Source organism: Hordeum vulgare, chromosome 2H (genome assembly GCF_904849725.1).
Source record: "Hordeum vulgare subsp. vulgare chromosome 2H, MorexV3_pseudomolecules_assembly, whole genome shotgun sequence".
In the NCBI taxonomy this organism is placed as follows: Eukaryota; Viridiplantae; Streptophyta; class Magnoliopsida; order Poales; family Poaceae; genus Hordeum; species Hordeum vulgare.
This window is the reverse complement of record NC_058519.1, coordinates 80,926,956-80,999,044: the sequence shown is the minus strand read 5'-3', so window position 1 is coordinate 80,999,044 and position 72,089 is coordinate 80,926,956. Positions and strand designations below refer to the sequence as shown.

General features: G+C 45.0%; 1 protein-coding gene across 1 annotated transcript; it reads right to left on the bottom strand.

Annotated features, from left to right (window-relative positions):
- Positions 1-29,438: 29,438 nt before the first annotated feature.
- Positions 29,439-30,171, bottom strand: LOC123429649 (E3 ubiquitin-protein ligase EL5-like). The gene has a single exon (XM_045113664.1). It carries the CDS (start codon positions 30,099-30,101, stop codon positions 29,571-29,573), a length of 531 nt encoding a protein of 176 aa, XP_044969599.1. The 5' UTR covers positions 30,102-30,171; the 3' UTR covers positions 29,439-29,570.
- Between the last annotated feature and the right edge of the window lie 41,918 nt (positions 30,172-72,089).

Genomic DNA, 72,089 nt, shown 5'->3' with positions numbered 1-72,089 from the left:
AAATCTCTATGTGCTTTTGAGCAATTAGACCATTTTCAATACATCATCTCCTTTTAATAGTATTGGCTTACCTATGGACTCAATTGTGATTTCTCACGTAAAATAAAATGTAGAGTCTTGAAGCTCTTGCCAAATGATGTTCCTTGCATCTAGGGGATCCTCCTCACAATCCTAGCCAATCCATTCATTGAACTTTTCCTGAAATATACTTGATATTTGTGGGGACCCCGACTTACGAGTCGAGACCGCCGTGCTTAGTGATCCCAGAGATCAATGCTCACCGAACACAGATACCAAATAAAAGAGTCTTACACCCATACATACTGTTCGATACAATAATTGACCACTTCGGTCGAGTCTTACATACATATGGCCTTAAAGGCCTACACTCGAAACTGAACCAATAGCGGAATTATTAGTTGAAAGCGTGAACCCATGCCATCAGCCTTAACCTACAGGCATTCTGACTCGGAAACATCCTAGCTCGCATGAACGTCACCGAGTTAATCTTCACCATATCCTGTCTTTCAGCACACCTGGTCAATGAAATAACCAGTGGCAAGCCAATGAGTAATTTGAATGTACTCGCAAACAGCCCATGATATGAACAATAAAAGTGAAGGATAACAATATCATGCATCTTTAGTGTAACTCATCTGGGTGGAATGATCATGAATATGCATCAAGTTAAAGAATTACTCTTGAAGAACAGGTTACAGATATCAACATATCTGCTAAGGATTGAACCATCCGAGTTCACCCTATATGCCAAGTCACCAAACTTGGTCATATTATTATTATTTCCATAACAACACCTTTTTCCAACACCACACACACTCAGTCACGCACACTTGGTTTATGCGGAAATATCAGGACGTAGTTTAAGCAGGATTACCCAACTGTCCTTGACCGTGGACACGACTATTCGAATAGTTTACACTCTGCAGAGGTAGTACGCTGGACCCACGAGATCCGGGAAACTTCTGTGTCATCCACGACTCGTGGTATATCACATACCCGAGGTAATTACCCGATCAATGCCTTTCCCCTGACGATACTTGTCACATCCCTGGAAGCCTAACCAAGGTTTAGCATTGTGCTCATATCTTCATTGCATTGCATCCAAGAAATTGCATCAAGATCAAAGTAAGTGGTGAAGCAAAACTCAAAAACCCTAGCCACTTCTCAAATTCAAAGAAATTCTAAACTTGTTCAAATCAATGAACCCAAAATGGCCTGAAGAAAAGTTCAACTTTTCTGATAATTCATGGAAACAAACAATCAGGGAAGAAAAGTATTTCTAAAATAGATTTGGCATTTTTATTTAAATTCAAAAAGCTACTAGATTCAAGTTTAAATTTGAATTCAAATATTTTCAAGTTTCAAAAATGTTGCAAACTTCAGGAATGGTTAGAAATATTCCAACTATTATTCTGGTGTGTTCAAAATATTTTTACAAACTATTTTGGAGCTGAAATAAATAGCAAATCAAAATAATTAGCAAAACAGAAAACAAAACAAGAAAAAAATATCAAAACGCTTACCTGTCGCTCACCTGGCCCAGGCCCAGCTCCCCCGTGTCGTCTTCCTCCTCGCCAGTGGGAGCAGGAGGTGGCCGCCGCGATGCTCGACGCCTCCACGCAGCTCTCTGCTTGCTTGGACATCTCAGTGCGCTGGCAAGGCGAGGATAACCTCCCCGAGCATGACCCTATCCATCCCCGTGACCCATTCCTCCCCTCTCCTCTCGGTTGCTTCGTTCCCCATTGCTGCCATTGACAAGAGCTCGAGCTCGAGCTGCCCAAGCCGTCTAGCCACGGGTTCTTCCCCCCGAGTGCTCCGTTCGCTCCGCCTCGACAAGTTGATCGTCCCTGCCCAAGAAGAAGGTCCCTCGAGCCCTGCAACGCCCTCGGCACCGTCGTCTTCAACCTTCGGCCACCGGCGATCTTCGTTGGATTCATCGACCACAGTGCCTCCCCGAGCCGTCTAAGTCCTTCACTGCACTCCCCGTGAGATTTCGCTCGTTTCCCCTCTTCTTCCGCTCGGTTTCGTGCACCCTAGCCACTAAACCGACGAGCCCGAGTTCCGGCCATCGCCTCCGCTCGTCGCCGGTGACCTCCGGTCCTCCCCAGTCCTCCCTGAGGCCAGTATTGGATGAGGCCGAGCCTGGGGATCCTCCCAATGCTCTCGGCCCTCGTTTCCGAGCACTGCAGCTACCTCCGGCGACTCTCTGGCAGAGATCCGCCATGGATCTGTCGCCGTCGGTCAGTCTCCGGCAGGGGATGACCTGGCCTCGCTAATCCACATTTAAAATGTTAAGCAGTCGCTGACAGTGGGCCTAGTCGCAAGGCAAATGCAATCACGGGCTGGTCAGCGCGGGGTTAACCCTGTGAGGCTGACCAGTGGGTCCCCCTTGTCGGGTTTGACCTGACCAGGTCAGCCGACGGCTGACGCCATGCTGACGTGGGTGTGACGCAATAAGTAGCTTTTCTGTTTTAAAAGAATTCCGGAAAATGCCCAAAACTTCTAAAAATCGTAGAAATTAATCTGTAACTCCAATGAAAATAATTTATATTTTAAAAAGTATCAGAAAAATCCAAGGAATCTGAATATGTAATTTTCAAACATGTTTGAAAATGTTACTCGATCAAACATGTAGAATAATGAATAGGTTAAATTTAATAAATGCTTTGGAGTTGGAATCTGAAAATCATTTGAATTCCACTTCAAATGCTATGATCAAACATTGTTCAATGACAACCAGCAACTTAACATATCATTCCCATGCATGTTAAAAACAAGTTGATTTGAGCATCAGGTCGAATCAATTACAATGGTATTCGAGAATACCTCGTTTGAAGTGATATTTGAATCTGATTCAAATCAACTTCAAACGTAATAAATGATAGCTACATTAGCATACCACCATGCATCTTCATGCCATGCTCATGCATCATTTTTTTTGCATATGATTGTTATTGATTGATGTCATTTCTATCGGTAGGCTCCGCTCCTCCGGATTCCACCGAATATCCGACTGACGGATATTGTCCCTCTACTAAGCAACAAGGCAAGCAACCATTTTGATCATCCCGATAAATCTCATGTTCTCGCTCCTGCACTTAATTATTGCATTAGGATCAAATGCATCAAATGCTTTTGCCATGTTAGTTGAACCCACTTCCTTTGCATGACCTGTCTTTGTCACACTAAATAGCTGAACCTTGCAACCTAGCATACCTGGTAGATGCTTGAGCCATGATGTGCCTTATCCTGCTATGCATGCTATGCTTAGAGTTGTGTATGGTCTGACATCTGGGAGATGAACAGAATTGTGAGAATGTGTTCAGTAAGTAAAGGTTGTGTGTTGAACCTGATTTGGTAAAGGTACCGGTGAAAGGCTATGTAGGAGTACATGGCGGGTTGTTTCATTGGAACCGTCCTTAGGAACTGTGTTCCGTGTATGTAATCCAAGACGAGATACTACCACATGCTGGGCCCTGAAATATGACCCCGCTCGACTTATTAATCACCTAGTACTCGGTCCAGGAGTTGCAAGTAGTTTCTGGTGTTTATAGTCATGCTGGAGGCCGTGCATAGCGCTGATCTGAGAGGTGGGCTGTGATGCGGTAGGCAGTGGCACGGTGTACCAAGTGGCACCCGGATGGTGGGCTTGGGAACCCTGCGCACATCATTTGGGGCCGTGGCGGAAACCTCAGCCGGACTTCCATGCGGGTTACCCTCAGATAGGCGATAGACCTGGACTAAGTATTAGCGTGGTTAACGGTCGTGGCCGACTCCCTCGCTGGGCTTCCGCTTGAAGGTTAGCGAGGTGCATGACGTGTTGGGGAACGTCGCAAGGGAAACAAAAAAATTCCTACGCGCACGAAGACCTATCATGGTGATGTCCATCTACGAGAGGGGATTTCCAATCTACGTACCCTTGTAGATCGCACAGCAGAAGCGTTAGTGAACGCAGTTGATGTAGTGGAATGTCCTCACGTCCCTCGATCCGCCCCGCGAACCGTCCCACGAACCGTCCCGCGATCCGTCCCTCGATCTAGTGCCGAACGGATGGCACCTCCGGGTTCAGCACACGTATAGCTACGACGCTTTGCTTGGAGCTGCAACAGCTTACCGCACCCCCATTAAGAATAAATACGTATCCGGTCTGCGACTTAGAGTCGTCCGGATCTGTGTCAAAGCTTGCATGGACGTAACCCTTTACGGCGAGCTCTTCGTCACCTCCATACACGAGAAACATCTCCTTAGTCCTTTTCAGGTACTTCAGGATATTCTTGACCGCCGTCCAGTGATCCACTCCTGGATTACTCTGGAACCTGCCTGCCATACTTATGGCCAGGCTAACGTCCGGTCTAGTGCACAGCATTGCATACATGATAGATCCTATGGCTGAAGCATAGGGTACGGTGCTCATATGCTCTCTATCTTTATCAGTTGCTGGGCACTGAGTCTTACTCAATCTCGTACCTTGTAAAACTGGCAAGAACCCCTTCTTGGACTGTTCCATTTTGAACCTTTTCAAAACTTTATCAAGGTATGTGCTTTGTGAAAGTCCTATCAGGCGTTTCGATCTATCCCTATAGATCTTAATGCCTAGAATGTAAGCAGCTTCTCCTAGGTCCTTCATAGAGAAACTTTTATTCAAGTAATCCTTTATGCTCTCCAAAAACTCTATGTTGTTTCCAATCAGCAATATGTCATCCACATATAATATTAGAAATGCCACAGAGCTCCCACTCACTTTCTTGTAAATACAAGATTCTCCAACCACTTGTATAAACCCAAATACTTTGATCACCTCATCAAAGCGTTTATTCCAACTCCGAGATGCTTGCACCAGTCCATAAATGGATCGTTGGAGCTTGCATACCTTGTTAGCCTTTTTAGGATCGACAAAACCTTCGGGTTGCATCATATACAACTCTTCCTTAAGGAAACCGTTAAGGAACGCCGTTTTGACATCCATCTGCCAGATTTCATAATCGAAAAATGCAGCTATTGTTAACATGATTCTGACGGACTTAAGCATCGCTACGGGTGAGAATGTCTCATCGTAGTCAACTCCTTGAACTTGTGAAAAACCCTTTGCCACAAGTCGAGCTTTATAAACTCTCACATTACCATCAGCGTCTGTCTTCTTCTTAAAGATCCATTTGTTCTGAATAGCCTTCCGGCCCTCAGGTAGTACTTCCAAAGTCCACACATTGTTTTCATAGATGGACCCTATCTCGGACTTCATGGCCTCCAGCCATTTGTTGGAATCTGGGCCCACCATTGCTTCTTTATAATTTGCAGGTTCATTGTTGTCTAACAACATAATTGACAAAATGGGATTACCGTACCACTCTGGAGCAGCACGTGGTCTCGTCGACCTGCGTGGTTCTATAGGAACTTGAACCGGAGTTTCATGATCATCATCATTAACTTCCTCCTCAACCGGCATCGCAATGACAGGGGTTTCCCCTTGCCCTGCGCCACCATCTAGAGGGATGAGAGGTTCGACAACCTCATCAAGTTCTATCTTCCTCCCACTCAATTCTCTCGAGAGAAACTCCTTCTCGAGAAAAGCTCCGTTTTTAGCAACAAACACTTTGCCCTCGGATTTGAGATAGAAGGTGTACCCAACTGTCTCTCTTGGGTAACCTATGAAGATGCACTTTTCCGGTTTGGGTTCCAGCTTTTCAGGCTGAAGCTTTTTGACATAAGCATCACACCCCCAAACTTTAAGAAACGGCAACTTTGGCCTTTTGCCATACCACAGTTCGTATGGTGTCGTCTCAACGGATTTTGATGGTGCCCTATTTAAAGTGAATGCAGCTGTGTCTAATGCATAACCCCAAAACGATAACGGCAAATCGGTAAGAGACATCATAGATTGCACCATCTCTAATAAAGTATGATTACGACGTTCGGACACACCATTACCCTGTGGTGTTCCAGGCGGTGTCAACTGTGAAACAATTCCACATTGTCTTAAGTGAGCACCAAACTCGAAACTTAGATATTCACCCCCATGATCAGACCGTAGGAACTTGATCTTCTTGTTACGATGATTTTCAACTTCACTCTGAAATTGCTTGAACTTTTCAAATGTTTCAGACTTGTGCTTCATTAAGTAGACATAACCATATCTACTCAAATCATTAGTGAAGGTGAGAAAATAACGATATCCGCCGCGTGCCTCCACGCTCATCGGACCACACACATCGGTATGTATGATTTCCAACAAGTCACTTGCACGCTCCATTGTTCCAGAGAACGGAGTTTTAGTCATCTTGCCCATGAGGCATGGTTCGCACGTGTCAAGTGAATCAAAGTCAAGTGACTCCAAAAGTCCATCGGTATGGAGTTTCTTCATGCGCTTTACACTAATATGACCTAAGTGGCAGTGCCATAAAAACATGACGCTATCATTGTTAACTCTTACTCTTTTGGTCTCAATTTTATGTATATGTGTGTTATCACTATCAGGATTGAATATGAACAATACTCTCACATTGGGTGCATGACCATAAAAGATATTACTCACAGAAATAGAACAACCATTATTCTCCGACTTAAACGAGTAACTGTCTCGCAATAAACAAGATCCAGATATAATGTTCATGCTCAACGCAGGCACTAAATAACAATTATTCAAGTTCATAACTAATCCGGATGGTAACTGAAGTGAAACTGTGCCGACGGCGATTGCATCAACCTTGGAACCATTTCCCACGTGCATCGTCACTTCATCTTTCGCGAGCCTTCGCCTATTCCGCAGTTCCTGTTTCGAGTTGCAAATATGAGCAACAGAACCGGTATCGAATACCCAGGCACTACTACGAGAGCTGGTTAAGTACACATCAATAACATGTATATCAAATATACCTGATTTTTCTTTGGCTGCCTTCTTATCAGCCAGATACTTGGGGCAGTTGCGCTTCCAGTGACCCATACCCTTGCAATAGTAGCACTCTGTTTCAGGCTTAGGTCCAGCTTTGGGTTTCTTCGTCGGATTGGCAACAGGCTTGCCGCTCTTCTTTGAATTACCCTTCTTCCCTTTGCCATTTCTCTTGAAACTAGTGGTCTTATTCACCATCAACACTTGATGCTCTTTACGGAGTTCAGACTCTGCGACTTTTAGCATCGCAAACAACTCGCCGGGTGACTTGTTCATCCCTTGCATGTTGTAGTTCAACACAAAGCCCTTATAGCTTGGCGGCAGTGATTGAAGAATTCTGTCAGTGATAGCCTCTTGCGGGAGTTCAATCCCCAGCTCAGCTAGACGTTTTGAGTACCCAGACATTTTGAGCACATGTTCACTGACAGAAGAATTCTCCTCCATCTTGCAAGCATAGAATTTATCGGAGGTCTCATACCTCTCGATTCGGGCATTCTCCTGAAAGATAAACTTCAACTCCTGGAACATCTCATATGCTCCATGACGCTCAAAGCGACGTTGAAGTCCCGGCTCTAAGCCATACAAGACTGCACATTGAACTACTGAGTAGTCCTCCTTACGTGTTAACCAAGCGTTCTTAACATCTTGGTCAGTCGTAGCGGGTGGTTCATCTCCTAGCGCAACATTAAGGACATAATCCTTCTTCCCGGCTTGTAGGATCAACTTAAGATTACGAGCCCAGTCTACAAAGTTGCTTCTATCATCTTTCAACTTAGCTTTCTCTTGGAACGTATTAAAATTCAGGGTGACTGTCGCGTGAGCCATGATCTACAACACAAATATATTCAAAGTGGACTTAGACTATGTTCAAGATAATCAGAGTTTAACTTAATCAAATTACTTGCTAAACTCCCACTCAAAAAATACATCTCTCTAGTCATTTGAGTGGTTCATGACCCACTTACACTAGCTCAAGTCCGATCATCACGTGAGTTGAGTATAGTTTCAGTGGTAAGCATCCCTATGCTAATCATATCAACTATATGATTCATGATCGACCTTTCGGTCTCATGTGTTCCGAGGCCATGTCTGCACATGATAGGCTCGTCAAGCTTAACCCGAGTGTTCCGCGTGTGCAACTGTTTTGCACCCGTTGTATGTGAACGTTGAGTCTATCACACCCGATCATCACGTGGTGTCTCGAAACGACGAACTGTAGCAACGGTGCACAGTCGGGGAGAACACAATTTTGTCTTGAAATTTTAGTGAGAGATCACCTCATAATGCTACCGTTTTTCTAAGCAAAATAAGGTGCATAAAAGGATTAACATCACATGCAATTCATAAGTGACATGATATAGCCATCATCACGTGCTTCTTGATCTCCATCACCAAAGCACCGGCACGATCTTCTTTGTCACCGGTGCCACACCATGATCTCCATCAACGTGTCGCCATCGGGGTTGTCGTGCTACTCATGCTATTACTACTAAAGCTACATCCTAGCAATATAGTAAACGCATCTGCAAGCACAAACGTTAGTTTAAAGACAACCCTATGGCTCCTGCCGTTGCCGTACCATCGACGTGCAAGTCGATATTATCTATTACAACATGATCATCTCATACATCCAATATATCACATCACATCGTTGGCCATATCACATCACAAGCATACCCTGCAAAAACAAGTTAGACGTCCTCTAATTGTTGTTGCATGTTTTACGTGGTGACCATGGGTATCTAGTAGGATCGCATCTTACTTACGCAAACACCACAACGGAGATATATGAATTGCTATTTAACCTCATCCAAGGACCTCCTCGGTCAATTCCGATTCAACTAAAGTTGGAGAAACCGACACCCGCCAGTCATCTTTGAGCAACGGAGTTACTCATAGCGATGAAACCAGTCTCTCGTAAGCGTACGAGTAATGTCGGTCCGAGCCGCTTCGATCCAACAATACCGTGGAATCAAGAAAATACTAAGGAGGGCAGCAAGATGCACATCACCTCCCACAAAAACTTTTGTGTTCTACTTGAGATTACATCTAGGCATGAACCTAGCTCATGATGCCACTGTTGGGGAACGTCGCATGGGAAACAAAAAATTTCCTACGCGCACGAAGACCTATCATGGTGATGTCCATCTACGAGAGGGGATTTCCGATCTACGTACCCTTGTAGATCGCACAGCAGAAGCGTTAGTGAACGCGGTTGATGTAGTGGAACGTCCTCACGTCCCTCGATCCGCCCCGCGAACCGTCCCACGAACCGTCCCGCGAACCGTCCCACGATCTAGTGCCGGACGTACGGCACCTCCGCGTTCAGCACACGTACAGCTCGACGATGATCTCGCCCTTCTTGATCCAGAAAGAGAGACGGAGAGGTAGATGAGTTCTCCGGCAGCGTGACGTCGCTCCGGAGGTTGGTGGTGATCTAATCTCAGCAGGGCTCCGCCCGAGCTCCGCAGAAACGCGATCTAGAGGTAAAACCGTGGAGGTATGTGGTCGGGCTGCCTTGGAAAAGTTGTCTCAAATCAGCCCTAATAGCTCCATATATACAGGAGGAGGGAGGGGAGGCTTGCCTTGAGGCTCAAGGAGCCCCAAGGGCTGCGCACCAAGGGGAGGAGGAGTCCTCCTCCAATCCTAGTCCTACTAGGATTGGAAGGTGGAGTCCTTCTCTTCCTTCCCACCTCTTTTTTTTCTTTTCTCTTTGATTTTCTATCTATGGCGCATCGGGCCTTCTTGGGCTGTCCCACCAGCCCACCAAGGGCTGGTGCGCCACCCCCAAGGCCTATGGGCTTCCCCGGGGTGGGCTGCCCCCCCCCCCCCCCGGTGAACATCCGGAACCCAATCGTCATTCCCGGTACATTCCCGGTAACTCCGAAAACCTTCCGGTAATCAAATGAGGTCATCCTATATATCAATCTTCGTTTCCGGACCATTCCGGAAACCCTCGTGACGTCCGTGATCTCATCCGGGACTCCGAACAACATTCGGTAAACAACCATATAACTCAAATACGCATAAAACAACGTCAAATCTTAAGTGTGCAGACCCTGCGGGTTCGAGAACTATGTAGACATGACCCGATTGACTCCTCGGTCAATATCCAACAGCGGGACCTGGATGCCCATATTGGATCCTACATATTCTACGAAGATCTTATCGTTTGAACCTCAGTGCCAAGGATTCATATAATCACGTATGTCATTCCCTTTGTCCTTCGGTATGTAGAGCATCTTTATAGTCACCCAGTTACGTTGCGACGTTTGATACACACAAAGCATTCCTCCGGTGTCAGTGAGTTATATGATCTCATGGTCATAGGAACAAATACTTGACACGCAGAAAACAGTAGCAACAAAATGACACGATCAACATGCTACGTCTATTAGTTTGGGTCTAGTCCACCACGTGATTCTCCTAATGACGTGATCCAGTTATCAAGCAACAACACCTTGTACATAGTCAGAAGACCCTGACTATCTTTGATCAACTCGCTAGCCAACTAGAGGCTTGCTAGGGACAGTGTTTTGTCTATCTATCCACACATGTATATAAGCCTTCATTCAATACAATTATAGGATGGATAATAAACGATTATCTTGATACAGGAATTATAATAATAACTATACTTATTATTGCCTCTAGGGCATAATAACAACATGACGTGCACATGGCGATAAGTGGCGAGAGCGTGCGTGAAGAAGTACACCCCTGCAGGGTTATGATCTATTCGAATAGCCGCGTCCGCAGATATGGACTACTTGGAGACATATGTTGTTCATAGATAACTTTAATGGCTACTCATAAAATTGTCAAGATAAGCATGAGTGTCATGGACGGCATTTCCGTATGGAGACGGAATGATTCCACGATGGAGTATTCTTGTGGTGTTAGTGGACTCGTGTGCGAGAAATCAAGTTGTCAAAAATTATTTTAAAATGCAAGTTGTCTAGCCATGAGTCAAATGCTGGCTTTCCGCATGAAACCCCACAATTCCTTATTGATACATTGAATGAGTAGATAGTTATCCTAAAGTCTTGTTGAGTACCTCCGTACTCATGTTTGCTTAATAATTTGTTGCAGAGGTTGTTAATGACCCTAATGGAGGGTTCTTCCTAGACATCGACGACGACGAGTAGCTGGTATCCCAGCTACGATCTGGCCCTAGGATGGGTCTGTAGTATAGTCAGGTCATGTGCCTTCTAGTTTCATCTGTCTGTACTCAGACAGTTTATCTACTTCCGTTGGCTTGTAACTTGAATGACTGTTATGATGGGTCGTGAGACCCCTACTGTGTAATATTATGTGTGAGGCTCTTCCAAGCCTTTTAAATAAAGCTTGTATGTTTATGGTTATGTTGTGATGCCATCGATGTATCTATACATATCAGTATGCCATGCGTACGTGTGTCGTACTTGATATGTATGGGGTTCGATTACCTAGCCGTAGGATTTAGTAGCATTCCTTACAGGGAAATGCCCCTTTGTGATCCAACGAGCCATGGTAGTTCGCTACTGCTCCGGACACATTGGTTGACCAGCATGTGTCCTTCTTAGCTGTTGTGTCTGTCCCCTTTGGGGAAATGTCACGCGATGTGATGGAGTCCCTGTAGCTTGCTACGACTCGTCTACATTCGCTGGTGACCGACACCTGCTTTGCTGGGTCATGTATGCTTGTCCCTGTGCGGAACTGCCGCTTTGGTTTATGACTAGACATGTCGATCCGGGTTCTCTGTCACTGGATTGCTAGCGACACAATTGCATACGCGAGTCAAAAGGCGCAAACGGTCCCGGCTAAGGTAAGGCTGCAGCCGTGGGGATAACCGTGAGTGAGACCGCAAAGAGATGCGATGTGTTACAGGCTGGATTCCTATGACTTAGGATCGGGGTCCCGACAGCGTTGGTATCAGAGCCTGACTGACTGTAGGATTACTAAGCCAAACTAGTCGAAGTTGAGTCTAGAATTGCTTTAGTTATATATGAGGGAATTGTTTGTGGAAGGGAACGTAAGACTCTTGTTCTCTTCTCAAGTTATTCTATTCTGGCCATCCTCGTCTTTTCTACGGGAATTAAGGACTAGGTTACTCATCTTCTTCTAGGCTCGTGTTTGTGATCGGTAGACTATAGGACAACGGGTCGAGAGTTATTTTGGGTTTCTTTTATTCCTAGGGAAAGGAAGTAAGTTTGATGATCAGAGAATTGAACTTGATAGTTGAGTGGTTACGCTATTCTATTTTATGGGTTGTCTCAAAATTGTTTTTGAGCATTTACAGCCGTTATGCTGCCCAATTTTGCATTCAGAGCTCTAATGCTTTTGCATTACTCTCTATTTACAGATGCCCGGCCTTCCTTCTCATCAGGTGGTTCGTCTGACTAGGTGCATTGATGTGTCGGGTCATACGGCCATGCTAGTCAGGGTGATGTCGGTGTGCGGTTACCGCTGGTACCCAGAGTACACAGTGGAGGAACAGTACCAAGACTTCAACCAGAGCCAGTATATCTGCACTGTTAGGGTATTCCCAGATTACCCTGGAGCTGAGGAGCCAATCCATTGGTCTTATGGATTGGGAGTCACTGTTGACATGGTAGTACAAGATGCTGCCTATTCAATGCTGACCATCATGAGGGCTAGACATGCACTGCTGCAGAATTCAGAGTTCTGCTATGTTCCTGCCTCTCAGCCAGGTGAAGAAGGATACCTCAGCGGGGTCTGCTTTGATTCCTCTATGGAGGATCCACTACTACAGTCCACTGCTGAGATGCTAGAGAATAGAGACAGGGATGCTCGTGCCCTCCGCATGGAGCTTTATGCTACACGTGCCCGTCTGTGGACGGCTTTGACGCAGCTCGCACCGGTAGTCCAGACAGGGTATGGAGATATGGAGATGCTGAACCCTGTTAGAACCCATCTGCCGGCTCATGTTGACTGGCCCGCTATAGGAGGAGTCACCCCTCTTCGGGGACCCCTACTACCACCAGTCAGGGGACCAAGGCCACATCCGTGTCCTTATGGATCCCAGGGATCTCAGGCCAGAGTATTTCCTGATACGCAGGTTGAGCTTCCAGGCCATGGAGGCAATCTTTACGAGATGTTCTATGCGGATGCCTGAACCGTGAGTGGAAGGATAGTATGGTAGTAGTTGTACTTTCACAGTCCTGTGTGACTTGTGAAGTATGCTTGTGTCGTGAAATGAATTCCGGAGGCATAGATAAATAATGTATAGGAAGCTTGTAAGCCTCTGATGAGTAGTTTCATAACTTCAGTAGTTTGCTCTTCGATTAAGGTTGTACTGAACTATGTAACGGTGTGTATGAACCATGGTGTATATATAGCAGTTGCTTGTTACCATGCTGTTCGGATATTCATTCCCGCATTCCATGTGTTCAGTGCATTCTTAATCCATAGCTAGTATTGATGATGATATTGGTCTAAGCTGTGAGTTTGTTTGTCAGGATGGTGTTCACCAGGTTGAACCGTGCCCCTGCTCATGAGCAAGGCGAGGGTAGTCAAGCGTCGCAGGAAGACCTGCCTCACCCGCCCTCTCTGGCGGAAGTCATGCTTGAGGCAGAGAGAAACAAAAGGGAGACCAACCGACTGTTAGAGCGTATTGAGCAACGGCTCGTCAGCCTAGAAATGTTGCAGTGTCTCTCAATGACTTTGTGGAGCTGAATCCTCCAAAGTTCCATCACTCTGTCGATCCCCTCGACGATGATGATTGGATGTGCAGTATTTCACGTAAGATTCGCTCTGCGGATGTTTCTGAGGCCGACAAGGTGACCTTTGCAGCGTATTTTCTGGAAGGACCCGCCAATCTGTGGTGGGAGAACTTTGAAGCTATGCGTCCTGCTGAACCAGTAGCCACATGGGCAGACTTTAGTGCAGCCTTCCGTCTGCACCACCTTCCAGAGGGCCTGATGGACAGAAAGAGAGAGGAGTTATGTGCATTCACCCAGGCGAAGTTGACCGTGGATGCCTATAGCCGCGAGTTCGGTAACCTCGCCCGCTATGCAACAGAGGAGGTGTCTACGGATGCCAAGAAGCAAGCAAGATTCCGTAAGGGTCTGAGCCCTGAGCTTCGTCGTGATTTGCGCCTCCATGAGTGTACAAGCTTCCAAGCCCTGGTCAACAAGGCGATCAATGCCGAGACTGGTCATACCAACTATGAAGCCACAAAGAAGCACTCCCGTGACTCTGGCTCGTCATCTGGTTCCGCGTTTCCAAAATGCAGGATGTGGGTTCCAAACAGTTCTCTGCCGCCAAGATACACTCCGAGGCCATCCTATGTGGCGCCTCAGACGAATCAGACCAACCCTCCAGCAAAAACCTATGGTGGTCCAGCTAGCAATGCTGCACCGCGTGCCAATCAAGTGATCTGTTACAAGTGTGGAGAACTAGGGCACTATTCCCGTGAGTGTCCTCAGAATGTGGGTGCCAAGCAACCCGGAAAGTCCGTCGGGCAAGGCAAGTCGGGCAAAGCTTACTATGTGAAGCCAACTCCTGCACGTGGTCGTGTGAACTATGTCTCAGCGGAAGAAGCTGCAGAGGATCCCGACGTCATACTGGGTACGCTCCTTGTTAATCATCACCCAACGTCTGTTCTTTTTGACACTGGGTCTCCTCATTCCTTCATTTCAGAAAGTTATGCACAGTTGCATAACATGTCTTTCTGTGATATGCCAATCCCATTGGTTGTCCAAACCCCTGGTAGTAAGTGGCAAACCTCTAGGATATCTTATGACAATGAAATTCTAGTAGACAGGCTAGTTTTTCTAGCATCATTGATAGCCCTAAAATCTTCGGATATTAATATCGTCTTGGGTATGGACTGGATGTCAGCTCACTATGCCAAGATTGATACTCATACCAGAAATGTTTAGCTTACCCATCCCTCGGGTGAGATAGTCAATGTCTCTACTCGAGTTGCCAAATGCCAACTCTATTCCCTCAATGCCAACCCTCTTCCGGAACTTGAAGACATTCTGGTAGTCCGTGACTTTCCGGATGTTTTTCCAAAGGAACTGCCAGGAATTCCACGTGACAGAGATGTAGAGTTCGTAATAGATCTTGTTCCAGGAACTGTTCCAATAGCCAGAAGACCATATAAGATGGCACCCCTGGAGCCAGCCGAACTTAAGAAGCAACTAGATGATGCCTTGAATAAAGGTTTCATTCGTCCTAGCTCTTCTCCCTGGGCTTGCCCCGTCCTCTTCGTCAAGAAGAAGGATGGAACGGATCGGATGGTTGTAGATTACCGACCAGTTAATCAGGTCACCATAAAGAACAAGTATCCTCTCCCCAGGATCAACGACCTGTATGATCAGCTCGCTGGATCCTCAATCTTCTCAAAAATGGATTTGAGGTTGGGATACCATCAAATCAAGATCAAGAACGGGGACATTCCAAAAACGGCTTTTGTTACTCGTTATGGCCAATACGAGTACACCGTCATGTCCTTCGGGTTAACCAATGCCCCAGCCACCTTCTCTCGCTTGATGAATTCAATCTTCAAGGAGTATTTGGATACATTCGTCGTGGTATACCTCGATGATATTCTTATCTACTCGAAGAACGAACAAGAACATGCCGAGCATCTAAGGCTGGTATTGATGAAACTTCGAGAGCATTGCCTTTATGCCAAGTTTTCAAAATGTGAATTTTGGTTACTAGAAGTGACCTATCTAGGTCACGTAATCAATGGTAAGGGTATTGCTGTCAATCCTGAGAGAGTTCAAGCTGTCCTTGATTGGACTCAACCCGATTCGGTTAAGCAAGTTAGGAGTTTTCTTGGTCTAGCGAGCTATTGTCGCCGCTTTGTCGAGAATTTCTCCAAGGTTGCAAAGCCTCTAACTGAACTCCTCAATAAGGATAAAAAGTTCGAGTGGACACCATAGTGTGAGCATAGTTTTCAAGAACTGAAAAGACGCCTGACTTCCGCACCTGTGTTGCTACCACCAGATTTTTCTAAGGACTTTGTTATCTATTGCGACGCCTCGCGACAAGGATTCGGTTGCATTCTCATGCAAGATCGTCATGTGATTGCATACGCATCTCGACAGTTGCGTCCACATGAGGATAATTATCCCACACATGATCTTGAGCTTGCACCTGTAGTCCATGCACTTAAAACCTGGTGACATTACCTTCTTGGTAATCGTTGCAAAATATTCACTGGTCACCAAAGTCTAAAATATATCTTCACCCAGCCGGATTTGAATCTCACGCAAAGACGGTGGGTTGAGTTGATCTCGGAATACGACTTAGGGATAACTTACACCCCGGGGAAGGCCAATGTTATGGGTGATGCACTAAGTCGTAAATCTTATTGTAACAATCTGATGCTACAACGAGGTCAACCACATCTCTATGAGGAATTTTGGAAGTTAAATCTTCATATTGTTCCTCAAGGATTCCTTTCTACCCTGGTGGCGAAGCCTACCCTTAAGGATCAAATTATAGCTGGCCAGAAGCGTGATAAGGGTATATCACGGATCAAGGAGAATATTATTAGCGAAAACGCTAATGAATTCTCCATGAATGATCAAGGTGTTGTGTTCTTCCAGAATCGTCTAGTAGTTCCTAAGAATTCACATCTAAGGTAGTTAATCCTTAAGGAGGCTCATGATTCTCCTCTCACCATTCATCCCGGTAGTACTAAGATGTATCAGGACCTAGCCAGAGGTTTTGGTGGACTAGGATGAAGAGAGAAATTGCTGAGTTCGTTGCTAACTGCAACGTTTGTCGTCGAGTTAAGGCAGAACATCAAAGGCCTGCTAGCACCCTTCAACCTTTAGCTATTCCTGAATGGAAATGGGATAAAATCAGTATGTATTTCATTACCGGATTTCCCAAGACCAAGAAAGGAAATGATGTTATCTTTGTGGTCATTGACCGTCTCTCCAAAGTAGCTCATTTTCTTCCAGTTCGTGAGAGTATAACAGCTAGCCAGCTAGCAGAGTTATATATCTCTCGAATAGTGTCTCTTCATGGTGTTCCCCTGGAGATTAACTCAGACCGTGGGAGTATCTTTACTTCTCGCTTCTGGGAAAGTTTTCAGAATGCTATGGGGACTCACTTATCTTTTAGCACTGCTTTCCATCCTCAATCAAGTGGTCAAGTAGAAAGAGTGAATCAAATCCTAGAAGATATGCTCCGAGCTTGTGTTATATCGTTCGGTATGAATTGGGAGAAGTGCCTTCCATTCGCCGAATTTGCTTATAACAATAGTTATCAATCAAGCTTGGGCAAAGACCCTTTTGAAGTTCTCTATGGACGAAGATGTCGCACACCTCTTAACTGGTCAGAAACCGGAGAGAGGCAACTCTTTGGCCCGGATATGATCCAGGATGCAGAAGAGCAGGTTCTCATTATTCGTGAAAAGTTGAAAACACCCCAGTCTCGTCAAAAGAGCCAATATGATCGTCATCATAAGGTTGTGACCTTTGAAGTTGACGAGAAGGCTTACCTTCGGGTTACACCTTTGAAGGGTACCCATCGATTCGGTATCAAGGGCAAGTTGGCTCCTCGTTACATTGGTCCTTTTCGCATGCTTGCCAAACAAGGAGAAGTTGCCTACCAGTTGGAACTTCCTCCGCATCTTTCCAAGGTTCATGATGTCTTCCACGTCTCGCAACTCAGGCGTTGCTTTTCGGATCCTATCCGTGAAGTGGACCACGAAACGCTTGATCTCCAAGATAACCTTTCATACCGAGAATACCCTGTGCGTATTCTTGATCAAGCTGAGCGTACCACTCAACGTCGAAACCTCAAGTTTCTCAAAGTTCAATGGTCAAATCATTCTGAAAAGGAGGCAACATGGGAAAGAGAGAATCGTCTCCGATTTGAGTATCCCGCGTTATTCCCGATGACTTCTAAATCTCGGGACGAGATTTTTTTGAGTGGGGTGAGTTGTCACATCCCTGGAACCCTAACCAAGGTTTAGCATTGTTCTCATATCTTCATTGCATTGCATCCAAGAAATTGCATCAAGATCAAAGTAAGTGGTGAAGCAAAACTCAAAAACCCTAGCCACTTCTCAAATTCAAAAAAATTCTAAACTTGTTCAAATCAATGAACCCAAAATGGCCTCAAGAAAAGTTCAACTTTTCTGATAATTCATGGAAAAAAATAAGGGAAGAAAACTATTTCTAAAACAGATTCGGCATTTTTATTTAAATTCAAAAGGCTACTGGATTCAAGTTTAAATTTGAATTCAAATATTTTCAAGTTTCAAAAATGTTGCAAACTTCAGGAATGCTTGGAAATATTCCAACTATTATTTCGGTGTGTTCAAAATATTTTTATAAACTACTTTGGAGCTGAAATAAATAGCAAATCAAAATAGTTAGCAAAACAGAAAAGAAAACAAGAAAAAAAATAGCAAAACGCTTACCTGTCGCTCACCTGGCCCAGGCCCAGCTCCCCCGTGTTGTCTTCCTCCTCGCCAGTGGGAGCAGGAGGTGGGCGCCGCGATGTCCGGCGCCATCACGCAGCTCTCTGCTTGCCTGGACTTCTCGGTGCGCTGGCAAGGCGAGGATAACCTTTCCGAGCACGACCCTATCCATCCCCGTGACCCATTCCTCCCCTCTCCTCTCGGTTGCTTCGTTCCCCATTGCCGCCATTGACAGGAGCTCGAGCTCGAGCTGCCTGAGCCCTCTAGCCACAGGTTCTTCCCCCCGAGTGCTTCGTTCGCTCCGCCTTGATAAGCTGGTCGTCCCTGCCCAAGAAGAAGGTCCCTCGAGCCCTGCAACGCCCTCGGCACCGTCGTCTTCAACCTTTGGCCGCCGGCGATCTTCGTTGGATTCGTCGACCACAGCGCCTCCCCGAGCCATCTAAACCCTCCACTGCACTCCCCGTGAGATTGCGCTCGTTTCCCCTCTTCTTCCCCTCGGTTTCGTGCAACCTAGCCACTAAACCGACGAGCCCGAGTTCCGGCCGTCGCCTCCGCTCGTCGCCGGTGACCTCCGGTCCTCCCTAGTCCTCCCTGAGGCCAGTACTGGATGAGGTCGAGCCTGGGGATCCTCCCAATGCTCTCGGCCCTCGTTTCCGAGCACCGCAACTAACTCCGGCGACTCTCCGGCACAGATCCACCGCGGATCTGGTCGCCGCCGGTCAGTCTCCGGCAGGGGATGACCTGGCCTCGCTAATCCACGTTTAAAACGTTAAGCAGTCGCTAACAGTGGGCCCATTCGCAAAGTCAAATGCAATCAGGGGCTGGTCAGCGCGGGGTTAACCCTGTGTGGCTGACCACTGGGTCCCCCTTGTCGGGTTTGACCTGACCAGGTCAGCCGACGGCTGACGCCATGCTGACGTGCGCCTGACGCAATAAGTAGCTTTTCTTTTTTAAAAGAATTCCAGGAAATGCCCAAAACTTCTAAAAATCATAGAAATTAATCTGTAACTCCAGTGAAAATAATTTATATATGAAAAAGTATCAGAAAAATCCAAGGAATCTGAATATGTCATTTTCAATCATGTTTGAAAATGTTACTGGATCAAACATGTGGAATAATGAATAGGTTAAATTTAATAAATGCTTTGGAGTTGGAATTTGAAAATCATTTGAATTCCACTTCAAATGCTATGATCAAACATTGTTCAATCACAACCAGCAACTTAACATATCATTCCCATGCATGTCAAAAACAAGTTGATTTGAGCATTAGGTCGAATCAATTATAATGGTATTCGAGAATACCTCGTTTGAAGTGATATTTGAATCCGATTCAAATCAACTTCAAACTTAATAAATGATAGCTACATTGGCATACCACCATGAATCTTCATGCCATGCTCATGCATCATTTTGTTGCATATGATTGTTATTGATTGATGTCATTTCTATCGGTAGGCTCCGCTCCTCCGGATTCCACCGAATATCCGACTGACGGATATTGTCCCTCTACTAAGCAACAAGGCAAGCAACCATTTTGATCATCCCGATAAATCCCATGTTCTCGCTCCTGCACTTACTTATTGCATTAGGATCAAATGCTTCAAATGCTTTTGCCATGTTAGTTGAACCCACTTCCTTTGCATGACCTGTCTTTGTCACAGTAAATAGCTGAACCTTGCAACCTAGCATACCTGGTAGACGCTTGAGCCATGATGTGCCTTATCCTTCTATGCAGGCTATGCTTAGAGTTGTGTATGGTCTGTCATCTCGGAGATGAACAGAATTGTGAGAATGTGTTCAGTAAGTAAAGGTTGTGTGTTGAACCTGATTTGGTAAAGGTACCAGTGAAAGGCTATGTAGGAGTACATGGCGGGTTGTTTCATTGGAACCGTCCTTAGGAACTGTGTTCCGTGTATGTAATCCAAGACGAGATACTACCACATGCTGGGCCCTGAAATATGACCCTGCTCGACTTATTAATCACCTAGTACTCGGTCCAGGAGTTGCAAGTAGTTTCTGGTGTTTATAGTCATGTTGGAGGCCGTGCATAGCGCTGACCTGAGAGGTGGGCTGTGATGCGGTAGGCAGTGACACGGTGTACCAAGTGGCACCCGAATGGTGGGCTTGGGAACCCTGCGCACATCGTTTGGGGCCGTGGCGGAAACCTCGGCCGAACTTCCGTGCGGGTTACCCTCAGATAGGCGATAGACCTGGACTAAGTATTAGTGTGGTTAACGGTCGTGGCCGACTCCCTCGCTGGGCTTCCGCTTGAAGGTTGCCGAGCTGCATGACGTGCACATGGCAATAAGTGGCGAGAGCGTGTGTGAAGAAGTACACCCCTGCAGGGTTATGATCTATTCGAATAGCCGCGTCCGTGGATATGGACTACTTGGAGACATATGTTGTTCATAGATAACTTTAATGGCTACTCATAAAATTGTCAAGATAAGCATGAGTGTCGTGGACGGCATTTCCGTATGGAGACGGAATGATTCCACGATGGAGTATTGTTGTGGTGTTAGTGGACTCGTGTGCGAGAAATCAAGTTGTCAAAAATTGTTTTAAAATGCAAGTTGTCTAGTCACGAATCAAATGCTGGCTTTCCGCATGAAACCCTACAATTCCTTGTTGATACATTGCATGAGTAGATAGTTATCCTAAAGTCTTGCTGAGTACCTCCGTACTCATGTTTGCTTAATAATTTGTTGCAGAGGTTGTTAATGACCCTGATGGAGGGTTCTTCCAAGACATCGACGACGACGAGTAGCTGGTATCCCAGCTACGATCTGGCCCTAGGATGGGTGTGTAGTATAGTCAGGCCATGTGCCTTCTAGTTTCATCTGTCTATACTCAAACAGTTTATCTACTTCCGCTGGCTTGTAACTTGAATGACTGTTATGATGGGTCGTGACACCCCTACTGTGTAATATTATGTGTGAGGCTCTTCCGAGCCTTTTAAATAAAGCTTGTATGTTTATGGTTATGTTGTGATGCCATCGATGTATCTATACATATCAGTATGCCATGCATACGTGTGTCGTACTTGATATGTATGGGGTTCGATTACCTAGTCGTAGGCTTTAGAAGCATTCCTTACAGGGAAATGCCCCTTTGTGATCCAACGAGCCATGGTAGTTCGCTACTGCTCCGGACACATTGGTTTACCGGCATGTGTCCTTCTTAGTTGCTGTGTCTGTACCCTTTGGGGAAATGTCACGTGATGTAATGGAGTCCCTGTAGCTTGCTACTACTCGTCTACATTCGCTGGTGACCGACACCTGCTTTGCTGGGTCATGTATGCCTATCCCTGTGCGGATTTGCCGCTTTGGTTTATGACTAGACATGTCGATCCGGGTTCTCTGTCACAGGATTGCTAGCGACACAATTGCATACGCGAGTCAAAAGGCGCAAACGGTCTGGCTAAGGTAAGGTTGCAGTTGTGGGGATAACCGTGCGTGAGACCGCAAAGAGATGCGATGTGTTACAGGCTGGATTCCTATGACTTAGGATCGGGGTCCCGGCAATACTAGACAAAGAGGTCCACTCGATTGGTACCCAGCCCACATGTCGTACGTCTTACGAGCACCAACTCTGGACAGTACCGACCATGCGGAGACCAACGGTGTGACTGGAACTCATAAAAATGGCATAGTTGTCCTACCCGGCACGACCCCATCACGAGAGTGACCACAAATCACTCCGGCCACTAGTAAAGTGGCTCTTTGCTAGCACCGACCAGAGTAATTAACATAGCCCCATCCCATAAAGGGTAACGTGTTCGTACTGGTAAGGTTGGGACGGTCGACACATCATAAATCTAATCCCATTTCTGAAACCTTACTCACACAAATACCGGGTGCATCACTTCTCCAAAAGTGACCACCTATCTCATCATCACCCTCGGGCATTAGTGGCACCCGACGGGGTTTTCATAAACTCTTGCTTTATGACAACAACATGCTCATGATGTTTCTACATCTATCTTTAGTTGTCAACATGGTCTTAGCATGACCAGGGGTAGAGTCAAGCTCAATGCATGTGCTCCGAAGGAGCCTTCGATAAAATTATATCAAATGATTACCGACACTTATATTCATATGCAACGGGAATACTTGCTATTATAACATGCAAAGTAACATATGCTCAGTCATGGTCAAAGGGTTGCTTGCCTTGCTCACGTAAGTCCTCCGGGTCTTCGAGGTCTTCCGCTCCAACTCCGAATACTTCGTCTATGGTCAACTATCGTCGGAAACAACCATAGTAAGCCACATAACAAGAAGAATAAAGTGTTCTATAAATAGAAGTTTTATTTTTATTGGACCTCTCTCGTCATAAGAAAAATACCTGAAGCTTTTCCAAGGGGTTTTGGATCATCAAGGTGTCTGAATGGAAGGAAGGGAGGAATAGGTGATCATTGAAGAAGCCAACAGAATTCATTCTGTTAAAAATGAGTGGAGGCACCCATTTAACAGAGCATGATTTTAGAAATATTTAGGAAGTGGTTTCACTGGATTTGGAGTTGAAATGAGTACTCTAGGGATTTTCTACTATGGAGTAAATAGCAATAGGGAGCTATTTATTTTAAGCAACAGAATGAAGCTTGATAAAAATGTTGACCAAGGCTCTAAAAATAGGGGATGATTTTAGAAGACCCTAGTAATTTGAATCACTCCATTTGGAGTTGATTTGCATCCTATGGGAATTTCCAAAGTGGGTTAAATATGGACCAATTTGGATTTAAATGAAAATGCCACAGAAAGTGGGTAGGGAAAAATGTGCAAGGCACTTATTTGGATAGGCCTCATTTTTAGGATCTTGTAGAAATTTGAATCAATGGAATCGGAGTTACTATGAATTTTGGATGGAATTTATAAGTTAGGAATAAAAGGAAAAAGGGGAAGGGTACTTATCTCTCGAGCTAACAAGCGCCAAGGGCGGCAGATAAGCGAATGGGCCGGCCTGCTGGCTCGGCATGGCGCGCAGGGCCAGGCAGGAGACATATTCAATAGAATACGCCTTCGGATGGAAGGAGGCGCAGAGCGCCCGGGTGCCTCCACTTATCTGGTGGGCCTCCACCCTGGCTTGCTGACGAGGGGCCCCGCGTGCAGGTGCTTCTCCTACCTCCCTCGCTGGACACAGAGGGAGCACATGAGCGGGAGCCGGCCGGCGCGGGAGCGTTCTCCGGCGGCTGCATCCACCCAAGGCCATGCCCCGACCACCAGTAGGCTCGGTGGATTTAGCCGCCCCTGTTCCCCTGCTCGGTGCCTACAGGGGAGGGCCGCAAGGGCGCCGGCGATGGAGTTTGCGGGGAGGCCGTATACCCCTAGTTTCGGCACCAGGAGCGAAGGGGGAGGGCAGGAGGCGATGCGGAAGAGATGCGGCGGCCCGGGGGGTCTCCGACAGGGGAGGAAGGAAGCGAGGGGAGGCTTCGAGCGCGCCAACCCCGCGGAGGCCGGAGCTCTACCCCTCGGCCATGGCTATGACAAGAGGAGGGGAGGCTTGGGGAGAGAGCAGGGAGGAGGAGAGGTGCTCAGGAGGAGCCCATGGGAGCGGGGAAGAGAGGCCAGAGCCACACGGGATCGGGGAAGAGGGAATAAGAGGGGAGAGAGAGTGAGAAAGCTTGAGAGCTCTCTGGAGCTTCCTCGCATGGTAAGGACACACGTCCCTGGGCACCTTGGAGCTTAGCCAGCATCGGGGAAGAGCTTGGACTAGTCAAATGGGGCTCCCTGGTGCTTAGAGACATGCTACAACGGTGGGACACGCCTTGGAGAAAGGGAACAAGGTGCAGAGCACTGTTTCTACATGCCAGGGAGGTGGTCACCATGGCCACTCACGCCCACATGACACACAAGACCAGTCAAACATGTCTGGCACGTAGGGCACCCATGCAGGAGGGAGACTCTGGAGTTTGGAAGCATTTGAGGCTGGTTAGAGATGAGTTTGACTACTGTTAAGCGTGCAACAGCAAACTTAAGGTGGGTAGATAGGGCACTAACTTGAGAGGTACTGGAAGAAAAGCATGTCTAGCAGTCTTAGACATGGAAGGACTACAAGACTGCAAAGTTTTAGCTCAAACAAGGGAGGGTAGCTACTACTTGTTGTTCAAAGCCATGATTCAGCCAGAAATCCATTTCTAGAAGTGTTGCTCATTTCCTCCTCATGAGCATGCCATATCTTTGTTCTAAATGATGCCTTGGCATATAAAGATGTTCTGGAAAGAGTTGGGGTGATAGCTTAAGCAGAAGAATGGAAAGAGAGGTAAATCAGTGCTGCCAAGGGTGAAAATGAGAGAAAGCTACAAAGGGTCCTTCCCCAATAATTGACCAGTGGTCATGGGAAAGTTACTGGAGGTAAAATATGAGTATGTGAGGCTGTGGTAGAAAGTTGAGCTCAAGGGTAAAAGTGAAAGGGGCAAAAGAAGCCAAATTAGTGAGTGCACACAAGGTGTTTGATCTGTGGTTGGGCTACCAGATGCATTCCAATGGCTATGAAACTTAACATGATCAAATAATATATGAAAATAGGCTTGCACACCAAATTTGGGATTTGCTGGAGAAGTTTTCCAATGTAGACTTCAAAAACCCTAGAAATGCGCAGAAATGGGTTTGTGCTTAGAACCCTATTCAAATAAATTCCCACAAATCCAATATTTGGTGTAGGGGTGTTATTTGAGCATGAAGGCATGCACAAAAAGTTTGAGGTCATTTGGAGAAACTTTACAATGTAAAGTTTACCAAAGTCAGAAATCAACAGAGAGGGTTTTGAGGGTCTTAGGACATGTTCTTCTATTCTCCTTGGTGTACCACTTAGTGTGGATGCCTTATTGGAGTATTGGAATATGTCCACCAAATTTGAGCACAATTGGAGACACTTCACAAAGTAGAGTTGCTCAAATTTGATTCTGGACAGATAGGGTTTTAGGGTGATTAGGGAAGTCAAATCAACTTGGATTGAGATGTAACTTGGCAAGATCATCAATAAAATCATATATGACATGCTAGAATTTTACTAGCATTTATTGAGAATATTTCTAATAGAAATATTTCAAAAGCTTGAAATAGGCAGGAATGGTTCTGGTGGGATTTGCCCAATATTTTGAACATGACCATGTGTTGAGACTCATAAATATGGAATAAATATATCCACTGAGTTTCCCTAAGTTTTCTTAAATATTTTGAAAGCAATAAAAATTAACTTTCCTTCATAGGAGACCATTTTTGGCCTCACAGAAGGGATTTTAAATAAATTAATAAAATAACTTTTAAAATAATAATGTGGTGGTTTTTGGAAGACATTTTGATAATAGGTTTTAAATAAAATAATTGGTGCAAAATAAATTCCCTAATTTGAGGACTTGTAGTACAAACCTCATCTCAGGGGTTTGAAAGTTTGATTCAAAGGAATGCCTTTTTGGTGAAAATAATATCTGGTGAAAATAGATATTTACTCTACACTCATGGCATGATCATTGGGCAGGGGATCATGGAATGAGGAGGTGATTAGGAGGATGGCAAGAATTAATGGGGAGCAATCATATGCATTCAAGCAAACAGGCAAACAATAGTCACTCCAAGCATCACAAGCACTCACAAATTTTTTTAATTGGTCCTGATTTTTGAAATAAGTTAATTAATCAGGAAGGCCAAAAACTAGGTGTGACAATATGCTCATTAGTTCAGTGTACTATCTATTGTTGTTAATTACCAAAACCACCTAGGGAGAAGTTTTGCTTTCAGGTGGCATTCACAACAGACCTGGAAAGGTCGATGCGTTGGTAGCTTCTCTAAAGATGGATCGCTGAAAGATGACATCAACGACCTATGAGAGTGTGTCACAAAAAATTTGTGCTCCAAACCAGGTTTAGTTTGGGCCTCCGGGTTTAGATCTTAGCTTAGGTAAAAGGCATGGGAATTTGGATCACACATTATGCACGATAGGAGTAGAGATAAATGTTGACAAAATGGCAACTTAAGACATATTGATGTATTAGGTTGTAAGGTCTTTGTGAATAATTAATAAAGTGGTTGCATGCATACCCCATACGCAGAGGCCGGAGTTCATCCTCATTTGGTCAGCTTGAACGGGAGAGATCAACATCACGGACCTAGTGAGAGAACCGATGGTGGAGTCTAAAACCCTAATTTCCTAGGCTTCCTTACACCTTTTCCCCTCTCTATCCACTCCACACAATTTTGTGTGGGGGGTATTTTAGACTAGGCCAACGACCCCCTCTTGGGATAGGGGGGTGCTTTTGGCTAAGGCAAAACTCCTCACTTCATTGGAAGGCTTCACGCCTACTCTGGTTATCGTAGATCATAGAAGCCATAGGTCATCATGCTACAAGAGCTGGTTAGTTGGAAATATGTCCTACATGCAATAATTGACTGATTATTTTATATTTTCATGTTAATAATTAAGTTTGTAATTAAGTATTTTAATTGCAATGATCTTGAATATGAGATTGAGAGGAAAATCAGTTGCATGTCGGGAAACATAAACACCACAAAAGATCTCTAGTCTACCCTCTATGAGTAGCTCATGTATTGTCGATGATCATGTTTTCCTAATCATGGGCATTGTTAATGCGACAAGGTACCCAGAATAATGAGAACACATTGTTAGTAGAACATTGGTGTTGGATAAACCTAACTTATGAAATATTGCAAGACCACATCATCTAAACTAGGAAGATGTTGGGCCCCAAGTACATATGTTTCTAGCAAGTGAATAATTTATCAAACCTTAACAGTACTTGGAAAGCGACGACTAATTAGTATATGCACACACAATACAAAACTTTACCTCGACTAACAACAAAACCAGTAAGAAATAGTATTGCTAGCCTTGCCACTTACAATGATTAATACAACTTGTGTTTGAAAGTATTAATAATGAAAAAAAATGCAGATTGTAAACGGCACTAATAGAACGTTGATCAAGGCCGAAAGCAATATGGTTATAGACTGGGTTCCATAGTTTCACTACTTGCATCTCTACATAAAAGATAACATGGCACGATGAACAAATTACACTTGCGTATCAATTAAATTACAATTTGTATGATTATGATCATATATACATGACATTGCATATATCCATCATGTCCGTACATCTATAAAGTGTTAATCCAACATCATCTATAGCTATTCTCCACCCCCATGATTTCTATCCAGCATGCATCTCAAAGTATTATGTAAAATAGAGTATTACATTATGTATTATGACATGATGCAGATAATATATTGTCTTTACCCTGCTTTTAAAGGATATTCTTAGTGTAAATAACACAATACAAGCCTTCTACATTTTCTGCCACAATTGTAGATTATTTGCAAGATTGAAACCAACTAAAAATACACAACTTCCTTTTGGAGACCATTCATCTAAACATGGTCACAACAAGAGTAATAGATAAGATAAAAATATGTATACACATTATGCATTGAACAACACATATTAATTCATAGATAAAACATATATAAATTCGATCATGAAGCGACAGTTCATCACATCGCGACAAACACAACATAAAGATTACATCAGATGGGCCATAATCATGTAAGGCATCTCATGTGATCATTATATTGAAGAATAAGGGGGAGATTGCCATCTAGCTACTATTATGGACCAATTGTCCAAAGGAAACTACACACGAGCGATCATTGTGGTAACAAGGTTGATATAGATGGCCACCGTGATCAATTCCTCCTCCGACTGAGTATCAGGAAAGGGCTCTATTTTGGACCACGACGGAACACATAGGTGTCGTGCCGTGGCAAAAATTCTTGAATATAGGTTTTATGGGTTTCAAGAAATATAAAAGTGTGGATGTCGAGAGGCGATGAAGAGGAGCTCTATGGGGTCCACACGACCACCCCTTAGCTTCGTTGTGAGGGTGTGTGTGTGTCGCCCACAAGTCCCCTCCCATGGCTCAAGTGCTCCATGGAAGCTTATGGTCTTGAAACTTTTATTGGTATTTTCTCATGATTCTTTTATCACTGAAAAAAATGTTCTTTTGAAAAGTACAAAACAACAGAAAACAAAAACATTAAATAGGCACTGAATTAGTAGTATAGTCCATACTAATAATATCTTTTTTGCCAAAATGATATAATTATAGCATGAAACAAACAAAAACTAGAGATATGTATATGACTTATCACACCCCAGGGTAGGAGTCCTCCTAGATGGAGACTCCAGGAGACACACCAGGGGAAGGACTCTCCCCCAGTGTCGGCCGACCCCCCTATCTCTTCCACCTATAAGTAGGTGGGGGAGTGCACCAAGGCACACCAAAAGGCCCAGGGCTGCCTCCTCCGTCGTTGCTCGCGCCCAAGTTCTCTGCTCCCATCTAGATTGGAACAAGGCCGGGATGCCGCTAGGTTGTTCCTCTCCCTCTAGTTTCTCTCGGTGTTTTTTTGTGATGATCCGCGGAGTGTTATAAAACATCTAGATTGGTGGACGTGGATACCTATGAGGTACCGTCTACTTCGGTACTAGATCAACTTATAGGCCAGTTCTCGCAAATATTAGGGGAAGAGTTCTATAGGGCTCCGATGGAATCCTAATAACCATGCGAAATTTCAAATTCCTGCAAGATGAGGCCCGTCCAAACCCTACCAGGCCAGCGCCATCCCCGGTGAGGTCGACCAATAGGGTAGGCATCAACCGGAGTTTCCTGGAAACCCCCAAAAAAACATGTCGACTATAGATACGATTTCTTCGTTATAAGTCAATCTTAAAAACCTATTACATGCATCCCCTGCAAAAAAGAAAATGTCGACAACTAAGTCATCTCAATCACGATCGCCTATAGGTGTTTCGTCGCTTATATGCTGCCACAAGTAGCGTATAGCATTTGCGGTCAACACCAACCCCTGTGAGGTTGACAAATAGTGTGGTCCTCGGTCGGGATTTCTTGCAAAAAAACAAAGGATTAGAAGAAATGAAAGTGCGTTGCGCCGTTGACTATGAAGATGATTTCTCTATTACAAGTCAATCTCAGAGAACCAATAAGAGACTTCTATGTCAGAACCAATCATACTAGATCAACCATGTCTTCCTTCTATCCACAGTTGATCCTCCCCAAATCTACATTCAAGCATGAACAAAGACATCCGGCGAAAGGGCAGAGAACAGAACACGTGGAATTAGTTTGGTGCAGAATTCTTGGTACGCACACGTAGTAGTACAATAATTTCTACATCTGGTATGTACAAAAATATGCTACATAGCACAGAAACCGCTGCACAAATCTCGCATTAATCACACAGGAGGCACCTGGTCTTTGGAAGGAGCCTCTACCGTGGCCCTACACAGAGGGCAAGTGGAGTGGGAGTGCAACCACGTGTCGACGCAGCCTACATGGAACAGGTGCATGCACGCCGGCAGCTGCCTCACCACCTCTCCTTCCTTTACCAGACTGAGGCACACCGCGCACTGCGCCCACCCGCGGCCACCGCCGCTGCCTTCGCCACGACCGTCCGAATCGTCGTTGCCGCGGACGGCCACGCCTCTGCGATACAAGAAAGACGGCAGCGCGGCCACGGCCGTAGGGCTCAGCCCACCATCGCCGCCGCCACGCACCAAGAACGGCCGCGCGCCCACGAAGACGATCCTGCGGCCGCCAGCGCGGCGCGGGCGGCAGCACAGGCAATCGAATAGCGCGATTATGAAGACACAGGCGGCGGTGACGCTGAAGCCGATGACGAGGAGGGCGAACGTGTCGTGGGTGCTGTAGCTGCCACCGTCCGCCGAGTAGGGCAGCGTCTTGTTGGAGGTCGAGGACAGCGACATGGCCGCCGGTCGACGAATCGCTCTAGCTTCTAGCCCTGTCAACTAGCGGGCAGCTTGTCTGCAAGCTTTGAGCTATATTCTTGGAGGCTGAGCATGGAACTGGCCGCACTATATATGCAAGTATGGAACTAGACGAGTTTTTTTGGCCAATTTAAAATATGTTAGGTTAGTCACATAACTACTCACCAAGCGTGATCATCTGTGCGTGGCGTCATGCATAGCTCGCTACAATGGAATACCCAAATAGAACAAAATCATTCACGATCTAAGTTCATGTCATGCTTTCCATTATTTATGGCCATCGTTCTTATCCAAACTATATGTGGCAACGGTTGGAATGGCCATTCATCAGTCGTGTCTCAGGTTAACAATTTCAACTTGCTAGGTTTCTCAACCACTGACATAACCAAATGCTGACATTTGCCACTGACATAACCAAATGATGACATTTGGCAACTCTGATTAATTAAGTTAGACAATCATTGTTCATTTGTGTATTAGGTCAATGGAATAGGTAGCCAGTTATGGATATCCTTGAGTGGTTTTTGGTCATTTTCTTTTTCTGGAAACATGGCCACAGGAAATTCATTTTTTGCAGGAAATAGAGAGGTTTTATTAATCATTTGGCATATTAGTGTTTATCGCATGTGTACATTCAAGATCATCTCGAGAAGATCCTAGCCAGACCATGGTTGTGTGGAGAATATGAGCAATTTACCATATGATTTTATTAATATAAATAATAGGTAAAACATGACTATTGTACCAGACATAAGACAAGTCATGCAATTCGACAAAGAGTAAGCTAATAGCATCTGAAATAGCGAATATGAACGAACATATCTAGATTAAAAGCTAGAACAAGAAATTGTAGCAGGATATGAAATAGAAAGAAAACAAGCACGTACTGTGATGTAGTAGTAGGATTCGGGTTGGCCTTGACGTCATCGGCGGCCATGTCGTCGAAGAGGTTGTTGATGTCAGGAAAGAAGCCACCGTTTGGAAAGTGGTCGTCAGTGTCCTTTGCGTCCGTGATGAAGAAGTCAGTTGTCGCGTAGAGCGCTTCCCAAAAACCTTATCACCCTTCTTTCGTACAGTACCCGAAGTGGCGGTGTTTTGGAAGCCTACTATCCCGGCCTGCGATGCACGCCGTAAGTCAGGATGGGGAAGAAACTAGCAACACCTCGGAGTTTGGAAGTCAATGACATGAGGAAGATGACGTTCTGATTTGTCAATCTGGAGAGGAGGGACCTCTTTGGCAAAAATTTAGACAACAACATGGCTTATTCCCACATTCCGCGGCGCATTATGACGAGGTGTGGCGTTACGAGGCGGCGGAGGAGGAGGAGCGCACTTGAATTTCTCTTTTGTTTCCATCCTCGTACATGTGAAGAAATAACCTCCCTTGTAAAGAGGTCCAACTCCTATTAGATGATCAATATGAGACTAAACTTTAGTCTCACCTCTTGCCTTGAATGAATGGGCTAAGTGAGCTTCTAGGGTCTATTAGCAAATCTTAAAATGCTATTGGGCTGGCCAAAAATAGACTAAATTCCAGCAATGCTCACCAGATCCTAGAAGCACACAAAATTTGCCTTTGGTTCCAAAAAAATGTTTATATACCAGTACTGCAGTGAAGGCCGTTAAGTTGAATTTTCACCTAGAACTCTATGCTATACTAGTATGCAACTTGAACACTGGACTAGGCCTCTGACCGCAAGTTTTCTGCAAATCTAGCTTCACACAAAGCCTTAACCGATAGTAGGCTACCATGGGACTTTCCGTCGGGTAGAGCTTGTGTGTCATACTCTAAGTCCTTTTATAAGTTTACTATAGAGCACCCTACTCTCATAGATTGCAGCGTTTAATAATCAGACTCATATAGGTGTGGTCTTTAAAAGATATTCGCAGGAAAACATCTGTGTTTAAATAAGCCACTTAGAACACATTAAGATTTATATGAACTTGCCATGCAGATTAGAAAAGTATATTGCATCTTCATGAAGTGGTATTCTTAATAGTAAGGATACTCTCCTATGAGGTGACCAACAACTTTTCTTCCACACCTAATTCACGGGATCTCCAGTCACATAGAATAGGTTACCACGGTGAACAACTCATATTGTGGGTGGCATACCCATCTCCTTCGATGCATTATCTATCACATTACATGATAGACACTTAGTAAGAGGATTCGCTAGATTTTTAGAAATTTGGATATAATCCATTGAAATAACTCCAGAGATTCTCATTTTCCTGACGGACTTTAACCATCTTTGAATATGTCTTGATGACTTCATGTTATCCTTTGAGCTACTCACTTTCGTGACCACAATTTGATTGTTTTCGCTCATAGGGATACCCGGTACAGGTTTCTCAACAACTGGTAAGTCATTCAAGAGCCGACGAAGCCAATCTGCTTCGACCGTAACTATATCTAGTGTTTGAGTTTGTTTCCATTGTTGACTTCGTTAAGATGGTCTGCTTGGAAGACTTTCGGAAAGCAGCGCCACCTCCATGAATGAACACATATCCGCTCGTGGCCTTTATCTCATCAGCATCAGAGATTCAGTTTGAGTCACTATACCCCTTCAAGCACCTTTGGGTACCTAGTGTAGTGAATTCCATAATTTGTAGCACTATCCTTTGGGTACCTAGTGTAGTGAATTCCATAATTTGTAGTGCCCTGCAACTAGCGCGTAACTCTTTCTAGAGCTTTACAATGAGCATCTCCTAGTTTTGAGACAAACCAACTCAGTTTGCTAATAGTAAAAGAGATGACGGATCTCGTAGCGTTGGCTAAATACATAAGCGAGCCAATATTCTGAGAGTATTTCAATTGATGTCTAGCAATTCTTCAATTCTTTCGAAGCAACATGATAGCAATATATGGTGTTGGAGAGGGTTTGTAGTCTTTATAACCAAAGCGACTCAAGATATTTTCTACATAGTGAGATTGAAGCAATGTAATCCCACCATCACCATCTCTCAATAGCTTGATGTTCAAAATAAAATCCGCTACTCCTAAATCCTTCATCTCAAAACAACGAGATATGAAATCCTTGACCTCCTTAATAACATTTAGATTTTTTTTCCAAAATCAATATGTCATCACATACAAACAAAGGATAACTCCCTCGCCCCCACCATGGCGATAGTACACACATTTGTGAGCTTCGTTTACAACAAAGCTTGCAGCTCTTAAAGTTCTTTCAAACTTCTCATGCCACTTATTAAGTGCTTCCTTAAGTCCATACAAACACTTCATGAATTTGCAAACTTTTCATGTTGACCGTCCACTATGAACCCATCTAGTTGTTCCATGTAAATTTCCTCGTCCAACTCTCCATTTAGGAAAGCAGGCTTAACATCCATTTGATGAACGAGGAGACTACGTGAGGCATCTAGTGAAAGTACTACTTGAGTAGTGGTCAGCTGAGCCACACGTGAGTAGGTATCAAGGACATCTTCACCTTCCTTTTGGGTATAACCTTTGGCCACGAGTTGTGCCTTGTATTTCTCAATAGTACCATGAGGCATAAGCTTTCTATTGAATACCCATTTGCACCCTATAGGTTTGCACCCATAAGGAGGATCAGTGATCTCCCAAGTTTCATTTGCCAAGATGGAATCCATCTCACTACAGACTGCTTCCTTCCAGTAGTCAGCATCTTCATATGCATAGGCCTTTCAAATAGAACTCGGAGTGTCATATATGAGATACACAAGAAATCATCACCAAAGGACTTTGCAGTCCTCTGTCTCTTTCTCCTTTTAGGAGCCTCATTATTGTCCTCCATAGAAGTTTAAAAATGTTGCGTTAGAATGGTAGGTTCAGAAATTGCAACTAGATCTCAACTCGATGAACTAGGCAACTCCTGCTTTGATGAGCTACACATATCCTTCATGGGAGAGATATCTTCAAACAAAGTCACATCATTTGACTCCATGATTGTACGACATGCATGTCTGATACCTCAGATTTTGCAATCAAAAATCTATAACCAATATTGTGAAAATGACAACCCAGGAAAACACAATCCACATTTTTTGCTCCAAGCTTGCACTTCTTTGGAATTGGCACATTGACTTTCGCCAAGCAGCCCCAAGTTCGTTGGTAAGAGTGTTTTAACCTTTTATTTTCCCATTCCCCGAATGGAGTTATCTCTTTATTCTTCATGGAACTTGGTTTAGGGCATGACATGTAGTCAATATCGCCTCCCCCACCATACCTTGGAGAGACCCGATGTGTCTAACATGGCGTTAACCAAATTAGTTAGAGTATGGTTCTTTCTTTCGGCTACCCCATTTGACTGAGGTGAATAGTGAGGTGTCCTCTCATGGATTATACCATGTTCCACATAAAAAGAATCAAATTCATTCAAAAAATACTCTCCACCATGACGGGATCTAAGCCTCTTGATTTTCAGATCAAGTTGGTTTTCCACTTCAACTTTATAGTTCTGGAAAAAGTTCAAAGCCTCATATTTTGATTTCAGAAGATACACACGCCAATATTTGGTGGAATCATGAACTAAATTCATGAAATATTTATTTCCACCTTCTGTCGAAACACCATTCATTTCACAAAGATCTGAATGTATTAGTTCTAGTGGCGCAAGATTTCTTGTTTCCACGGTTGTATGAGACTTACGAGGTTGTTTAGCTTGCACACAAACTTGAAACCTAGATCCCTTGACAATGGTAAAATTAGGGATTAAGTTAAACTTGGCTAGCCACGTCATGCAACCAAACTTAACATGCTAATGACATGAATGGCACACATTTGCTTCACTATTGTTGCAAACATGATTAACAACTTTATTACAAAAATCTCACAAGGATAATAGGAACAAGCCTGCTGATTCATAAACTTTACCAAAAAAATTCCATACTTGGCTATTAAAAATGTATTGGATTCAAAGACAAGCTTGTAGCCACCACTACACAAAACATATCTGCTAACAAGATTTTTATTGACCGAGTGACATAATGCATGTTCTTCAGCCACACGATCTTTCCCGAAGTAAACTTCAGATCAACCATTCCAACGCCATGAACAGAAGCACTTGAACCATTGCCCATCGGCATGGAAGTAGTCCCTCTGGCCTGATAAGAAGACAACATGGAAATATCACTTCATACATGTACGCACCCGTGTTAATCAGCCAATAAGGGGAACCACATACTGAGAGAACAGTGGGAAGTATACCGTACCCAACATCCTTCATCTTAGTGTCATCAATGACAACATTGGCAATCTTGTCGCCTTTCCCATGTTGAAACTTGTCATAACGGTTAGGGAAACTAGGAGCCCAATGACGAGGATCTCCGCACATATGACAAACTCCTTACTTCTTGTCATTTTTCTTCTTGAAGTCGGTGTGCTGTGAAGCCTTGTGCTAGAAGTTTTTCTTGTGTCCCAGATTGGCGCTAGAACCTCCCTCAATACCTCAAGCATGTATGTCTTCTGCTCTCGCCTTTTCATCCACATCAAGAGTACCAATGAGATCCGGATTGGAAAACTCTTGCCTCTTATGCTTCAGAGAGGTAGCAAAGTTCCTCCACGAGGGAGGAAACTTAGTGATGATGCCATAAGCAGAAAACTTATCCACTAACAGAACAATCGAAAGTATGTCTAGAGGGGGTGATTAAACTATTTGACCAAATAAAATCTTAGCATTTTCCCAATTTTAATAGTTGGCAAGTTTTAGTAATTATGCCAAGTCAAGCACACTCTACACATGCAAGTCTAATACTATAGGAGCGGAAAGTAAATACATGCACATGTAAGTAGAGGCAAGGGATAGGAAGATCAAATGCAATAGGACACGATGATTTTTTCCATGGTTCCGATAGGTGGTGCTATCATATGTCCATGTTGATTGATACTCCAACCCACGGAGGGTAATGGTCACAAGAGTGAATGAAGGGCTCCACCCAGAAGGGGTCCACGAAGAAGCAACCTTGTCTATTCCACCATAGCTTACATCCACGAAGGACTAGCCTCACTTAGGGTAGATCTTCACAAAGTAGGCAATCTCCTAGCCCTTACAAACTTCTTGGTTCAACTCCACGCGAAGTCGGAGGCTCCCAAGTGACACCTAACCAATCTAGGAGATATCACTCTCCAAAAGGTAGTAGATATGGTATGGATGATGAACTCCTTTCTCTTGTTCATCAAAAGATAGTGTGCTCAACACTCAATCATACTCTCACAGATTTGGCTTGATATAAGAGATTGATTAGGTGAAAAGTAACTTGGGGAGGCTAGAAATCAAGATTCATATGGTAGGAGTAGAATATCTTGGTCTCAACACATGAGTAGGTGGTTCTCTATCAAAATAATAGATGGGGAAAGTGTAGGATTATTTTGAGTGCTTTCTCTACGACTGACAGGGAGGTGGAGGGGTATATATAGGTATCTCCAAAAATCCAACTGGTACAACATTTCTTTCTCAACTCAGTGAAACCGAAGCAAAAACATGGTTGCACCGACTAGTGCAAAATGTGGAAAATTTTGGAGTTTCGATGAGACTGATATATAATTCTCGTCGAGTCAAACTTGGTGTCACCGAGAAGGTAGGGTTGGCTCTGGATTCTGTCTAGGGTATAACTCGGTAGGGCCGATTTCAGAAACTTGGTGGCATGGAATTCGAACTTTGGGGCTTGGTGAGAATGGTTATGTGGGAGAAGTTATGAGGGATTTTGGTGGCTAACTCTAAGCACATGAGCAACTACATCATCATAGATAAATCATCCACTTTTAATAGTATTGACTTTCCTATGGACTCAATTTTTATTTCTCACATAAAAGCAAAATGTAGAGTCTTGAAGCTTGTTGCCAATTGATGTTCCTTGCATCTAGGGGATCTCCTCATAGTCCTTTGCCAATCCATTCATTGAACTTATCGTGAAATATACTTGGTAGATTCATTAGTCCAATGAAGTATAATTTATTATTAATTACCAAAACCACCTAGGGAGAAGTTGTTCTTTCAGTAACATGCCACTGAAGTTGTCAAGTTCTTTAGAAAATAATTGGATCTTGTGAAGTTGCACAACCACAAAGCGCTCATCTATCATCCTGTAATCATAAAATTGTTCCATGATGTACAACTCAGTGCAAGAATCCGAGACCCCAAACTTGACTTGAGTGCGTCCCACATATCTTTACCATTATCAATTGACGCATAAGCATCAACTATGTTCTCATTAAGAACACTCAAGAGAGCAGTCTTAAACAAGGTATTTGTTTTGTGAAAGCTTGTTCCTCTTGAGGATCAAGAACTCCTTTAGGTTTGCCAAGAGTGGCGTCATAGTGATTCGTCCATTTTGCATCATGATTTCTTATTAATATTTATATTATTCTAGGTTATTATTCCACTTCATGATACAATTATTATACCTTTTATCTCTGAATTTACAAGGTACATCACAAAGAGGGGAACTGTCGGAAACTGGAACTGTGGACCTAAAAAACAAGAAAAAGGGTGAAAATATCTTGACTCCAAGTGCCCCGAAACTTCACAAGAAATTTCTGTGGAACAAATATGAATTTGTGAAGCAAAAATATACCATAGGGGGGCCACCTGTTGGTGCCAAGCCAACAGGGTGCGCCCACCCCCCCTGGGCGCGCCCTCATGGCTTGGGGCCTCCTCTCAGGTCCTCCGGTCTCCCTCTTCTGCTATAAGATGGATTTTGACCTAGAAAAAATAAGAAGATACTTTTTGGATAAAGCGCAACCGTCTCGAGGCGGAATCCAGGGCAGAGGCCCTTTTGCTCTCCGGTAGAGTGATTTTGTCAGGGGAACTTCCCTCCGAGAAGGGGAAATCAGTGCCATCATCATAACCAACGTTTCCTCCTTTGTGGGAGGACCAATATTCGTCAACATCTTCACGAGCACCATCTCATCTCAAATATAGTTCACCTCTTGTATTCAATGTTTGTCTCAAAAACTCTGCTTAGTACCTATGGGTTACTAGTAGTGTTGATTATGTCTTGTAGTTGATGCTTGTTGGTTTACTTGTTGGAAGATAATATGTTCATATCCTTATTTATAATTATTACACCTATGATCTTGAACATGGTGATGATTTGTGAGTAGTTAATTTTGTAATTTTGTTCCCAATAACATGGGATAAGTCTTGTTATAAGTAATCATGTGAAGTTGGTATTCGTTTGATATTTTAATGATATGTATGTTGTTGCTTCCTTTAGTGGTGTCATGTGAATGTTGACTACATGAAACATCATCACATTTTGGGCCTAAGGGAAGGCGTTGTGGAGTAATAAATAGATGATGACTTGCTATAGTGACAAAATCTTAAACCCTAGTTTATCCGTTATTTCATAAGGGGCTTGGATTCACATCTTTCATATTATGGCTATATTTATCTTAATTATTCTTTCATAGTTGCGGATGCTTCCAAGGGGGGTGAACTTAAGTGGGTTGGTTGTGCAAGTAAGAACAACAACTTAACACCGGTCCACCCACATATCAAATTATCGAAGTAACGAACGTGAATCAACTCAACATGATGAACATGACTAGGCAGAAATTCCCATGTGTCCTCGGGAGCGCTTTGCTTTATATAAGAGCACTTTCTGGCATGTCCTTTGTTACAAAAAGGATTGGGATATCTTGTTGCACACTTGATACTTTTTTACTTGTCACTTGTTATGAATTATCTTGCTATAAAACTATATATCATTGTTATTTACAGCATTTGCAGAGAATACCTTGCTGAAAACTACTTATCATTTCCTTCTACTCCTAGTTGGGTTCGACATTCTTACTCATTCAAAGGACTGCAATTGATCCCCTATACTTGTTGGACATCAAGACTCTATTTTGGCATCATTGCCAGGGAGTGAAACACCTTTGGTAAGTGGAATTTGGTAGGGAAACATTCTTGGTACATGCTAAAAATTAATGTTGCTTGTTACTATGCATAGTAATCATTTGAAGGGCCTGTTTGTTGTATCTTCACCTCTACCATAAGTGGAAAAGGTTGCACCTCAACCTACTGAATTTTTTGAAAAAAATTATTATGAGATTCCTTATTAGAGAAACTGTTGGTTAATCTTATGTGGGAGATGGTACAACTCATCCTGATTTGCACTTGATATATGGAAAAGAGATTTGTGGGGACCCCGACTCGTAAGTCATGATCACCGAATGCACGTGTATAGTGATCCCAGAGATGAATGATCACTGAACACACAGAAGCTAAATAACAAGAGTCTTACATACATACATATCGTCTTACACAAATTTACGACCATTATGGTCAAGTCTTACATAGATAGGGCCATGAAGACCAAACACCAGACACATCTAAGAGCGGAAATCTTGAACATAAGCGTGAACCCATGCCATCTTCCTTAACCTTACAAGCATTCTGACTAGGAAGTGTCCTAGTTCGCATGTTTGTCACCAAGGTATTCTCCACCATATTCCTGCTCTTCCATGCATGGCCAATTAAATAACCAATGACAAGCCAATGAGTACTTTGAATGCACTCGCAAGCAACTCATGTTTGAATCAAGGCATAACAACGCATGACATAGCACTAAGTAGGTACATTGCAAAAAGCTAATTTGAGTACAATGGCATGTTCAATCAACTTGTAAAGGCATGCATCAACAGGTTGCAGATATCCATATGAACAGGTTACACATATCAATATAAGCAGTGGTTGAACATCTCATGTTCAATCATCATGTCAAGTCATTCGACTTATCTCCAACATTTCTTCCCCCACAGACTCCCAGTTTTGTAGGCAATGGACATAGACCAAGAGTGGTCATCCAACAGTCCTTTATGGTGGACACGGTTATTCAAATAGTTTTACACTCTGCAGAGGTTGCACACTTTACTCACAAGACTCGAGGAACTTCCATGTCATCCACGACTCGCGGTATATTACATACCCTAGGTAAGTACCCGAACAATGCATTTCCCCTCACGACACTAAGCAAAAAGTCCACTCGATTGGTACCCATCCCTCATGATGTACATCATAAGAGACTCACTCCAGACCGTACCATCCATCAGGGGACCAACGGTGTGCCCAAATTCTGTAAAAACAACCCATGGTCATCCTTTCTGGCTTGACCCCGTATCAAGAGTGACCCCATCACTCCCTCCACTTGTATCGACCAAAGTAATCAACATAGCCCCATCCTATAAGTGGTATCATGGTTGTATATGTTATGTTGGAGTAACGACCGCAACTTAAACCAATCCGTTTTCGAAAACAACACATTTACTTGCCTCGATACACCGCTTCTTTATCAAGTTATTACCTAGCTCATAACAATCTCCCTCGGGCATTAGTGGCACCCGACAGGGTTTTGATAAATCTTTGAAACCAATTTGGTCTCGAACACCCTCCACATTCCCATCCCATTTGCGTAGAAACTGATTTTCTTAGGTATAGCTATGCAAATCTATTCTCCTTAATGCACCACTTGATTTGGTGGCATTATTTTGGGATTAGAGAATGCCCACAAAGTTTGGGACCAAATGGAGAAACTTGACAATGTAGAATTTCTCAAATTTGGATCTGGACACACAGGGTTTTCGGGTATTTTGGTGAACCAAAATGATTGGGGTTGAGATGAAACTTGGCAAGATCATCACATATGGTATATGTGAAATGCTAGAATTTTCTTGGATTTATTTAAGAATATTTCTTATAAAAATATTTCAAATACTTGAAATAGGCAAAAGGCATTTTGGAGGGTTTTGTCCAATATTTTGAACATGACCATTTATTGAAACTCTTATATATGGAAAACATGTGTCCATTGAGTTTCCCTAAGTTTTGCAAATATTTTGGAAGCATATAAATAATTTTCCTCTATGAAAGACCATTTGTGGCTTCAAAAAATGGTATTTAAATAAAATAGAGAAATTACTTTTAAAATAATAATTTTTTGGTTTTGGGAATTACTTTTGATAATAGTATCCAAATAAAATACTTGGCGCAAAACGTCTTCCCTAATTTGAGGACTTGTAGTACAAACCTTAATTCATGGGGTTTTGAAAACCTAAATTAAATAAATGTCTTTTGGTCAAAATAATATCTTGCAAAAATAGTTTTAGGTCGTATGCACATGGTATGGTCGCTTGGCAAAGATTTTGGATCAAGGAGATGAGTTTTGAGAGTAGGAGGATTTTTTTGAATTAAAACACAAACAAGCAAATGGCAATCAATTCAAGAATCACAACCACAGAAAAAGTTTTGATTGGTCCAAAATTTTAATCTCAAAGTCATAGCAAGGTGGTACAAACACAGAGTGTGACAGACGTACCACCCTTACAAGAATTTTGTCCCTGAGATTCATAAGTTGGACGATAAAGAGAAAGGGGAACTCTGATCTAAGGTAGTCTTCACGCTCCAAGGTTGCTTCTCCTACAGTGTGGTTGCTCCACTTGAGCTTGGAGTACTTTATGGTGCGGCATCAAGTGCAATGGTTGGCTTCATCCAATATGTGAACTGGACTCTCACCATAAGTGAGGTCTGGCTGAAGGTCAATGGCTTGATGATCGATGTCCTTGTAGACATCGGGGAGGTCGAGAACTTGGAGGCACTTCCGGAGTTGTGAAACATGGAAAACATTGTGCACATCAGAAAGCTTGGAAGGTAGCTCTAGCTAGTAGGCGACTTCTCCTCGTCTTGCGGTGATCTTGAAGGGGACGATGTATCTTGGTGCAAGCTTCCATTGACATGGAAATGATTGGTTCCTTTGAGAGGTGTGACTTGGAGATATACATGGTCTTTGTTGTTGAAGCTCACTTCTCGGTGGTGGAAATCATCTCACCTCTTTTGTCTTGACTTGGCGAGCTCTAGGTGTTCTTTTACGAGTTGAACTTGCTCTTCGGCTTCCTAGAGAATCTCTGGTCCACAGACTAGTCCTGCTCTGATCTGTGACTAGTTGAGGGGAGTGCGGCATTTACGTCCATACAACACCTCAAATGGTGCCATCTGTATACTGGACTGGTAGTTGTTGTTGTAGGAGAACTTGGCAAAGGGTAGGCAATCTTCTATTTGGCTCCATACGCTAGGTCATAAGCACAAAGCATATCTGGGAGTATGTGATTCACTCGTTGCGTCAGTCCTATGGTGTGAGGATGAAACACATTGCTGAAGGTTAGCTTGGTTCCTAAGGCTTCTTGGAATCTCTTCTAGAACCTTGATGTAAACTAGGTACCTCAATCTTAAATGATTTCCTTAGGAACTCCATGGAGTCTCACAATATGGTTGATGTAAAGGTTGGCTATCTCGTTCGCATTGTAGGTCGTCTTGACAAGGAAAAACTGGGCTACCTTGTTCAGGTGATCGACAATGACCCAAATGGAATCATGTCCCTTGCTTGATCTAGGCAATCTGGTGATGAAGTCCATTATGATCTTGCCCCACTTCCATCCAGGTAATTTGAGAGGTTGTAGCAATCCAGCGGTTCACCGATGCTCAACTTTGTCTCTCTGGCATATGTCGCACTTAGCGACATAAGTGTCTATTTCTCTCTTCATGCCATGCCACCAGAATCTTTCTTTGAGGTCTTGGTGCATCTTGGTTTCTCCAGGATGGATGGAATACAGAGTGTCATGGGCTTCTTGCAACATCAAATTCTTCAGCTTAACTTTGTTGGGTACGCATATGCAAATCCCAAACCACATGACTTGTTGTGCATCCAGTGAGAATATTCGGGCCTTGGCATTCTTGATCTTCCTCTTGATGCCTTCAATGCTCCTGTGTCCCTTCTGAGCTCCCTTAATATCATCCATCAAGGTAGGATTTTCTTTGAGGTTGGCAAGAAATCCTGGTGCAACTAGTTCCAACTCAAACTTTCAAGTTCTTCATACAAGGTGGGTAGCCTTTCCTTATTCATAGAATTCAAGGGAAAATCCTTTCTGCTCAAGGAATTTGCTACCACATTGGCCTTTCCAGGGTGGTATTGAACACTAAGGTCGTAGTCTTTGATCAACTCCAACCATCTTCTTTGCCTCATGTTCAATTCCCCTTGACTGAAAATATACTTCAAACTCTTTTGGTTTGTGTATACCTCACATCCCTTTCCTAGAAGGTAATGTCGCCATGTCTTCAAGGCTAGAACCACAGCTACCAACTCAAGATCATGAGTCGCATAGTTCTCTTCGTGAGGGTGTAGCTATCTGGATAAATATGCCATGACTCTGCCATCTTGCGTCAGAACACCGCCAAGACCGTTTCTTGATGAATCATAATATATCAAAAACTCCTTATGAATATCGGGAGTGGCCAAAATTGGGGCTGTTGTCAATCTCTTCTCGAGGTCTTGGAAGCTTTATTCGCACTTCGGCGCCCATTCAAACTTCTTGTCCTTCTTCAAGATCTGGGTCATGGGTTTAGCACTGATCGAGAATCCTTCGATGAACTTGTGGTAGTGCCCCGCGAGCCCTAGGAAGCTTCTGACTTCCTTCACATTGCTTGGGGATTGCCATTCGGTCACGACTTCAATCTTGGCCGGGTCCAGTGACAACCCTTCTGCCATCAACATATGACCCAAGAATCCAACTTCAAGCAACCAGAATTTGCACTTGCTAAACTTGGCATAAAGCTGGTGTTCTCGAAGCTTATCGAGGACCATTCACAAGTGTTGTTCATGTTCTTCTGCAGACTTAGAGTAGATGAGAATGTCGTCAATGAAGATAACAAAAAACTTGTCCAAGTACTCCATGAAGAATTTGTTCATGAGATACATGAATTAATTTGGGGCATTTGTTAACCCAGATGGCATGATCGTGTACTCATACAGGCCATACCGAGTCACGAATTCCATCTTCGGAATGACATGGGGTCTGATCTTCAACTGATAGTACCCAGACATGAGATCAATCTTGGAAAACACCTTGGCACCATTCAGCTGATTGAACAGGTCTTCAATCTTGGGAGTGGGTACTTGTTCTTTATCTTGATCTCATTGAGAGAACGGTAATCAACACGGAGTCGGATAGTTTTGTCCCTCTTTGACATAAATAGAACAGGTAATCCCCAAGAAGAGGCTCTAGGGCGGATAAATCATTTTCCGAGCTGCTCAGTTGGTTGCTTCTTCAGTCCAGCCAACTCTTTGGATCCCATTCTATAGGGCTTCTTATAGATGGGTCCTGCTCCAGGCATTAGCTCAATTATGAACTCAATGCCGCGGTCAGGAGGCATTCTGGGCAGCTCATCAGGAAAGACATCTGGGTATCCACATACCACTGGCACTTGATCCAACTCAATTACCGACAAACAATTGACCGGGGGCTTGAGCGGAGGCAGGTTGGAAACATACTTACGTTCAACTCCTTGGCTATTGGTCATGTTAACGGTCCACTTGGTACAGTCTAACAAACCTTGGTGCTTGGTTAACCATTTCATGCCAAGGATCACATACAAGACTGGCAAATCCAAAACTATGAGGTCTGCTAGAAAGTCTACCCCATTGATGTTAATCCCAACTCCTTTAAATCCTATCTTGGTCCTCAAAAGTGAACCCGAGGTTTGTACCAACCTTTCACTACCCAGGGGTTTAGGCTTCATACCACTCTCTAGTGAAAACTTGTGGGTAACAAAAGAATGCAAAGCTCCACAATCAAACAGAACGGTTGTTGGGGTTGTGTTCACAAGGAACACACCCAATATGACATTCGGGTCTTCCTCGGCTTCCTCTGCGGTGACGTGATTCACATGAGCCTTTCCATTGTTGGGATGGTTATGGGTAGCTGGGTTCCTTGGTCGTGCTCCATGACCATGACCTTGGTCTGACGCATTGGGGCGCGGTGCATCTGACTTCTTGTTGGGGCACTACCTAGAGATGTGTCCAGGCTGACCACATCCAAAGCAGGTGACTTGGCCAAAGTTGGTGTTGTTGCCTCCATTGTTATTGGGATTGTTGTAAGCGTGCCTCGGGTTGGCATACCGCAGAAGCTGGTAGCTTGGACAAGGTGCATGAGTCCTGGCTTGTTGAGGCTGATAGGTTGGTTTGGCTCGGGCTGGCTGTCAAGGGCGAGGCTTCTAGTTGCTGGAACTACTATTGTCGATCATCTTGCTCCTCCGAGTGTCTTCCATGGCACGACGCTTGTCTTCGAGCATGAGGGCCTTGTTCACCAGGTCGAAGAAGGTCCAACAGTCACAAACAACAAGTTGATACTCCATGGCTTGCTGGAATCCTTCCATCAATCATTCCATCTTAGCCACCTCAGTGTTGGTGTCTTTAGGGGCATACCTCGACAAGAGGTTGAACTTCTACATATACTCCTTGACACAGCCACTTCCTTGCTTCAGCGCTCTGAATTCCCGCTTCCTGGTAGCCATGACCCTAGAAGGTATGTGGGTCATGCGGAATCCTTCCTTGAAACCAGACGAGGTGATCACATGGTCGCCTTGCATGACCTTGAATCCATCCCACCATGCTCTGGCGGTACCTTCAAGGCAGTGATAGGCATAAAGAACCTTCTCACGGTCCTCCTTGCAGTTGACCAAGACAAGGAGGTCCTCGATGGTGTAGATCCAGTAGTCGGCATACAGAGGTTCAATAGTCTCGGTGAAGGTTGGGGCGAATTCCTCATGAACTGCGACAAAGTGGAGTGGCCATTTATGTTCCTTCCTTGTTGTTGGTTGTTCATAAGGACCTGAGCCATGTGCTGAATAGCTGCAGAGTTAGCTTGGCATTCCTCTCGGAGAACTTGGATAAACTGAGCTATGGTCATGTTCTCAAGTGGAGGTGCTGGCAGGGGAATGTCACCTTGTGGCTGCTCCTGGTGATCTCCAGCCTGAGTAGACCCACCAACCACCTGTTGCTGGCTAGAGTTGTTGACGTTGGGCTGGCGAAGGAGCTATTATGGGTTGCAGTCACCATCCTCTTTGGATCAGCCAAGTCAAACAAGTGGAATAGATGAGAGGGAAGAGCAATAAAAGAGGAAACGTTCCTAAGGGGGTTGGTGTAGTGCACGTGTGATATAACAAAGGTCAAAGACCAAACACTTAATATTACGGTAAGATAGCTGATGTAGTCGTTTACATGTTGCCTAAGGTAAAAGCGTGACTTGCATCGAAGCACAACCAACAAAAACAAACAACAAGAATACATGGTGACATATGAACCATTACACGGACTCAACTTCGCATGAGGGAGACACGACTTATCCTACCCTAGGGTTCTAGACTCAAGTGGTTCAGTTCTCGATATCGTACGCACGCTCCTCTGGGTCTTCCTCCTTTTCATCATTTGTACGGGTGTCATCTCTAGTTAAGGGGGTTATAGAACAAGGAGGTCCCTCCTAGTGACGCTTCACTGGTGGGTCGGTGAAGAGCGCACGATACTCATTCGCAATGATGCAACATCGCTGAGATGTTCCCAAAGAGGGTGCATCTCTAGCTAGCGGTACTCCTCCTTTTTAAGCAATAGTTGGTTGGGGGCTCCATCCTTCTTGATCCCGTCTGGCTTCATCTTGGCTTATAGAAGTAGCTCATAGGTGTGGTGAAGTTCCTTGCAGAACTTCACGGACTCCTTAATCAGGTTATGAGCTAGACTGTCGGTGGAGAGGCTGAAGTAGGACTGGAACCTGGGTGGTGTTTCATCCTCCTTGGATGGGAACAACGTCCAACTCTCGCCAATATCATCCTTCACGAAAGGTAGGTGGCGCATGAACCATCTCTGGGGTGATGTCTCAAAGGTGGATGAGTGCCTTCAATGCAGCCATCTCGACCGCGGTCACCAAGGTCTCCATCTATGGTCCTTCAAAGAACCAACTCGTCAGGGAGGCGTTTGCCTTCACAACCACATCAATTTGGTACTCCTTCATGGTGGTATCGACCGAGTGCTCGTGGTAGAGGAAAACAAGGGATCGTCGAAACTGGCACTTCTCTAGGCTATCCTCAAGGATTAGGGGAAAGCCAGATGCTAGGAGGTCTTCCGTTACAATAGCCAACTAAAAAGGTTTAAGGGGAGGGTGTGAGTAAAGATTTGAAATTAGAGTAGGAGAGGTAAGAAGTGTAGGAACTTCTAAGTATAATTACTAGGTATAGTCCATTGAAAGTGGTCTTGGCCTAAGTAACGTCCATACTAACTAAGGCTTCCTACAGTCAGGATGGCTCTCATACCAACTCTGTGGGGACCCTGACTCATAAGACGTGATCACCGAATGCACGTGTGAAGTGATCCGAGAGATCAATACTCACTTGACACATAGAAACTGAATAACAAGAGTCTTACATCCATAGATACCGTCTTACACAAATTTATGACCATTATGGTTAAGTCTTACATAGATAGGGCCAAGAACGCCGAACACCAAAGACATCTAGTAGCGGAAATCTTGAACAAACGCGTGAACCCATGCCATCTACCTTAACACTACACGCATTTCCGCTGGGAAGCGTCCTAGTTTACATGTTCATCACCACGGTATTCTTCACCATATTCCTGCTCTTCCATGCCTGACCCATTAAATAATAAATGGAAAGCCAATGAGTACATTGAATGTACTCGCAAGCAACCCATGTTTGAATCAAGGCATAACAATGCTTGATATGGCACTAAGTAGGTAAGTTACATAAAGCTAATCTTGAGTGCAATGACATGTTCAATCAACTTGTAAAGGCATGCATCAATAGGTTCCAGATATCCATATGAATAGGTTACACATGTAAATCTAAGGATTGGTTGGAGATCTCATATTCAATCATCATATGGAGTCATTCAACTTATCTTCAGTATTTCTCCCCACATGCACTCCAAGTTTTGTAAACAGTGGACGTAGCCCAAGAGCGGTCATCCAACTGTCCTTTATCGTGGATAAGGCCATTCGAATAGTTTTACACTCTATATAGGTTGCACACTTTACCAACAAGACTAAGGGAACTTTTGTGTCATCCACGACTCGATGTGTATTACATACCCGAGGTAAGTACCCGAATAATGTCTTTCCCCTGACGATGCTAAACAGAAATTTGACTCAATTGGCACCCATCCCTCATGATGTACACCATCCAAGACTCGCTCCAGATCGTACCAAACATGAAGGGACCAATGGTGTGCCCGGTGTCTGTAAAAACAGCCCATGGTCGTCCTTTCCTGCACGACCCCGTATCGAGACTAACTGATGGGGTTATAGTCCCAGGGTAGGGTCATAGGCCTGCCCTATAGGTCCTACCCAAGGACTACCCTTCATAGAGGGCAAGGCCCTTAGACAGTTCCGACTGAACTAAGGACCCCCCATCATCCAGTCGGTGACGAGCATTCGGAGCATATTTATCGTACCGACTGAATTCCACTCTGTACATCGTAACCTCCCAGGTGGGCAACGGTCATACGTTTTCATACACCATTATTAGCATTTAAGGCATACGTTACCTGTAACGTAGGCATTTATTCGCCACTATTCCACCCCTGTCCATCGGGCCGTTGCGGAGGGCAGCGCACTCTATATAAGCCGCCCTTCCCCACTGGTGCAGGGGTTGGCATTTACTGTAATCCTATATTCCACTCGACACTAAGCTCCCAAGAGCACTGAGACGTAGGGCTTTTACCTCCACCGTAGAGGGGCCTGAACTCATACAACCTCGCCGTAGCTAAGGCTCTGCCCATCCTTTCGTACCCTACACATCTACTGTCAGACTTATACCCACGACAGTTGGCGCCCACCGTGGGGCAGGCGTCTAAGCGACTTCCGGCGAGTTTGCAACTTCACCTTTTCATCATGTCGTCCGGCGGAGATTTATGCATGGGTCGTGAGATCCTCCTCGGCGCACTCTCCTTCATCGTCGACGATTCGGCATGGCTTCGGGATGCGTCTCTCGACGTTGAGGCGCTCCCCAGTCGCGGGGCTACGCACTTCCGTGCCGGTGCCCGCGGCGTCCTTCTTCTCCAGCAATCGGCCCCGGTGTCGATCTTCGCCCCCGTCACGCGCCGCAACAAGCGGTCCCGCCGTCCGCGGCTTCAGCCTTGGGTGCGACACACCCAGGCGCGACAGAGCGCATCTTCTCAAGTGGCGGTCCTCGAGTCGGTTGTGGTCGCGCCGCCATCCCGGTGCTTGGACTCAGATCCGACTGAGTTACCTTCCGAGTACTTGGGTCGCGGGCCTCCAGCCGAAGTTCTCATGGCCAATTCCCATGAAAGTCCCCACCGTACTAGTCGGAACGAGCACGAGGTCGGCGTATCGTCCGGCGCTCGCCGTCAACACCACCGTTCAGCCAGTCGACGCACTCGTCAGAGCAACGTCGAGGTGTTCCGCACACCCGTCCTCAACCTGGCTGCCGCCGCCAAGATAGTCGATTCCCTCCAACCGACTGATTCAGAGGCTCGTAGAGGGATCGAGCAGATTCGTGCCCTGTTGCACATGGCGCAGCAACAGAATTCGGCGGTCTCCCAGTCGCACAACAGGATCCACAACAGTTCTGTTCACGCGAACACGCATCGGTCGGTTTTCACCCCCGACTCTCATCAGCGACGCAGAGTGGGCAGCCGTTCCATGAATCCCGAAGATCGTTGCCTTTCACGCACCCCTCCGCGGGGTGGGCCTTACGGGCCCCGACATCACGATGATCAGCGTTCAGTCTATGACACGTATGATCCAAGGCCCGACGCAAGAGGGTACATCGCCCAGAGGAAGGTCGACAGGAGTCGAGCCCACCGTGATGGTCACGATAGAGACCGTCCGAGTGGAAGCAGGACCATCGTCTCTGGCCCCGAGTGCTTCAGTCGGGCCATCCGTTCGGCTGACATCCTCCCAACTTCCGATTGGCGATGGGGATCAGCAAGTTCACAGGAGAATCCAAGCCAGAAACGTGGCTGGATGACTACCGAGTGGCGGTCCAGATCGGTGGCGGAGATGACCAGGTCGCCATGAAACATCTCCCCCTGATGCTCGACGGCTCGGCACGAGTGTGGCTAAACCAGTTGGCTCCATCAAGCATCTACAGCTGGGCAAATCTGTCCCGAGTGTTCATCAGGACCTTCGAGGGCACGTGCAAACGCCCTGCTGGTCTCGTGGAGCTCCAGCACTGTGTCCAGAAGCAGAATGAGCCCCTGCGCGATTTCATTCAGCGCTGGACGACCCTCTACCACACGGTGGAGAACGTCATAGAGCATCAAGCAGTCTGTGCCTTCAAGGCAGGCGTGCGGTACAGAGATCTGTACCTGAAGTTCGGTCGGACGGGCGACATCTCCATGAGCAAGATGATGGAGATAGCCGCACGCTATCAAATGGCGAAGAAGAGGACGGCATACGTAGCGGCAAGCACAAGACAGTCGCCGACGGAGATGGGAACAGCAATCGGAAGCAAAAGCAGAAAGCTCCGTCCACTCCGCAGGCAGAGGCAGCAGTCGTTACCAATGCCAAGTTCAAGGGCAAGGGGAAAGCTCAGTACACCCCCAAGAAGAAGCAGTTCGGGAACTCCATCCTGGATCAGCCATGTCCAATCCACACGAAGATGGACGAAGAAGGCAACGCCATATTCCCGAAGCATACCACTCGGCAATGTCGCCTCCTGGTCCAAGGGTTCGGCGAAGGGCAACCGAGTGAAAAGGACAACGAGCAGGATGATGAGGACAAGGAGGATCCGTTCCCCCAAGTCCATGCAACATTGATGATTTTTGCTGACGTGGAAAGCAAGAGTCGACTGAAGCTGGTGAACAGGGAGGTGAACATGGCAACACCAACCAACCCCACGTTCCTCAAATGGTCTCAGACTGCGATCACCTTTGACCAGTCGAACCATCCAGCACATGTGCCCACCCCAGGGAGGCAGGCTCTGGTCGTCGACCCGGTGGTGGAAGGAGTCCGACTGCGAAAAGTCCTCATGGACGGCGGCAGCGGCTTGAACATCATGTATGCCGACACTCTCAAGGGGATGGGCATTCTGATGTCCAAACTTAGCGAGAGCAGCATGCAGTTCCACGGAGTCGTCCCAGGATGAAAGGCCAAGTCACTCGGCCAGATCGCATTGGACGTCATTTTCGGCTCCGACAAGAACTTCCGCAAGGAAAAGCTGACATTCGAGGTGGTGGACTTCCAGAGTGCATACCATGCGATTCTGGGCCATCCGGCATACGCGCGTTTCATGGCCCGACCATGTTACGTGTATTTGAAGCTGAAGATGTCGGGTCCCAAAGGCGTGATCATGATCACACGCAATCGGCAGCGGGCCGAGGAGTGTCTGTAGGAGGGGTCGAGGATTGCCGACCAGCAGATGGCTATCCTCGAGCTGGATGGGTACAAGAAGACAGCCGACCCCACTGACTTGATGCGTTCGAAGAAGCCAGCTTCAGAGTGCGCATTCCAGTCGGCGGGCGACACGAAGAAAGTCAGCATCCACCTGATGGACGACACCGCCGCCCCGACGAACATCTCCACCACCCTGGATCCAAAATAGGAAGCTGAGCTCATCCAATTCCTCCGTGAGAACTGGGACATTTTCGCATGGAAGCCCGCTGACATGCCAGGTGTACCCAGGGAGTTGGGTGAGCACCGACTGCATGTGGATCCTGCTGCTCAGCCCGTCCGAGAACGCCTGCGTCGGTCCGCCGCGCACAAAAGGAAGGCAATCGGAGAGGAAGTGGCTAAACTTTTGGCAGCCAACTTCATTCGCGAGGTACACCACTCCGAGTGGCTCGCCAATGTTGTCATGGTGCCCAAGAAGGACAAGTCTCTCCGTATGTGCATCGACTTCAAGCATCTGAATAAGGTCTGCCCGAAAGATCATTTCCCGCTCCCCCGCATTGATCAAATTGTTGATTGACTGCGGGCTGCGGGCGTTTATCATTCCTTGATACCTATTCGGGCTATCAACAGATCCGTCTGTATGGTCCGGATGAATTAAAAACAGCCTTCATCACTCCATTCGGGTGTTTCTGCTACATCACTATGCCATTCGGTTTGAAGAATGCAGGAGCAACTTTTATGCGCATGATCCAAAAATGCCTCCTTGACCAGATCGGTCGAAATGTGGAGGCATATATGGACGATATTGTAGTCAAGTCACGCAAAGGTTCCGACCTGCTGACTGACTTGGCAGAAACTTTCGCCAACCTTCGTAGGTACGATATCAAGCTCAACCCTGCCAAGTGTTCATTCAGTGTTCCCAGCGGAAAGTTACTCGGTTTCTTCGTTTCCAAACGAGGGATCGATGTCAACCCTGAAAAGATCGGGACCATCGTCCTAATGGAGCGGCCGGTCAGAATACATGATGTTCAAAGGCTCACAGGTTGCCTAGCGGCTTTGAGCAGGTTTATCGCTCGACTCGGCGAGAAGGCGTTACCTCTGTACCGACTCATGAAGAAATCAGATACTTTCGAGTGGACAGACGAAGCCCAAATTGCATTCGACGACCTCAAAGCCCTGCTTTCCACCCAGCCGGTTCTTACTGCCCCGCTCAGTAAAGAACCCCTTCTTCTGTACAACGCGGCTACAAATCAAATCGTCAGCATTGTTCTCACAGTCGAACGTGAAGAAGAAGGCAAAGCGTACAACATTCAGCGGCCAGTATATTATGTCTCCGAAGTCTTGACTCCTTCCAAGCAGAGGTATCCCCATTATCAAAAGCTTATTTATGGGATCTACATGACTGCAAAGAAGGTGGCTCATTATTTCCAAGACCACTCGGTGTCTGTCGTTTTTGATGCTCCGTTGTCGGAAATCCTCCACAATCGAGACGCATCAGGCCGAGTGGCGAAGTGGGCTATGGAGATGTTATACTGCGACATCAAGTTCGAAGCCAAGAAGGCTATAAAGTCTCAAGCTCTGGCTGACTTCATAGCAGAATGGGTAGAACAACAACAACCGACTCACATCTACTCGGCTCATTGGACTATGTTCTTCGATGGGTCCAAGATGTTGAATGGCTCTGGCGCTGGCGTAGTGATCATATCGCCAAAAGGTGATAAGCTTAAGTATGTGTTGCAGATACATTTTGATTCTTCCAACAATGAGGCAGAGTATGAAGCTCTCGTTTACGTTTTACGCATGGCCATCACACTCGGTGTCCGTCGCCTGATGGTCTATGGCGATTCAGATTTGGTGGTTAATCAAGTGATGAAGGAGTGGGATGTCAGGAACCCCACCATGACTGCATACTGCAACACAGTAAGGAATCTCGAGAAGAAGTTTGAAGGTCTCGAACTTCACCATGTTCCGTGACTGAAGAACCAAGCAGCTGATGAATTGGCAAAACTCGGATCCACTCGGAGACCAGTCCCGAGTGATGTCTGCCTCGAGCACCTACATCTCCCTTCGGTGAAAGAAGATCCTTTTACAAAGGAACCGGTACAGCCAAAGAGTTCAACAGATCCGACTGAAGTCGAGGTCCCCGCTGTGGTTGATTTGATCATGGAGATCCTTGCTATCATCCCCGATTGGACTGTGTCGTTCATTGCGTACATCCTGAGGCAAGAATTACCAGAAGATGAAGTCCAAGCGAGGCAGATCGTCCGTAGGTCGAAGTCCTTCACCGTCATTGATGGCCAGTTGTACAAGGAAAATGTTTCAGGCGTCCTTCAGCGATGCATCTCCCCTGAGGAGGGACAGTTAATCTTGGAAGAAATTCACTCGGGAACCTGCGGCCATCATGCCTCCTCAAGAGCAATCGTCGCCAAAGCATTCAGAGCTGGTTTCTTCTGGTTGTAGGCGAATGAGATGGCAAAAGATATGGTCGACCGATGCGAAGGCTGTCAGTTCTATTCAAACAAGTCCCACAAGCCAACATATGCGCTCAAGACAATCCCTCTTGTTTGGCCGTTCACCGTGTGGGGATTGGATACAGTCGGTCCATTCAGAACAGGCCAAGGGGGATTCACACATCTATTGGTAGCATTCGACAAGTTCACCAAGTGGATTCAAGCCAAGCCCATCAAGAAGCTCAACGCCCTTATGGCCATCAAGTTTGTCAGAGACATCATCGCCAGATTTGGGGTTCCGCACAGCATAATCACTGACAATGGCACAAACTTTGACTCGGACAGATTCAAAGGTTTTTGCACAGGCCAAGGTATCCGAGTGGATTTTGCATCTGTGGCGCACCCCCAAACAAACGGGCAAGCAGAGCGGGCGAATGGACTTATTCTTCAAGGGTTGAAGCCTCGACTCCTGCGAGAAGTTGGACATGCCGTCGGCGCATGGGTCACCGAGCTGCCTTCGGTGCTGTGGGGCCTCCGCACAACTCCGAATAGATCTACAGGGCGATCCCCATTCTTCCTCGTTTATGGAGCCAAGGCAGTCCTTCCGAGTGACTTGCTTCACAACTCTCCACGAGTCGAACTCTTCTCCGAAGCCGAAGCAGAGCAAGCCAGGCAAGACGGAGTGGATCTACTAGAAGAAGAGCGCGAGATGGCACTGACTCGCTCAACAATTCATCAGCAAGATCTGCGGCGATTTCACACGCGGCACGTCAGGAGTCGCACATTCCAAGCAGGCGACCTGGTGCTCCGAGTGGACCAGCAGAGGCCTCACAAGTTGGCTCCCGCCTGGGAAGGACCCTTCATCATCTCTAAGGTGCTGAAAAACGGAGCATATCGACTCTACAACCACGACAGGGAAACGGACGAGCCGCGAGCATGGAACAGAGATCTCCTGAAGCGCTTCTACACGTGACCGCCGACGGGGGCAATGTAAAGAACAAGTATCGTTGAAGTAATACAAAGCAGATTGATTTCTTGCAGGTCCAAAATTCTTCCGCGTTTGCAAACTCCGGTCTAAAAACTCTCTCTGAGTGTGCACTAAAAGTCACACTCGGAAGCTTAGCTGCGACCCAGAATCGCCTAAGTACAAACTTTCTCTCCGAGTGCGCACTAAAAGTCGCACTCGGGGACTTAGCTACGACCCAGAGTTGCCTAAGTAAAAAACTCGCTCCGAGTGCGCACTAACAGCCGCACTCGGGGACTTAGCTGCGACCCAGAGTCGCCTAAGTAAAAAACTCGCTCCGAGTGCGCACTAAAAGCCGCACTCGGGGACTTAGCTGCGACCCAGAGTCGCCTAAGTAAAAAAAAAATCTCTCCGAGTGTGCACTAAAAGTCGCACTCGGAAGCTTAGCTGTGACCCAGAATCGCCTAAGTACAAACTTTCTCTCCGAGTGTGCACTAAAAGTCGCACTCGGGTACTTAGCTGCGACCCAGAGTCGCCTAAGTAAAAACCTCGCTCCGAGTGTGCACTAACAGCCGCACTCGGGGACTTAGCTGCGACCCAGAGTCGCCTAAGTAAAAAAACTCGCTCCGAGTGCGCACTAACAGCCGCACTCGGGGACTTAGCTGCGACCCAGAGTCGCCTAAGTAAAAAACTCTCTCCGAGTGTGCACTAAAAGTCGCACTTGGAAGCTTAGCTGCAACCCAGAATCGCCTAAGTACAAACTTTCTCTCCGAGTGTGCACTAAAAGTCGCACTCGGGGACATAGCTGCGACCCAGAGTCGCCTAAGTAAAAAACTCGCTCCGAGTGCGCACTAAAAGCCGCACTCGGGGACTTAGCTGCGACCCAGGGTCGCCTAAGTAAAAAACTCGCTCCGAGTGTGCACTAAAAGCCGCACTTGGGAACTTAGCTGCGACCCAGAATCGCCTAAGTACAAACTCGCTCCGAGTGCGCACCAAAAGCCGCACTCGGGGACTTAGCTGCGATCCAGAATCGCCTAAGTACAAACTCGCTCTGAGTGTGCACTAACAGCCGCACTCGGGGACTTAGCTGTGATTTAGAATCGTCTAAGAACAAAACTCGCTCCGAGTGCGCGCTAAAAGCCGCACTCGGAGACTTAGCTGCGATCCAGAATCGCCTAAGTAAAAAAGCTTCCTTCGAGTGTATCCTCAATATCCACTCGGAGGCTTAGCAGACCCTCATTGAGGCTCATGTGGATGTGAAGACAACTGACAACTACATGATTTCAAACTCGCTCCGAGTGCGCACTCTGGGACTTAGCTGCGATCCAGAATCGCCTAAGTAAAAAGCTTCCTTCGAGTGTATCCTCGAGATCCACTCGGAGGCTAGCAGACCCTCATTGAGACTCATGTGGATGTGAAGACAACTGACAACTACATGAGTATCAACTCACTCCGAGTGCGCATGAGATGCCGCACTCGGGGACTTAGCTGCGATCCAGAATCGCCTAAGTAAAAAAAGCTTCCTTCGAGTGTATCCTCGAGATCCACTCGGAGGCTAGCAGACCCTCATTGAGGCTCATGTGGATGTGAAGACAACTGACAATTACATGCTCCGCATGTTTTCCATTGGCTTCACCAAGAAACGCCAAACAAAAACCACGAGCCAAAATCGTGTCAAAAAAAACTTGGCGAAAGAAGAGCAAAATATTCGATTCGAATTCAAAGTTGGATCGGCTCGGTGTGGATCAAGCTCACACCGAACCACAAATGTGACAGCCAACAGCAATGGCCAAAGTTTGATACAGATACCACTCGGCATACCGAGGTAAAGTTTTTCAAGCATCACCAGGACTGGCACCAGGACTGGCAGGCTCCACGAAGGTGTCAAGGTCGATCCCGTCCGCGATACGAGTGGTTGTCTCGATGAAGGTCTCCATGAAATCTTCGAATCGAAGCTTCTTGGTGTTGGCGACCTGCAACGCCTTCAGCTTTTCTTCGCGAGCTTCTTTGCAGTGCACTCGGACCAGAGATAGCGCCACGTCCGCACCACAACGAGCAGCAGACTTCTTCCATGCCTACACTCGTTTCGGGACGTCCTCCAGCCGAGTCATCAATCCTTCTATTTCTTGTCGGGAATCGTCTTCGTGCCACAGCTCCTTGTCGATCCGGCCGATGACTTCTCTCAAGCGGCCAATGAAAGGTCCCACTCTGCCAAGACGAATATGTGCTCAGAGCATGTCCGGTTGGCTTCGTCGCCGAGTGGAACATTCGGAACAACCGACCGCTCAATGTCAGCTGCTTCAGCTTCAGCGTCCAGACAAAAATCTGCCAAGAAAAGACAAGCAGAAAGTAAGCGCAGAATAAACTCCAAAGACAAGAAGCACTCGGCAAAAAGCTTACCACCGAGCAGTGCAATCATCTTCCTTGCCCAGTCGCTGAGGTACTTCTCCTGCGAAATGCACCGACTGTTCATCAACTTCATCTGACCCATCAGTTCAGTTCTTTGCTTGCCCATTTTCTCAATTTTGGCCACCAATGCCTTGTTGGTCTCCCGGGACTCCTGCAAAGACTTCTCTCGGTCAGCAAGAGCCCCCTTCACACCAGCCAAGTCATTCACAGCCACCTCCAATTCCGCAGCAAGCTGAATCTTTTCAGCCTTCAGAGCATTGTACGCGGATCCCATTTTGCAAGTCTTCTGCCAAATCAGCGCAAACGGAAGATCAGACACATTCAACAAGGAAAACAAACAAAGCTCAAAGTTCTTCAGACCCCTGCCGATGCAAGCAATTGACAGCGGTCTCGGGGACTACACCCAATGGGTTCACTAAGAGTGACCCCACTGGCATGAAGCTCGAACAGGCCGGCCCTATTGAGCTACATGACAAACAGACAAATCTATGACACTACTATCACCCGACCTGAGTAACACTACTCTCGGGGACTACACCCAGCGGGTGCACTCGGAGTGCCCCCACTGGAAACATTCGGGCAGATCAACTCTGATCCACTCGGGTAACGGAAAATACATATAAAGACAACTGCCGGTGCAAGCACTCGACAGAAGTCTCGGGGACTACACCCACTGGGTTCACTCGGAGTGAACCCACTGCAAATTAATCCTACCGTATCCGAGTATATCACTTAAACCCCAGTGGGTTACAAGAGGAAAGTAAACACTTACTAGCGCACTTACTCGGATATCGTCCCGGAGTTCCAAGCTTCTCTTATACAAAGACGCGATGGAGTCGTACGCTCCCTTGGCATCACCCACCATCAACTCCACCTGCACCATGGCCTCCTTGGCGGCTCCCACTTGGTCTTCCGGGAGGTGTCGGGCGTCGTACTGGACGGTCAATGGACCTGGCATGACAGAAGACTCCTTGGGCATCCCAAGTCCCGCTCCTGTCGGTTCCGCCGTGAGGGGCACCGCTTCAGTCGACGGCATCGTCTCGATCGGCGGCGCGTCCATGGTGGGAGCAGCAGCAGATGGAACAACCTCAAGGACAGGCGCCAAAGTTGGTCGTGATCCCCTTTGGTCGTCCTCCTCCGGATGAATCACCTCCGAAGGAAGCTCGACTGAACAACATGAGGTTACAGAAAAAGGGCAAGATTAAAGGCAGCACTCGCGAAACAATAATGCAAACTCTTGGAGTCGTCACAACGTACCTTGCTGGGATGTGGCAACGTTATCCGTATCCATGGGATCATCGTCCTGGCACGGCAGAGAGGTGGCAGAGGTAGCAACACTGACGAGTAAAATCCACTCGACCGATAAGCATGAGTTCAATCAAATACTGAAAGAAGATGAGAGAACAAGACACTTACGCTGAGGCAACTGGAACAACGATCCTCATCCTAGGCAAAGCTTTCCGAGGCTTGGACCCACTCGGTTTGGCCACCTTGGACGGTTGGTCCATGGGCTCGGCAGCAGCGTCCTTGGTCCTCTTCACGCTCCGAGCACTCGAAGCCACGGGAGGAGCTGGCGGGGCACTCAGGGCCGCTGGAGGAGTCGGCGGAGTCGCGGGTTCGTGACGGCGCTTAGTTCGAGGCTCTGATGGTGGAGGTGGCGAGCTCTACTCCCCAACCTCCCCCTCCTCCTCTTCGGTCTCCTCCTCCGTCTCCCCACTGTCGGAGACGTACTCGGCGCTGTCCATGCTGCCCTCCTGGCTGCCCTCCTCTTCCTCAGCTGGATTCCCGTTCGAGACGACAGAATACCAGTTGGTCCACTCCTACACAAAATACAGTCGACAACGTCAGACGTCAGGCAGCGGTACAAGAAAAGCGATAAATCTAAGAAGATTGAAAGCACTCGACAAGGGGTGCTAACCTCATTCGGAGGAGGATTATCGGCGTGGAAGGGCTTCACCCGCCGGGTTCCTCTGGGGTTGTCGCATGCGCCTGTGATGCCACGGACCCACGCTGTCACAACCTCCCCGGCCACGCATTCCGGATGAGTCCGAGTGGAGTCCTCAGGCCCCGTGTAGTGCCACATGGCGTGGTGTCAGGCTTGCAGCGGCTGGATGCGCCGACCCGGAAAAGTCTCCAGCAAATCCGTGTCGGTGACTCCCTTGCGGACGACAGCTATCAGCGCGTCGACCAGAGGTTGGATCTGGATCTTTTCCACCTTTGAGAGCGCAAGCTTCCTGGGAGGGGCCGGACGGTCTAGGCTAAAGGGCGGCAACCCAGTCGCGGCATTCGGACAAGCTATGTCCTGGCAGTAGAACCAGGTCGACTGCCAGTTCCTAACTGACTCGGACAACTGGAGAGGGGGGTAGCTGCTCTTCGTTTTCTTCTGGAAGCCTAAGCCCCCGCAGAGCTGGAGGAGATGAGTTTTATCGTCCGACTGGCTAAGTTTTTGACAATCTGGGACCTAGCGGAGAAGATGTACTTGAAGAGCCCCCAGTGGGGGGACATCCGATAAAGCACTCGCAAAGGGTGACGAATGTGGCAAGATGGGATATCGCTTTGGGAGGAAAATGATGGAGCTGCGCCCCGAAGTGATTCATAATACCTCTAAAGAAGGGGTCGGGAGGCAAGGAGAAGCCCCTGAACACGTGGTTGAGCAGCAAGACGCGCTCCCCCTCCTGCGGTGCCGGCTCCGTCTCGCCCTCCGCCGACAGCCTCCACGACTTGTTGGCGATCATGCCGTGCTCCACCAGCTCCAGCAAGTCGTCCGCCGTCACCGTGGAAGGGAGGAAATCCCCCTGGATCCAACCCATCGGCAGTGCCCGCTGTCGCCGCTGAGCAGGGGCCGCCCCCTTCTTCTTCTTCTTCTGCGACTCGAGCTTGCTGGCCTGTCCCTTCGTCATGGTGAAGGCGACAGATCCGGCAAGGAAGGAGGAGGCTTGGAGCGCGCAGGGAGCTAAGGGAAGAGCGGAGTGAATGCGAGTAACAAGGGCAGCGCAACAAGAAACCCCCGCCGGAGAGGCTTAAATAAGCTTCCGACTGGGTGACTAACAGGTGGCCCCGAAATCTTATCCCCCGACCGGCTGCTGCGATGTTAGTGGAGAAGATAACGGCGTGGTAATCGAGGCAGCAGAAACTACTCGATGGTGATGTCGACATCCCCGCTGAGCGCGCGGCAACCGAAATTTGAGGATCCCAGAAAATCCACCGCTGTCAGTTTGACCAGTCACATCGAAAGATTCCGCGGAAGCACTCGGTCCCTAACGGTTCGTTTCATTGGTATATTCACTCGGATCACTGGTCGAAAGGATAAAATGGATCGAGGCAAACAACGCCAAAGTCACATCCATACCAGTCGGATCCGTACTCCAAGCACCACTTCGTCATTCCAACCCCGATCCATTCGGGGACTAATGATGGGGTTATAGTCCCAGGGTAGGGTCATAGGCCTGCCCTATAGGTCCTACCCAAGGACTACCCTTCATAGAGGGCAAGGCCCTTAGACAGTTCCGACTGAACTAAGGACCCCCCATCATCCAGTCGGTGACGAGCATTCGGAGCATATTTATCGTACCGACTGAATTCCACTCTGTACATCGTAACCTCCCAGGAGGGCAACGGTCATGCGTTTTCATACACCATTATTAGCATTTAAGGCATACGTTACGTGTAACGTAGGCATTTATTCGCCACTATTCCACCCCTGTCCACCGGGCCGTTGTGGAGAGCAGCGCACTCTATATAAGCCGTCCTTCCCCACTGGTGCAGGGGTTGGCATTTACTGTAATCCTATATTCCAGTCGACACTAAGCTCCCAAGAGCACTGAGACGTAGGGCTTTTACCTCCACCGTAGAGGGGCCTGAACTCATACAACCTCGCCGTAGCTAAGGCTCTGCCCATCCTTTCGTACCCTACACATCTACTGTCAGACTTATACCCACGACACTAACCCTGTTACTCCCTCTAGTAATGCGGGCTCTCTGCTAGCATCGACCAAAGTAATTAACATAGCCCCGTCCCATAAGAGGTTCGTGGTTGTACATGTCAAGTTTGAGTAACGATCGCAAGTTAAACCAATCCTTTTTCGAAAACAACACACTTACTTTCGTCGGTACACCACTTCTTTATCAAGTGATTACCTAGCTCAACACCATATCCCTCGGGCATTAGTGGAACCCTACGGGGTTTTTAATAAATCTTCAAAAACACTTTGGTCTCCGACACTGTGCACATTCCCATCCCATTTGCGTAGCAACTACTGGCATCCTATCTACTTCCCACCCACATAACCCTCATAGGAAGGTAGGATCATGCACAATGCAAGTATCAACGAGGAAAGTAACGGAGGCAACTCACCAATGTGGTCACCCTTTCATCATGATTCAATGCAACAAAATAAGTGTTATATGTGATGCAAAAGGTGTTTCTTAGACATGATTAAAGGGCTGCTTACCTGGCTCAACAAGGTCTTCAGGGTCTTCAAATGCTTCTTGTCCAATCTCTTTGTCAACAATGTAATCTATCGTTGCAAAATAACAGGCAAAAATGAGGGCACAACAAAAATCGAGAAAATAAACCACTCCTAAAAATGTCAAACCATTTTTGTAAAATACTATGGTGAAATCTAACATTGCCTAAATTATTAGCTTTTGGTTTTGAAGTGTTAAAAATGGTGAAAAACATTTTAATAGAGGTTTTCAATACAAAGAGTACAAAAAACATTTTTCAAATGATGCACAAGTGGCATCATTAAATAGCTTGGATTTTAAAAAATTACAAAGTTTATTCACTAGATTTGGACAATTATTCTACCTTGTAGAGGTTTTGCAAAAGCAGAAACAAAATAAATAGGAAAAAAGGCCACCAAACTCGCTGGGCCAGATCTGCTCACTTCTAGGCCGGTGTGCAGCCGAGCCATCCTAAGTGAGTCGGGGCATGCATGCCAACCAAATTTAAACAATCGCCATAGATTGAGAGACGAGGGGCGAGGCGAGAGGTTGACAAGAGGGGCCCCTTGTCAAGGTCCTCGTCAAACCCTGCCCAAAGGGGTGGCGAGCTCACCGACGTCGACTCTGTTCATGACGAGGGAAGATGAGGGCAGGAGCGGAGTCATGTGGAGGTGGAGTTAGGCGCTGGAGCTGAAGGGTTCGCCAATGAAGAGGAGGTTATCCTTGGAGGCCACAGGGGGGCTTGGTTTCGAGTCAGTGGAGTTCCTAGGGGTTGTCTACTATCAGGGGGAAGAAAAGTGAGAGCGGGGAGCGTTGTGGCGCTCCCGCCTGCGAGGCCGTAGGCTGGATGAGCGGGGCCTCCAAGGCACGCGTGTGAGGAGTCGTTAGAGGGAGAGAGAGAGGAGGGGGTCAACAGTCCAGTGTGTTGTGAACACTAAGGCGCCTCAACTGGCGCAAGGTGGAGGCTCGAGGAGGGCAGAGATGCGAGGTCAACCCTCTGGAGCGTGGTTGCACACTTCAGAATGTCTTTTTGACCGGCATGGGAATGCCCCTAACTCACTGTGGCGCGGCCACTTATGCCTACCTTTACCAGGGGGTAAATAATGAGAATGGGATTTTGATGCTCTCAAAATGGTCACGAGTGAGAGAGAGCATAGGGAATGATGAGAAATGGGTTGTCCAGGGAGGGAAAGAGAGGTCTTCACCCATGCAATCATGCATCTCGGTGCCACGAAATTTACTAAAGGTGAAAGTTAACTAGGAGGCATTGTGGTAAAAACCTAGACTCAAAGAGAACAAGTTAAGATGTGAAAACGGTAAATATTAGAAATGGCCAGAAGTTGTTTGATGATTGCTTGGGAAAGATAGATTTCCACACTTGCTACGAGATTTAACAGAATCAAATGATGGGTATAAGTAAGCTTGATCACCAAGTTTGAGCTCATTTTAAGAAAGTTGCTAATGCAAACTTGGTAAACTCTAGAAATGAGCATAAACTGGGTTTCTTAGATATAGATATGCAAATCTATTCTCCTTAATGCACCACTCCGTGTGGTGTCATTATTTGGGGATTAGAGCATGCCCACAAAGTTTGGGACCAAATGAATAAACTTGACAATATAGAGTTGCTCAAATTTGGATCTGCACACACAGGGTTTTGGGGGATTTTGGTGAACCAAAATGATTGGGGTTGAGATGAAACTTGACAGCATCATCACATATGGCATATGTGAAATGCTAGAATTTTCCTGGATTTATTTTATAATACTTCATATGAGATATTTCAAATAATTGAAATAGGCAGGAATATTTCGGAGGGATTTGTCCAACATTTTGAACATGACCAGATGTTGAAACTCTTATATATGGAAACCATATGTCCACTGAGGTTCCCTAAATTTTCTCAAATATTATGTAATTATAGACATAATTTTCCTCTATGAAAGACCATTTCTGGCTTCACAAAAAGGTATTTAAATAAAATACAGAAATGACTTAATAATAAGTTTGTGGTTTGGGTAAGTCCTTTTGATAATAGGATTCAAATAAAATACTTGGGGCAAAACATATTCCCTAATTTGAGGAATTGTAGTACAAACCTCAGTTCACGAGGTTTTGAAAACCTAAATTAACAAAATGCCTTTTGGTCAAAATAATATTTTGTAAAAATAGCTTTAGGTCCTATACACATGGTATGGTCAGTGGGCAAAGATTTTGGAATTAGGAGATGAGTTTTGAAAGCAGGAGGATTTTTCTGAATAAAAACACAAACAAGCAAATGGCAATCAATTCAAGCTTCACAACTACAAAAAAATTATAATTAGTCCAAAATTTTAAACTCAAAGACATAGCAAAGTGGTACAAGCACAGATATGACAATATGTGTGGATTATTTAAGCTTGTAGGTTTATCCGAGGACGGAGTCAAGAAGAAGGTTTTCCCTTTATCTTTGAAGTGAAAATCATTGCTTTGGTGTAAGCTATTGGATGATATTGGATCATGGGACTGGAATCATTTGAAGCTGGAATTTCATCAACAGTTTTATCCTATGCATCTAGTTAATCGTGATTGGAATGACATATATATAATTTTTGGCCTCGTGAAGGAGAAAGCATCTCTCAAGCTTTGGTGAGCCTTAAATATATTATGCACACTTGCCCCAACCATGAGCTCTCAATGGAAATGATTATACAAAACGTTTATGCTTGTCTTTCTCATGATGATCAATTAATACTTGATTCTTCCTCCATTGGTTCCTACGTGAATACAACTATTGAATTCAAATGAAATCATGTGGAAAGAATTAAACACAACTATGAAGATTGGGAACTCGACAAAGGGAAAGAGTCAGGTATAAAGCTTGAGTTTGATTGTGTTAAATCTTTTATGGAAACAAGAACTTTTGATAAGCTTAGCAATAAATATGGGCTTGAGTGTGAGATAGTAGCTTCATTATGTGAATCATTTGATACTCATGTTGACATCAATAAGAAGAAGTGGTTTAAATTTCATCCACCTATTGAAGAATTTTTAGAGGAATTAGTTTAAGTTAAAGAAGAAACATTTGTTTACCATGTTGATCCGGTTGTGCCTACTGCTTACATTGAAAACCGCATTTTCTTATTAGGATTAAGGAACATGTTAAAGCTGAAATTGTGGTTAATAAAAGACATATTAGGACACATAAACCTTCTGAAAAAATGAATGTAGAACCTAATATTGCTATGGTAAAAGATTCCTAGTTGATAATATTGAAGGGCAGGTTATTTACTTGTGTGATGAAGTTGCTAGAATTGTAAAACCTATTAGAAACAAGCAGGACAAGTTAGATAAAAATAAACCAATTGTTGGCATGCGCGTTATTACTCTTAAGATTGGAGATCATTTCTATAATGGCTTGTGTGACATGGATGCTAGTGTTAGTGTTATACATTTTACCTTATATCAAGAAATTATGAATGATATAGCACCCTCTCATATTGAACTTGTTGACGGCACTATTAAAGTTGCAAACATAGACACTATTTCACCACTTGGGATAGTTATATATGTTGAAGTTTTGTGTGAAAAAATTAAGTACCCCACTGATTTCTTAGTACTTGGTTCACAACAAGATAATTTTTGTCCCATTATATTTGGTCGACCTTTCTTGAATACGATTAATGCTGAAATTAACTGTGTTACTCAGAAGGTTAAAGTAAGCTTTGGTGATGAGTCTGAGGAATTTAATTTCTTTAAGTTTGGTAGACAAACACTTGAGAAATAAGTATCTAGTAAGGATGAAATAGTTGGTCTTTCTTTTGTTGCCATACCTCCTACTGATGTGTTAGAAAAATATCTGCTAGACCATGAGAATGATATGCATATGAATTAAAGGGATGAAATAGATGAAATTTTCTTTAGACAAAAGACCTATTATTAAACACAACTTGCTTGTTGACATTCTAGGGGATCCTCCACCACCTAAGGGAGATCCCGTGTTTGAGCTAAAGAAATTACCTGATACTTTGAAATATGCTTATCTTGTTGAAAATAAAATATATTATGTTATTATTAGTGTTAACCTTTCAGAGCATGAAGAAAAGAGATTACTAAAAACTCTAAGAAAGCACCGAGATACTATTGGATATACTCTTCATGATCTTAAGGGCATTATTCCCACTCTATCTCAGCACAAAATTAATATGGAACTGGATGCTTAACCTATTGTTGATCACCAATGCCGCTTGAATCCTAAAATGAAAGAAGTGGTAAGTACCAAAATACGAAAGCATATGGAGGCAGGTATAATTTATCATATTGTTGATAGTAGATGGATAAGTCATGTTCATTATGTTCCTAAGAAAGGGGGTATAAACGTTTTTCCTAATGATAAAATGAACTTATTCCACAAAGAATTGTAAGTGGTTGTAGGTTGGGAATTGATTCAAGGAAATTAAATAAGCTAATAGAAAAGATCATTACCCATTGTTTTTTCTTGATCAAATGCAAGAAAGATTATCTAGTCACACAAACTTTTGCTTTCTTGATGGATATTCTAGTTTTTCTCAAATACCTGTGTCAAAAGAAGACCAGGAGAAAACTACTTTTACATGTCCATTTGGAAATTATGCTTATAGACGTATGCCTTCTGGTTTATGAACGTACCTCCTACCTTTCACAGATGTATGACTATTATATTCTCTCATTTTTGAGAAAACAATGTTGAGGTACTCATGGATGAATTTTCCTTTTATGGAACTTCTTTTGATGATTTCTTAAGCAACCTTTATCGAGTTTTTTAGAGATGTGAAGAAAATAATCTTGTTGTGAACTAGGAGAAGTTCTACTTGATGGTGAATTAGGGAATAGTACTTGGGTGTAAAATTTCTGAACGAGATATTGAGGTATATAAAGCTAAAGTTGATGCAATAGAGAATATGCCATGTCCTCAGGATGTTAAAGGTATAAGAAGTCTTCCTGGTCATGCTGGTTTCTATAAGCATTTAATTAAAATTTGTAGGCCATTAACTAATCTTCTTCAAAAATATATTCCATTTATTTTTATGATGATTGTGGAGAAGCCTTTGAAATACTTAAGAAAGCCTTAATCACTACACCTATTGTTCAACCACCTGACTGGAATTAACCATTTGAAACTATGTGTGATGCTAGTGATTATGTCGTTGGTACTATCCTAGGGAAAAGAGTAGATAAGAAATTGAATGTTATCTATTATTCTAGTAAGACTCTAGTGAGTTCCCCAAGAAATTATGCTACTACTAAGAAGGAATTTTTAGCAGTTGTGTTTGCATGTGATAAGTTTAGACCTTATATTGTTGATTTCAAACATACTATTCACACTAATCATGTTGCTATTAAATACCTTATGGAAAGAAAGATCCTAAGCCTAAACTGATTAGGTTGGTGCTTTTACCTCAAGAGTTTTATTTGCATATTGTTGATAGAAAGGGGGCTGAAAACCTGGTAGCAGATATTTTATCTAGAATGGAAAATGTTCTTGATGACCCACTTCCTATTGATGATAATTTTCCTCATGAGAAACTAGATGTCATAAATGCTTCCTGTATTACTCCTTGGTATGTATATTATGCTAATTACATTGTGGATAAATATATACCACCTAGTTTCACCTGCGAGCAAAATAAAACGTTCTTATATGATTTAAGACATTACTTCTAGGATGACCCACATCTATATAAGAGGGAGTAGATGGTGTTATTAGACATTGTGTACCTGAGCATGAACAGTAACAAATCCTATAGAAGTGTCACTCTGAGGCATATGAAGGGCACCACGCTGGTAACAGAGTTACACACAAGGTACTATAGTCTGGTTTTATGGGCCTATGATACATCCATTTTGCATCATGAATCTTATTGATATATATGTTATTCTTATCCATTATTCCTCATTATGATACAATTCTTATGCCTTTTCTCTCTGAATATGCAAGGTACACCACAAAGAGGGAAATTACCAGAAACTGGAATTCTGGACCTGAAAACCAAGAAAATGGCTGAAAATTCCCTCGACCCCAAATGACCTGAACTTTATATAGAATTTTTATGGAACATATAAGAATTATTGGGCCAAAAATATACCAGAGGTGGGGCACTAATATGTCTCCAACATATCTATATTTTTCGATTGTTCCATGCTGATATATTATCTTTCTAGAATACTTTTGGGGTCTTTATTTACCCTTTTATATTATTTTTGAGCAGTAACCTATTGACAGAGTGCCTACTGCGAGTTGGTGTTTCCTGTGTGTTTTTCACTTTGCAGGTTTTCCATACCAAATGAGGTCCAATTGCCGTGAAACTTTTGATGAATTTTTCCGGACCAAAAGAAGACCAACGAGCATCGGAAGAAGGTTGGCGGCTTCACGAGGGGCCCACAAGCTAATAGGGCGTGGCCTAGGGGGCATGGCCTGATAGCTTGAGCCTCTCTCGTGGCCCTCCTGACTCTATTCTTTGGCTTATAAAGTTTCACCTACCTTGAAAACACCAGAAGAAGTCCCAAAACACTTTTTACACCGCCGCAAGTCTCTATTCCGACGGGAGGCCATATAGAGCTCCGTTCCGGCACCCTGCCACAGGGGGGGCTCTATCACGGAGGTAATTTTCATCAACCTTGTTGCCCTCGTGATGATATGTGAGTAAGTCACCACACACCTACGGGTCCATAGCCAGTACCTAGATGAAAATCTCTCGCTTTGATCTTGAATACTATGATCATATCATCTTTGCTTTGATCCATATGATGTAATTCCTTTTATGCGGTGCGTTTGTGGGGAAACGATGAATTATGGGTTTATGTTCATATTATTAATGATAAATATTTGAGTCACCTCTGAATACTTGTATGATTCTAATGTGCATGATTATAATAGCTTCGTAATTCTCTCCGATCTAATGAAATAGTTTGGCCAATTAGATCGATATTTCTTTGGTGAGAGAGGTGCATTGTGGTAGGTTCAAGCTGGCGAATTTCTATATCCCGCTGACAGAAGGGGACAAGATGCGTCTTTGTGTTTCTTATACAAAGGATAAAATGATGGGGTTCATTCATATTGCTTGAGTTTACTTTGTCTACATCATGTCATCTTACTCCATGCATTACTTCATTCGTCATGAACTTAATACGTAGAGAGGCAAGCATAGAAGCGCTCTTGAAGTGAAGTAATAGTAATAGGTATAGGCAAGAGTCGTCCTATTTGTTTATGGATGTGATGCCTATATAGACATTTGTTAGACCATATTTCGCCATATGTGGTTTTGGTAATTGTTGACAATACCTATTGACTAATGGTTTCCTTGAGTTATATTTGAAAGATTTGTCCATGGGCACTTCCTGATGTCTATCTGTTGGTTTCAAGGAGTTTATATGATGACCAAGTTGGTACTCAAGGTTTTATCCAAATATTAGTCATAAAGACATAAGGTTGATCAAGACTAAGTAAAAGAGTGAATCAAGTTGATCAACACATAAAGCGTACAAGATGTACCGAGAGTTATCAAGTGATCCCATGGTATGGTAAGCATTGTGCATTATGCTTTGTGTACTAACCCATGGTATATGTGAGAGTTCTATGTGGGATTAGATATGTTTCCATGGTCTTGCGTCAAGAGGAAGATCTCATACAACCCATGGAGGATGGCATCAAGAGGTGATCGTCATCAAGATAGCAGTGTGCAAATTCAAGTGGACCATCACGAAGAGATCATGCTTGAAGATCGCCATCCATTATTTTGGCAATGGACTTGTGAAGATGTGTTGAAGAGTGGCTCACCCATAGTGGAGTATGGGGGAGCAATCTACTAGTCTTCATCGAGCCGACGCTATGAAGAGAGGTGGTCCATCTTGAGGAGGACAACATCATCATCACCTAGATCAAGTGGACTATGCACAAGGCAAAGGTTTGTCCTGGATATGTTTTCTATTTTATCGGTCTTAGTGTGTCAGTTGGGAGACTGGGTTATAGGACAGATTGTTGTACTATCAAGTGGGCTCTCCAGTGAGTATCTTGATTGTATCGTTCATTGAGAGCTCAAACCATTGCATTCTTGGCATCACCATATTTATTGGTTCTTGGTTGGTTTTCTGTATGTGGGTTCTTCAGCTTATGGTCATCTTCATGACAAGCTCGAGTTCATCGAAAATGGAGTTCATGTGCATCTTCTATGATGTTTTTGATGTTGGAATTTTTGTCGGTTCTTCATTCATAGAGGTTTCACATCTCTATATCATTGGCATTTTCATAACTGCATGTTCTTAAGATAACCAACAACCTTGAGTTTTCTCATTTCGGAGCTCGTATGTGAAAGTTATGGCAGTTTTTGTGCGAGGGCAGTTTTTATCCATTAAGCGGAAGTACCGCTGTGGTTGAGCGGTACTACCACTCTCGAGTACCGCTGCTACTACTGCTTATTGGAGCTCTCTGGTGTCCTCGGGCACTCTTGCCCATTTTCTGTGGAAGTACCGCTATTTGAGCGCTTTGGTTTTGGTTATGCATCTCCAGTGGTAGTACTGCTCGGCAGGCCGGTAGTACCGCTCCAGCATCACTACCGCCTCGATATTTCTGTCGTTTGCATGCTTTTTCATGGAACTACCGCACTAAGCGGTAGTATCGCTCGGCCGAGCGGTAGTACCGCTTGTGCACGACCTGTGCACATGACAGTTGGATTTGGGGGGACCTATTTAAGGTGGTCTTGTTCCCCAATGGTTCCCCATCACTTGATCTCGTATTGTTCCCCATTATTAACCTTCTTAGAGCTTGATAACTCTCAATCCCTCCAATGATTCTTGCTAGTTCTTGAGGAAAAAGAGAGAGGAAATCGAGATCTGCATTTCTAGCAATCACTTTCTCCTCTATGTGAGGGGAACCCCTTGGATTTAGATCTTGGACTTATTTGTGAGCTCCTTGTTATTCCTCTCATATTCCTCCATAGCTTTTGTTGTTGTGGAGGTATTTGAGTGTGAGGTACTTGACCACTTCGTGTGTTCTTGTCATCGCGTTAGTTGCATCGGTTTGAGTTCTCCATGGTGATACGTGTAATTGAAAAGCTGAGAAGCTTATTACTATTGGGTGCTTGGTACCCTAGAGCTTGTTCTTCTTGGGTGCTTTGTCATCCTAGAAGCTTGGTGGTGCCTTGGAGCTCAATCATTGTACTGTAAAGCTCTAGGGAAGCGTCGAGGTCTCCAATTAGGTTGTGGAGGTTTCCCCGAGAAACTGAGATCATCTCAGAGCCACAGTCCATTGTGGTGAAGCTTCATGGTGTTGTTGGGAGCCTCCAATTAAGTTGTGGAGATTTCTCCGACCTTGTTTTTACGGGTTCAGTGACCACCCTCAAGGAACCCTTAGTGTAATCACGACATCTTGCATTGTGCGAGGGCGTGAGGAGATTACAGTGGCCCTAGTGGCTTCTTGGAGAGCATTGTGCCTCCACATCACTCCAAACGGAGATTAGCATCCGCAAGGGTGTGAACTTCGGGAAACATAGTTGTCTCCGCATGCCTCGGTTATCTCTTACCCAAACCTTTACTTATTTACTTTACTTTGTGATAGCCATATTGTTTCTTGTTATATATCTTAATATCACTTAGTTTTTTATATTGCTTAGCATAAGTTGTTGGTGCACATAGGTGAGCCTAGCTATTTTAGGTTTTGTGATTGACTAGTTAAACATTAGTTTTATTCTGCATTTGTTGAAGTCTAAACCATAATTATTTTAAAGTGTCTATTCACCACCCCTCTAGGCGACATCCACGTCCTTTCAACATGATCATCACTGCGAATATCGCATAACTATCCACTTTTCTATCAATTGCCCAACAATAATTTGTTTAGCCATCGTATTCTATTTTTACATGAGAGATGCCATTAGGGAAAGCTATGCCCCGGGGTCTATTCACAATGTATAGATAAAATATGAATACCTTGCTACCATTTATAGTTTTATTTATCTTGCTATCTACAATTATCTACACACCTCACTTGCATGCAAATAACAAGAGAAGAGGATGGATAACCCTCTTGCCCGCGTTGGGTGCAAGTTGTTTGTTCTTTTGTGTGCAGCCACTGAAGACGGTTGTGGTGATATTACTATTGGTTATATAAACCTTGGTTTCATGACTGAGGGAAATACGTACCCACTTTGTGCTGCGATAACCTGTTCCTCTTCATGGAAAATCCAAGGCACATCACGAGTATCAGGAAGGATTTCTGGCATCGTTGTCGGGGAATATCATCACCAACTACCAAATAACTCCACACAAAATTCCATTCACTTGCTCCTATTTTTCTTTGCTAGTATATTTAGTTTATATCATAAAAAAATAAAAATAAAAAAATATCTACCTTTGCTTGTCAGTAGTTTGCATCTTTGCTCTCTAGTTTACTTGCCTAGCTACGCTATCTTTATCTTTGTCACACCAAAACAAAAAGTAAAATGCAAATATTAAGATAAATGGATCCTCATCCACTAGCTAATCTTTTCAAAAGACCCATTTACATT

Bases quoted from the DNA above. Each gene is read 5' to 3' on its own strand.
- LOC123429649 (XM_045113664.1), bottom strand. From the start codon at position 30,101: ATGTCGCTGTCCTCGACCTCCAACAAGACGCTGCCCTACTCGGCGGAC.